Raw genomic sequence first — 71470 nt, forward strand, 5'->3', positions numbered from 1 at the left:
TGCTTGCATTGGCAGAAAAGGGTGGTTGAGGGCGGAGTTGCGCAGTTCGGGTCGTGCACTTTCACGCCGAAGACCGGCAAGACCACGATGCCAGTAGTGGAGTTGGTCCCGTGCGCCCGCAATAAGTGGGGCAGTTGGAATGAGTTTTGGTTTTATGTTGCTGAGGCTACTGTCGAAGGCCATCAAGGGCTCCCCGTGTCCGAAATGTGTTCTCACTATTACTCTGCGTATCCGCCTTTCGAAGTGGCAGAAGAGGATACAGACGAAGGGGCCCTTCGGTACGCCGCCGGTCAGAGCAGCGGGCGTGATTTGGTTGAAGAGTTTGCGGCGTACGGGGTCTGGCCCTTGGCGCACGGCTGGGCGCTGGGCGAAGTATGCCCTCGCCAGATGCCCTTTCACGGAGGAAGGGAGGTGCGAAGTCCTGCCTTCGCACTGAGTTTGCGGAACCGTGACCCGGCCGCCTTCGTGCGTGATGCAGAAGACTTGGCGGTGCGACTCGTGGGGCGCTACGTGCCGAAGACGGAAGGCCAGCGCAGTTTTGATATCCGTGGGTCAAACGATCGCTTGAACAGGGTCTTTGAATTAAATCAACTGCCGTACGACGGCTACCCTGGTCAGGACGAAGCAGACCGCCGCGGGAAGAAACCGGCGGTGGAGGCCGGAGGCGACCCTGCGCCGGCGGCCGCCACCTCTTCGAAAAAGAGAAAATTAGGTACTGCGATGGGAGGGCTTGGGGTGTCTGATAGTTTCGCTAGAGAGTTAATGAGGACGTGTGCGGCCCCGGGGGAGAGGATGTCTTCGCCCGAGCTCCGGGAGTCTTCGGCTCGGATGCTGAGGGTTACCGGGGGTTGCTGGCCTAAAAACATTCCTATCCCCTGGGATGAAGAGGACTGTTTTACATCTCGTATGGCTCGTCGGTGGAAAGTTTTTCCTTATGGGCGAAATATCGGTCATGTTGTGTGGGCAGTGATGGACAAGGATCGCCAAGCGGCGGCGCGGAAACGCCAGGCGACCGTGAGGGTTCATGAAGCCCGGCCGAAAAGGCAGCGGGGAGCATCGAAGGCTGAGGCATCCGGCGGAGGCAAGCCGCCATTGCCGGCGAAGGCGGGTGCCTCCGCGCCTGGCAAGGCGCCGGAGGCCCCAAGCTGCCGAAGGTGGTGCCGTCCGCCAGCGGAGTGGCGGAGGCTGCGAAGGCGGCCCGATCGCTACCGCCGCCCGGCAAACGCGTTGCCGACTTCGGCACTGAGATTGATGTGGAGGATTATCTTGGGGGTGAGTCTATATGTATACGCTTTTTTTTTTTTAATCTGTTGATGCGTTGCAGGGTTGGACGAGGGCCCGCTCGCTCTAGTTGTGCCTGGCGCGGCGGTCGCGACGGCTGCGCCAGCGCCGAAGGCGGGGGTAGAGACCCTTGGCGCTGGAGGCGAGGTGACTGCCCTCGCGTTGGTCAGAGACGAGGCGGACGCGGCGACCCGCCGGCTGAAAGGAGCAATGGAGGCGCTGAGTCAGGTCTGCCGAGCGAGCTTTTTTTTTTTTTTAACACGGGCCTTATGTGTGTTCTGCAGGTGGCTGACTTCACCAGCCGTACTGCGTCGGGGGCCCTTACGGCGACGTTGTCTGCCGAGGTCGAGAGACTTCGGACGCAACACGCGGACGCTGTCCGTGAGAAGTCGGCCTCCGACAGCAAGTGCCGCAAGCTGGCGGAGAAGGTGGCCGCCCTTGAGAAGGAGAAGGCAGACCTCCGGCGCCAGCTGATGGAGGAGAGAAGGGAGGCCAACGAAGCCATTGCCAAGGAGCAGTCTGCGCAGGCGGAGGCCAGGCTGGCGCGGGCGGAGGGCAATATCGCCAAGGAGCTCGCCGGGGAGCTGCAGCGGCGGCTTGCTGCCTTCGAGAGCCGCGCGGAGGGGGCCGAGGCCGCGGCGCGAGCGGAGGCCGAACGGACGCGCACGCAGCTCATGACTTCATATCGCGAGCTGGGTGTGCGGACGAGCGACTTCGAGGTGCCGGAGCGAGAGGCCGGACTTCGCTGTCTGGAGTGGGTGCAGGAGGAACTGCAGGAGCTCCCCACTGTCTTGGCGGGGTTGATGTCGTTCACCTCCCTGGTCACCTGCGAGGCAGCGATGAACGCGCTCTCTCGCGAAGGCTGCCGGCACTTTGAGGCCCTCGACCAGGTGGATGAAGATTTTGGGCGAGATATCTTTGAGGTCGAAGACCCCGTGGTGAAGGAGTCCGCCGGGGCCCTCTATGACCGGATGTGGGGTTCATACGGTCGAGAGGTGGTCCGGGCGCGGGCCGAGGCTGCAAGGGCTCAGGTAACGTTGTCGTTTACTCGGTGCTTGCTGGATGCGGTTTGTGCGTGTGTTTGCTGAATTTTTGTACGTTTTGTCTTAGGCGGAGCGCGGCGAGCGGGTGGACGATTTTGGGGCGCTGAACAGCGCGCCGCCTGAGCCGGAGACCACCCCTGCGGAGGCCGCCACTGGAGTCGCCCCGGTGACCGCGGAAGATGCACCAGGCGCCCTTGTACCTGCTGCGGCCGGCGAAGGCCTACTCCCAAGGGTGGCCGAAGGCGCGTCTGATGCCCCCGCAGCTGCTGTGCCGTGCGCTGAAGATCCAGCGGAGACAACGGCGGAGGCGGCGGCGGAGGCTCCCGCAGCGGCAGGGCCTTCGCAGGTGGCGTAGGTGGTGTTTAGGGTTGAGGGATTTTTGGATGATGTACTGAATTTTGGTTGCTGCGCAGGTTCAAGATTTTGGGCCTGCGCACGCAACCGCTACTACTGGTTTTTTGGCGGCTTCGACCGCGGAAGGTGGAAATGAATGTGGTGGGTCTGTTTCTGAGTTTTTTGATTTTACTGACTCTGGGAGCTCGGCTGAATGGACCGAGGAGTCGTCGGAGGAGGACTTGGACTATTTTGCGGCCCTGGACGTGGCTGCGGCGGAGGCTGCGCTACATGCTGCGGACGCGCCAGGCGTGCCCGGTCCTAGCACCGGGCACCGACGACGAAGGGCGGTTGCGAAGCGTAGGATTAGTGCGGAGGAAGGGGCTCGGCTTCGCGTTAGTAGGGTTGGTCGGCAGGAGCTGCTGTCTTTGCCGGCCGTCTCGGGTGTGGGGGAAGGGGAGCTGCGAAGCCTTTTTGCTGGTGAGGAGCTTAGGATAATGTTATTTAATTATAGAGAGATGGGGATTATTCCTAAGGTTGAGCCGATGTAGGGCGTGGTGCCCTCGCTTGTGTATGTGCAAGGGTTTGTAAAATGGAGTAGTGTGCCCTCGCGTGCTTGTGCCTGCGAGGGCGCTGTGTACTTTGACTGGTGTGATTGATTGTGCTGTGCCAGTGTGATTATAATTGGTCTTGCTGTCGCTTCTGCTTTTGCCATACTGGGTCGGCTGCGCCCTTGGGCGGTTTTTGCGGTAGGCTCCGGCTGCGCCTTTTAGGCGACTTCTGCGCGAAAAGCCTTCGCGATGGACTTTGATTTTTGCGCGCTTGTGGAGCTAAGTCCGGCTGCACCCTTGGGCGACTTCTGCGCGGTTAGTCTTCGCGATAGACTTCGATTCTTGCGCACTTGTTGTGCTAAGTCCGGCTGCACCCTTAGGCGACTTCTGCGCGGATAGTCTTCGCGATAGACTTTGATTTTTGCGCACTTGTTGTGCTAAGTCCGGCTGCACCCTTAGGCGACTTCTGCGCGGATAGTCTTCGCGATAGACTTTGATTTTTGCGCACTTGTTGTGCTAAGTCCGGCTGCACCCTTAGGCGACTTCTGCGCGGATAGTCTTCGCGATAGACTTTGATTTTTGCGCACTTGTTGTGCCAAGTCCGGCTGCACCCTTAGGCGACTTCTGCGCGGATGGTCTTCGCGATAGACTTTGATTTTTGCGCACTTGTTGTGCTAAGTCCGGCTGCACCCTTAGGCGACTTCTGCGCGGATAGTCTTCGCGATAGACTTTGATTTTTGCGCACTTGTTGTGCTAAGTCCGGCTGCACCCTTAGGCGACTTCTGCGCGGATAGTCTTCGCGATAGACTTTGATTTTTGCGCACTTGTTGTGCTAAGTCCGGCTGCACCCTTAGGCGACTTCTGCGCGGATAGTCTTCGCGATAGACTTTGATTTTTGCGCACTTGTTGTGCTAAGTCCGGCTGCACCCTTAGGCGACTTCTGCGCGGATTGGTCGCACGCGAGGGTGGCTAGCGCTTAGCCTCGCGGTGACTTCGAATTGGTCGAATGCCGAAGACCGTTGTCGCGGTCTTTTTTCGACACATGCTTTTGCGGGGGATTTTTCTCACATATGTTACATGGCTCCGCCTCGTTAAAAACCTCACCCCCCGGGAGGAAAAGAGTGCGGGCCGGTACAAGATTGTTTGCGGTGAATTACAAGGGCGAACTCAGCCCTAGGAATTAAACAAAAAATTTACGAAGGTTGTCAATGTTCCAGGAGTGCTCCAGGTCCTCGCCATCTGGCGTTGCGAGCCTGTAAGCGCTGGGGGAAGCTTTTGTCTTGACTATGAAGGGGCCCTCCCACTTGGGCTCCAGCTTGCCCTTGGACTCCGTCCGAGCTGTTCGGATGAGTACGAGGTCCCCCGCGCTGAACTCCTTTGGGATGACTGCGCGGTCGCGCCATGCTTTGGTCTGGGCTTGGTATTTGTTTAAGGCCTGCAGGGCGAAGACCCGGTCTCCGTCAATGAGATCTTTGGAGGTTGGCTCATCCACGTCAGGGGTGGCTGACGGAGCTGTGCGCGGAGACCCATGTTTTATTTCTTGCGGGGTCATTGCCTCTGATCCGTATAGAAGGCGGAAAGGAGTGAACCCGGTCGCCCTGCACTCGGTTGTGTTCAGCGCCCAGACTGCCTCCGGTAGCAAGTCGGTCCATCTGCCCTTTTTCTCGTCGAGGAGCATCTTCTTGATGGCTGTGAAGATTTTCCCATTGGCACGCTCCACGACTCCGTTGGACTGCGGATGATAGACTGAAGCGAAGGCAAGCTTGGTGCCAATGGAAAAACAGAAATCCTTGAAATCTTGATTGTCAAACTGCTTGCCGTTGTCAACTGTTAGCTCGGACGGTACTCCGAAGCGCCGTGAGACAGTGTACATTTCTCTGACCGGGCACGAAGTCCCGCTCTATGTTGCGCGCCGTCTGCTGGTTGCCGTAGATTGTGATGGCGCCCAGCGGGCCTGGTATCTTCATACATAGGTACAACCCGTGGATGGCGGCTTCGAATTTGTTGATAGAGCCTCGGCCCATGATGGCGTTGTATGGATATACCATGTCGACAATGTCGAAGGTTATTTGCTCACTTCGGGCATTGGGTGCTACACCGAAGGAGAGGGGCAACTCTATCTTGCCAACTGGAAAGGTGCCCTTGCCGCCGAAACCATACAACGGGTTGTCCGAAGGCTTCAGCAAGCTGTGGCTTATACCCATGCGGTCGAAGGCGTGGAGGAAGATGATGTCCGCCTGACTGCCGTTGTCGACAAGGACTTTGTGTAAGTCCCAACCTGCCACGCTGCAGTTGATGACCATTGCGTCGATGTGGGGGGCGCTGCGCAGGTCGACGTCTCGCGCGTCGAAGGTTAGCGGTATGTGGGACCACTTCGTCTGCACGACTGGGCCAGTGACGGCGACATGGTTGATGCTGCGGTAGTGGTCCCGCTTCTGCCGCTTGGTGTCGAAGTCGGTGCTTGACCCCCCTGTTATCATGTGAATGACTCCGCGATAAGGTTGATCGGCGAAGTCTTCTTGCTTTGGGGGATGGGGAATGTTTTGGTGTTGCTGGTGTGGTGGTGGGGGTGGAGGAGGTACGATTTGTACTTCCTGATGATGTTGGTAAGCGTGGTGCGGTGGATGCGGAGCGGGGGCGTGGACGTATGGTGGAGGGGGTGGCTGGTAGTTATGCGCGACAATTCTGGGATTGTCGGCCGGCTGCGCCCTCGCCATTCTATCTCTGGTGGCCTTCGTCTCGGGGCAGTCTTTGGTCTGGTGGGCGCAGTCTTCGCCGTGGAAAAGGCAATAGAACCGGCGCGGCGGCTGCTGCGCCCGCCCTCGACCCCTGCCGCGCGTTCCATTTCCGCGGCCTTGGGGGGGATATTCCTGGCGGCGAGGGGGGTCAGCAGCAGGCTGTTGGTTGACGATGTTGTGGACTTGCTGCTGACTGCGGCTGTCTCGACTGGAGTCTGGCTGCGAAGTCCTTGTCCACGTGCGGCTGGACTGCGGAGTCTGACTGTTGGGTTTCCGTTGCGACTCGACCTTGCGCTGGTGGAGCTCTTCGGATTTGGCATATTTTTCGAAGAGCTGATATAGCTCCTGCAAGCTCTTGGGTGGATCCCTGATACAATGGCTGTAGAGGACGCCGGCCCGAAGGCCATTGATGGCGTAGTGGATAGCGATCTGATCGTCGACAGAGGGCAGCTGTGACTTGAGTGTTAAGAACTTGCGGTAATACTCCCGCAGAGTCTCCTTTTCCAGCTGTTTGCAAAGCGAGAGCTCGGCCAAAGCGTCGGTGTCTGGACGGTACCCTTGGAAGTTGAGGAGGAACTTGTCCCTGAGACTTCGCCACGAATCAATGGACAGCGGGGGCAATCTGGTGAACCAGGTGAGTGCTGGGCCCTCTAGGGCGATGATGAAAGACTTTGCCATTGTGGCGTCGTCCCCTCCGGCTGATGCAACGGCGACTTGGTAACTCATGATGTATTGCGCCGGGTCGGTGCTGCCGTTGTACTTGGGGTATGCCCCCGCTCGAAAGTTGGCTGGCCAAGGCGTCACTTGCAGGTGTGGCGCCAGGGGACTTCGCTCGTCGAGGTAGTTGATCCCTTGGAATGGCGTGCCGTGCTGGGGGGCGTAGTCATGCTGGGGGAAACGCGGGTTCTCCGGCTGCGCCCGGTGCTGCAGGGGTTGGCCGTGCTGTCGGCCGAGGTAGCCTTCGCGCATGTCCTCCGGCTGAGCGCGTTGTTGGAGGGGTGGTTCTTGCTGCAAACCGAGGTGGCCTTCGCGCTGCATCAGCGCGATCTCGCGCTCGAGGTCTTGGGCTTTCTGCTCCTCGTCGCGTATCATTTGCCGCACTTTGGCTAATGCGGAAACACGTTGGCGCTTGGCCTCCAGTATCTCTTTCTGCCTCTGGAGATTGCGGTTCCTGAGGCGCAGGGCGCGCAGCTGCAGCTGTTCTTCTGTTGAGACGCCGAGGGCCTCACCATCCTCGGTGAGGTCGGCGCCTTCCAGTGGGGCGAAGCCTGGGGGCGGCTGCGACTGTCCTTCGGTTCCGCAGGTGCGGAAGGTGTCGTCTTCGCCGGTGTGGGGAACATTGTCCTCAATGGGTTCTTGGTGGGTGGATTGGGTGAGGGCGAGGGCCTTGCCCTTTCTTGCGGCCAGCAGTGCTGCCTTCGCAGCCTCGTCAGCCTTGGGGTTAGCTCTCTTGGGTGCCATCGCGGGTGGTTTTGTCGTAGCACGAACGGTGGGCGCCAAATGTTGGAACTTGCTCTCTGCTGCAAGTGGGCCAACGGGGGTGAACAATGGCGACAACAGGGTTACGTGCACGGGGGCAATAGCTCTGTCGATCTAGCCTCTCACGGGCACTGTGCGGGGGTATTTATAGGTGTCTGAGTGCCCAGCGTCTTGTGCTAAGGACGCATGTGCCCTCAGACGCCTAGTTTATCCCCGGAATATTCCCATAAAGCAGGGTTACAAGCTGTAATTACAAGTTTGCCTTTACAAGTCAGGCCCGTAATACAGAGGCGGCCACGCGGGGCCCGTTATAATGGGCCGGATCACACGTGGGCCTTGGGGCTGAACGAGGCCGCGCCGTGTGAGGTCGTCGCCGCAGGCCCTCGTCAAAGCGCCGAGTCCTGCGAAGGGTGTCCCTGCCCGCTTTGCCTCCGGCGGACCAGCGGCTGCAGCGAAGGCCTCGAGCGAAGGGTGGCGTCTTTGCCTTCGCTCCAACACATCTGTTTTACTAATTTCTCACTTTTTATAATGGAAAACAACGTTCCAGCCTTTTCCCTCACTTAGAGGGTATGGCCAATAGTTTGCATCACTTCTTAAGAAAAGAACCACCACATTGCAGATATAGACCAAAACGACTAAAAACAAAACAGGTCCACACAACATCTAAACAGAACCGATCCTGAAAGTCGCCTAGAGAGGGTAAATAGACGAAACCTGAAATTTATAAACTTGAACACAAAACTTCACCCGGGGTTAGCGTTAGAACGAGTATAAATGTAACCAGAGTGCGGAAGAGAAGTTCTTGCTTAGAGTTGCTCAATCAATTGTGGATTACTTTGGAACTAGAGAGAGGGAAGAGGAATAATCAAATCGCAAAGATTGTGATCAACACAAAGACACATGCGATTTATTTCTCGAGGTTCAACTCTGAAGAGTTTACGTCCTCATTTAGGAGTCCACAAAGGATGTGTCTTTTTCAACCCTTACCCTCTCTCACACGGGCACGAAGACCGGATGAGTTTTCTTCATTATCCCAGGGACACCATGTCCCGTAAGGACCTCCACACAAAGAAAAGAGTATCTTGCCTTGCTTTACAATCAAAGAGAATGGAGAGGGAGTGAGAATGAAAGCTCAAATCAAGAACACAAGAACACAACTCTCAAATGTGCAAGCCGCTAAGTCTCTCAAACTCAAATCGATTGAATGCGGCATGGGAATGACTTTGGAAGCTTGAAGATGTTGCACTTAATGTGTAGTAGGTTGGAGTGAGTCTTGTGTCTTCAATGTGTTGGTTGGGGTATATTTATAGCCCCCAACAACTCATAGACACGTTGAAGAAAAGTAGCCGTTGAAATCTGTCAGCGAGTCTGATGCCTGTCAGACCGGTCCGGTGCTCCGCCTCCAAAAATCCAGAAAATACCCTCTATGTGTAACCGGCCCGATGCCCCAGCTGGAAAATTGACTAAGTCTGAGTCCTCTGAACGGACAGTGCGATGCCTCGTTCCAACGGTCTATTTTTATCCTTTTTGTCCAAATCTTCTTCAGATCTTTTTTTACTAGTCTTGAGGATGTTCCTATGATTTAGACAAACATATCTAGAGTCAATCCAACTAGTCTAAGCCATGGATTTTGGACCTTTTGTTTTCTCTAACTTAGAATCCTATTTTTGCTAAAACTAGCTCCAAAAGTGTGTTTCATTAAAACGGAGCTATCCAACCTTCTTAGATGTGTCAATTAGATTCCTAGGGTGTATACAACTTATCCAAAGTGTATAACTAGGTAAGGTTCTTTTATTCCAAGTTTTACCTTTTTTGGTTGGTTTGAGTTGTTTCTGACTTAGAATCTGATTTGTTGCACTTGTGAACCTATGAATCAAATTTATTGCAATCAGTTAAATTTATAAATCAAATTTATTGCAACATCTATATAATCCATTAAATTTTGTAAAATCAATCCAACCAAATCACCTTTCACTCATACAACCCCATTCCCTCCCTTTGTGACTCGACGTTCACCCCCCTCTCACTCGCGGCGGCTTTTCCTCGAACGCCTCGCTCACTCGTCCATGGGCTCCTCCTAGTGCCGATCTCAGCGGATTGCACCCCGCAGGGGCACGCCATGGTGTCGGTGTTGGACCTGACGTCGCTCTTCTCCGCGTAGTGTCGGGACCTGGACCAATTCTTCGATCACCTAGACATGTCATAGGCGACGACGTTCACGTAAGCGTTGTTCAACGTGTCGGGCGTTGTCTTCTTCATCGGTGTCGGCAAGTCGAGCATCGTGGCACGAAAGACTGTGTAGATGTTGACGTCGCTGGGCTTCACACACCGGCTTCCTCACTCCGTCGCTCCACAATGACATTGACACACTCTTCCTCGAGGACGTGCTCCCGCACCTCTCCAAGTCCGGCACCCCTCCCTCCATGATCTCTCCGCTCACTCCCTCTCCCTCCTCCCACTCATGCCGCCGCCAACCCCTTCCTTTCCCTTGCCCTTTCCGAGACCGTATTGTTAGCACCAATAATTAGACTAGAATCATTAGTATAGCTGCTTGAGGCAGAACAAATGCCTAACCAAGGACCAATACGTTGACGGTAGAAATCGATCGATCTCTCGTAGCAAAAAAAAATGCAATTACAGTATGCATGAAAATACACTCTCATTCATCACCTACAGGCTTGTTCGGTTAGCTCTCAATCCATGTGGATTGAGTGGGATTGGATGAGTTTGAATCCTCAACAAGTCAAACTTTTTCCTAATTTTTACAATTCTATCCAATCCATGTGTATTGGGAATAACCGAACAAACCCTATATGAGTGTTTACAAGTGGTTCTTGGCAACTAGTATCAAATGCAGCAACTGTCTTTTGGGCACCAACTACTTGCTAAAAAACTAGTACTAGAACATAACAAACGGCCGGCGAGCTACTTGCCGTGGCGCTTGACGCCGCGCGTCCCCGCGGACTTCTTTATGGACTCGATCCTCTGCCGCCTGATCTGCTCCCTGAACCGGGCGATGAACTCCTCCGCCTTCTTGTCCACCTCGTTCTCGTCCACCTCCGGCGTCGACTCCCTCGTCGAGTACCCGCCACCGCCGACGTCATCCCCGCCGTCGTCGTCGCTGCTCTCGCTCTCATCCGACGAGACTGCCACACCGCCCAGGATAGAGTCGCTCCCTGACCTCTCGTACTGGAACCTGGAAATGGACTGATAAGCTCTGTAGCCGTACGGCTCCTCTGATCCGTGCACGTCCAGCGCGTCACGATCATCACCGGAGTCGTCGGGCAGTTCTTGGCTTTGGTCTTGGAAAACTGCTGGCTCCCTTGTCCTGAACGTTCTCACCGACTTGCCAACCGAAACCGACGAGGACGAGCCACCGTTAGAAGAGAAAGAGCTTCTTGGATTCGCTGGCAAGGAGAAAGAGTTGCTGCTCGTCTTCGGCAAGTAGTGGTCTTCTCCTCGGCCTCTCATGCTGTGGTGCTGCAGCTCCTCCTTAAAGCTTTTCGGCGCTGCCGACCGGCGCTCGGTCGTCGGGTGGTAACCGTGGACGAGGAACGGAGGCGGAGGCGGGGGCGGCGCCGGCGGCGAGGAGGAGATGGAAGAGCACCTGTACGGGCTCCTCCTCTTGGCCTTGGCGTAGTACTCCTCCTCGCTTGCCTTGGCCAGCGTCTCCCTGGACAAGGACGACGCCGGGGACACCCTCTTGGGGGACGGCGAGGGGCTCGGCGACGACGCGGGTCGGCGCGCGTCGAGCCTCCCGGACCGCGACCGCCACGGTATCGGCGAAGGGAGCACGGTCTCGTCGTCGTGGGCGCAGTCGACCGCCGAGCTCTGAGAACTCCGGCGCGGCCGCGCACACTGCGGCTCGAAGTCGACAGCCCCAGCCCCAGCCCCCGCCGCGCTGGCGTCCTGTGCCTGCTGCGGCTTCAGCATCCGGACGGGTAGCGACAGCGGCGCCTGTGCGTCCGGGGCCTGGGCCTGCCCGATCCGGACCCCGCCGCCTCCAGTGGACACGACGACGACGGGCTCCACGGGCCGGTGCAGCGCGCTCCACGAGCGCGCCATGCCGCCTCCGCCGCCACCGGGAGGGCTGTCCGGCACCAGCACGTCGGCGTCGTCGTCATCGAACGGCGCGATCGAGTCCCTGAACATCCGCCACGCGTACCTCGCGTCCGCCTTGGCAGGTTCGGGCCCCGCGGCATCGTCCTTCTCTGCTGCTGCAGCCCCGGCGCGCCCATCGTCGGCGCTGTTCCTGCGGCTGAAGAGGCCGTACGAGACGGCGATGCCAACGAACAGCAGGTGCAGCAGCTCCCACGCCTTGGCGAGGAAAGCCTGGCCGGCTCCCCCGGCCGCGACGTCAGGCGCCTGCGCGGGGAGCAGCAGCGGCAGCAGCGCGACGCAGAGCGCGAGCACGGCCGCCCTGATCGGGAAGCTCTGAAGCACGGAGGCGGCGGCCTGCTGCTGCGCTGCCATCGATGAATCAAGAAGAGAAAAAAAAAAAGGGAATGGAACGAGAGGGAGGCGCCCCACGTGACGCGCCGCCTCTTTTAAGCTGTTCGTTTTGCCGCCGCGATCGCGGCTTTCCGCTCGTCGTCGTGGTTGGGCGGGGTGCGTGCTCCGCTTCCGACCCTCAGCACCGAATCAAACTTGGGCTCTGCCTCGGCTTTATCTCCGGTGTATCAATTTCTCCCGGTCCCGGCCCGCTCGCTTTTGGTTCTCTACCCGCACGCACCAATGCTGTCACCCGTGTGTATGGATCGCAGACTGGGCGGTTTGAGACGGCGAGAGGCGACTGACTAGGGAGAGAGGAGAATTGCTTAGCGGGGAAGGGAGGAATTTGAAGCCGGAGAGAAAGGGAGGTCGTAGATGTAGATATAGACTCCGGTGGAGGTAGGATGGAGCTGCATGCATGCGATGCGATGCGTGGATATCAAGCGTGATGGCGAACTTGTTGTCGCCTCGTGATTCCACGAGAATCTGTCCGCACTTCCATTGAGTCTTGTTTTACGCTATCGAATCTCAGACGGTGAACCGATAGATGGTAATTATAAATGACTCGGTGCTACCCAGGATCAGCTCCATATGCATCAAGATGATGCACGCTTTGCACAACTTAAAAGTACATTTCGACTAGGGACGGCAATGGGTATGGGTATAGGTAAATAACCGCGGATAATTATCCATTGGATACAGGTATGGTGGAATTCAATATCCGCGGGTACGGTTATAGATATAATAAGGTATCCGCGGATATTTTTTCGCGGGTATGGATATCCAGTATCCATACCCGTTACTCAATGGATATCTAACATATGGGCCATCCGGATTTATATATTATCATAAATTCTTATTTTTCAATTTTTATCAATAACATGTTGTTTGGTGCTGAAATTATCATTTAATGCTATTGGAATGATAATTATTTTGAAATGTAATAAAATTGTTGTTTGGTGTTTAATGCTAAAATTGTAGTGGGCGGGCGGGCGGGTAACGGGTATCCACTGGATAGCGGATACCCGGCGGGTACGGGTATGGATACAGATCCATACCCACGAACGTTTATGGGTATGGGTATGGGTTGAGTTTTGTCTCGCGGGTATGGATTCGCGAACTATATATCCGTGTACTACCCGCCCGATTGCCATCCCTAATTTCGACGAGTCATTTCTACTATAGATGGCCAATAGTGCCGGGCTAATCGGGCCGGCCCAGAGCACAGCACGATACGGCATGGCCCGATGGCTAGTGTCGTGCTTGGGCCGAGTGCCGAGCACACTGGGTCGGCACGGGCACAGCCCGATTAGCTCTAAAGCACGATTAGGCACGCTTCCCTGTAAACCTAAAATCTCGTCGCCCCCTCCCCCATTGGGCCCGTCTCGTTAGACACTCGCTCGCCTCGCAGCCTCGCCCGTTGTCCCTCGCTCTCGTTCTCTCCGTCTGCTTCTGGCGATTTAGGGATGATTCGACTCCACCGCCGCCTCACTGTTCGACTCCGCTGCTGGCTCACCTCCGGGCTCCGGCCTCCGGTAGGGTCCTCCACCGCTCCACCTCACGGTCCCCCTGGCTTCCCCTCACCTGTTAGCTGTCGCCTGCCTGGCTTGTGGTTTGGTCACATATTTGGTTACGGTAAGCTTTCAGTGTTCGTTTTCTTTTTCCTCTAGCCGACGTCTCCGACAAGGTTGAGACTTCTTAATCCAGTGCTTGTTCTTGTGATCTGTGCATGTGATCTGTGCTCGAACCCCGAACCCTAATCTACTCTACTGCCTTCTTGCTCTGTGATTGTATCCGTGAGGGACCGATCTGGTGCTCCAGCTTTGGTAAGTGCTTAATCTGGTGTTTGTTCTTGTGATCTATGTTTGTGATCTGTGTTCGAACCCTAAACCCTAATCTACTCTACTACCTTCTTGTTCTCTGATTATAGCCACCCGTGATGGATCGATCTGGTGCTCCGACTTTGGTAAGTTCTTAATCCGGTGCTTGTTCTTGTGATCTATGCTTGTGATCTGTGTACCAACCCTAAACCCTAATCTACTCTAATACCTACTAGTTCTCAGGTAAGAAATAGAGCTTCCACATCTGATGTTTCGAATGACTTTGACAAAATATATAAGGTTGTTGATGGTGTGAGGGTCAGGTGTCAGGCTAAGTGCAAAGTTTGCAAGTGTGTTTTGTCTGCTAAATCTTCTAGTGGCACTAGTCATCTTAATCGGCATAGAAATGCATGCAAACTGAAGCATGACAGAAATTCAGACTACTAAACATCTAAACTCATATGAACATGATAGATTGCTTGGAACTGTTGTTTTTCCTATGAAAACTAAGTTCCTTAAGTACTGGAGGGATATTCCACTTCTCTATTCATTTGCATTCATTCTTGATCCTAGAGCTAAATTGAGGGGCTTCAATAGAGTTCTATCTATTTTAACTGGTGTCACACACTATGATTACTCTGGTTATTTAAATTGTGTAAGAGCATAATTAACTGAGGTGTTTAACAAGTATGAAGCTAAGTTTGGTGCAGTGACCTTAATTAGACCCTCACAAACAACAAGGACTGTAAGAAAAGGACTAACTGGGGTATAATATATGGTGATGATGATGATGATTTGTTTTCAACCCCAGTTAGTGGAACAGGTTCTTCTTCCAACCCCACTCCATCTGCTTCTCTATCTAGACACACTTCAGCTAGTGCGTTGCTACAAGCAGCAAGCAATTATGCATCTCTTGGGGTTGGTTCTGAGTTATCAGCATATTTGGATAGTGATACTGTCCAGAAGTATGATGATGACTTTAATTTGTTGTCGTGGTGGCATGATCACAAGCTGACCTACCCATCTCTTTCTATGTTGGCTAAGGATGTACTAACTATGCCTGTCTCTACAATTTCATCAGAGGTGCTTTCAGTCTCACTGGCAGGATTATCGAGGAGCGTCGACTGGCCTCAGAGATGGTCGAGATGCTGACCTGCATCAAGGAATGGGAGGAAGGGAACGCAAGCACCCAACACACTGTTGAGAACAAAGAACTTGAAGACTCATTCTCTGATCTATATCTTGGTGATGAACAAGTTTCAGTTGACACTCCAGGGTCCTCTCATGCATCTCAATCTCAGACACCTACTGATCCACAACCACATGTCGATGACTGATCTTATTTAGCTAGTTTGATCTTATTTCAGTTGATGTGCCTGTAACTAAACTATACAACTCTAAACAATGTATGTGATATGTAAGAACACTAAATGAGTTGTGGGTTGCACTCTTTTTTCCTATATAGGGTTTTCTCACAAGGGTGAGTTTTTACCTAGATAGTTTTTTAATGAGACAGCCATTGCACTAAACAGCTCAATATTAGCTATTTTAGTATGTTTTAACTGTGTTTGTGAGTGTCTGAGATTCTGCGGTGTAGTGCTTGGGCCGGCTCTGGCACTATGGGCTGCCGGGCCTACCGTGCCGGCACGGCACAACTAAGAAAGCTTAGTGCCGTGCTTGGGGGCTGGGCTTAGGCACTAGTGCCGTGTCGGCATGTCACGACTATTAAATGGGCCAAACGGGTCGTGCCCTAACCGTGCCGTGCCTGACCGTGCCAGGGTCGTGTCGGGCCGGGCGGCCCATTTGGCCATCTATAATTTCTGCCATTGCAGCCGCAATTTCGCAAATATATGTAACTATTCCAACTCTTTAAGGGTGGGTTCGTGTGTAAACGGCCTTGATCGAAAACCATTTTTAGTCATTAGTCAATACTGGCCCATACCATATAAATACACATAAAAGGTCATATCAACTAAACATTAATATACACATATCTTGATTCTTTTGCCACACCAAATCTGTCGAACTCGAGTCAGCATTTGTGCCACCCTTATAATAATAATAGCTCAATATTTCACTTGATCTTGTAGTGGATTAGAACTTGTGACTAACTCTTTAGTCACATCGTTATTAACTCTTTATTACATTAGTATGACCATTCACTTTTTTAATCCGACCATATCAAGAGGCCCAGAGATATCTCTCCTATTACAAGGAGGGATAAATTCTATCTTGATCTACTCACATCTCATCCTATGTTTCATGGTATATCCAAAAAGCGATTTTATAACTACCTAGTTACAGTAGTATTTGACAACCCCAAAATGCATCAATACATATAGCGAGAATATTAGGTCTAAGGATTCAGCAGGTCTGCCACTCAAGCATGCTTGATGACATATTTTGACAACCCCAACAATGTCTTGGAGTGGATCGATCCAACACTATGAACTTTATCGTATGTTTATATTATTGATTTGATATCTCTATATCAATGATCTATGAAACATGATCATCAATCAATACATGTGCTACTCTATAAAATCATTATTGTCCCACACAATGACATAAGACTAATGATATTTTGAATAACATTATAAAACACAGAGTTTCACGAACAGGTCACGTACTCATCAATCAATGTGGTAATGACAATTTAATCAACTGAATAACATTTTATCCAACCCTCATAAACATAAGGTGATTATACAATTATCTTCCACTTATACTAAAGTCAATCATGCATGTATTTAATACTGATTGCACTCATGTGTGCCTCATGATTTGGTCGTGGAAGAGGCTTCATCAACGGATCAACAACATTCATGTACGCGTGCACTTTGCAAATATTCACATCACCTTTATTAGTGATCTCGCGAATAAGGTGGTAACGTCGAAGTATGTGTTTGTATTTTTGGTGCAATCTAGGTCCCTTGGCTGGTGCAATGACACCATTGCGCCAAAGTACCACCAAGCATTATAAAATACAAACTTCTACACATGTTACTAACTATGTTGTACACAACGATGTGGACTTCGATACTTATTGCAATAGGTCATACATGCCTCTCTATGACATGACATATCTGAAACTAAAGTAAAAAACATATTCAACACCGTGGCATGATCAATATATGCCACTGATCTTGAGACTAGTAGTCTAAAACTCTAACAAGAACCAATCGAAAGAGGAGAGCTAGGAATTCAGGGGTGCTGAGTTGATATCCAAGTATGTGATCTCCTTCATATTTATGTTCATCGATGCATCATACACAAGATCGTCAAGGACGTAGGGTATTACACGTCTTGTGGCTCGAACGTCTATAAAGTGCCTATGTGCTGCTAACGAGGCTACATCTAGAATTAGCGTCAATTTAACCTACATCTCTAGTTGTATCCATAAACTTTCTAAACCTCTTTTAGATCCCGACAGTACTGTGATGTTGATGATGATAGAATTGTGCCATAAGGTTGTTGGCGCGCACTACCGATCAGAACACTGACAGAGGCGCGCGCGAGGTCAAACTAAAAAAACTGGTACATGCAATCGTTTGTCGATAAGTGGTTATGTGTTTGGTTGAACGTAAAAGGAGGGATGGAAGGAGACAGTCATATTTTCTATACTGATAGGATGAGACTGAGAGTGTGGGCAGGGTGAACACCGAAATAATTTTTGGCGGTGATGTGTTTCCAAAAAATCGAGAGGACGGTGTTGCCTCCGTTTCATTCTACCTTAACCTCAAACTAAACACAACCTGACAACGTAATCACGCACGAGAGATGATACACGCATGGATAGACGATGATATAGTCTTTAATCTTTTCTTGCAGATGTACCTGTACCCTAACTTTCTCGCGTTGTGCGTGTCCTGTCCTGAGGCTGTCCCTGCTAGATATGAACAGGACACAGGAGGAGAGGATGACGGGGCTCCAGATCAGAATTCAGATTTCGGAATGTTGGCACGCGATTCGTCGTGATGCTGCGGTTAACAGAAAAGATTCCCCTCTTTTGGGTCGCGTACGCTAAGCTAGAGCGCTTTTGCTCGTACGCATGTTGCACCATCATGTGGTGTCGGACCGGACGATGGCGAGGTGGGCTGGACGCATGCATGCACGCATGGTTGGATGAATGGGTGGTGGGTGTGGATGGTGGTGGATGCATGGCGCCGCCGAGACAACATCGCTGCTCACCCGCGCCCACGCTTTCCTCCAGGTGAGAGCAGGGAAGGGAATATAATGGGAGCTGCGATATGCTCCCTCTCCTTTTGCCGGCCGGGCTCCTCATCACTCGCCAGCCGCGTTGGATCGAGCATTGGTGTCTGTCTCCTCTCCTCGTTTCCCGCCGTGGTTTGAATCGAGATAAATGAAGAAGAAGAAGAAGAAACTACGCTCGTTTGCCCAGGTCCACGCACGCCAACACTGATCGCTAGTTTAGTGGGGTCGTCGACGTCGTACGTGCAAGAGAACCGATCGAAATTCCAACGTGCGTGGTGTCTGAACTGAACATGCGCCGGCCGGGCATGGTGTCTGAACTGAACAAGCGCGACTCCTTTTGGCCATCGTCTTATTAACTGGATCTCCACCGCCTGCAGACCGGGTTTACCTTCTGAACCTCTGTAAACGCACTCAGCTAGTTAAACTAAACAGAGCCTTTGCTGCATGCTTAAAGTTTGTAGCTAGCGCGCGCGCGGTACGGTGTACTTTTTTTGTGCCGCAAACTTTTGAGCAGTCCCCCTTATCGCATCGGAATCGGATGTGCCACGTACGTCCTACGTTCGTCGGCGAATCCTGGCCCCCTAAAGCGCGTAAGCGTGCGGCCAACTAGACAAACTAGCAAAAGCTAGTACAGAGCAGAGCAGAGCAAAGCAAAGGAGGCGGGCACGATCATTAGAGCCGCGCGCGCGCGCGACAGGAGCTTATCCCAATGGATTAAACAAAGAACAGGGCGATTATTTATTAGCCACTTAAAGCATGGCCATGCCCATGCATAAGCAGAGAATCAGTCCGTGTCGCTGCCGCACGTTAGAGCAGCTATCTTCTTGTCTAAAGAAGTGGTAGACACAAAATCGATATTTCTTAATGCCAGCACTTCTTCTTTTTCTTAAAAAAAACAACCGGCGTAAGGAGCAGCGGTAGTCACTTAAGCATGGCCACACGGCACTAGTTTAAAATATGTAGGTTCTGGCTAAGAACCGTCCCGTTTACACTCTATTTACACTAACAGCTGTCTTAAGTGAATCGTCAGTGCCTTGAACTTATCTCGGTATAGTTCACTTAAAAAAATACTCTTTCTATTCAAAGCTTGTTTGATGACCAGGGATCACGAGAGATTCATGGGTGAGTCACCAAGAGAACTCCTCCATAGATCCCTCGTGATCCCTGGTCATCAAACCAGCCCTCAATAATAGTCCTTACGCCGGAATAACTTATGATACTCCATCCATTTACACTCTATTTATGGAGGGAGTAGCTTCAAAAAACCCCGCTATAAATATTGCTTCTTTCTCTGTGATCAAAATTGTTTTTTTTTCAAGCCACCTTTCATTGGTGAAAACTTCGAGGTCTAACAACTGGAAAAATAACGTAATTTAAGGGAGGAGATATTGGTCTTCGTTTCTTTGAAGGAGGATGCTCAGGAAGGTTAATTAATGCCTCTCATATCCTTTTTGCATGATTCCTTCTTAATTTAACCAAGTTGACCTAATCTCTTAGGAGGCTACTGTTGGGACAAAGGCTGGACTAGACCTCGATCTGAATAGCGCGGGAGCGACAACCTCAAGCTAACATTAACCATGTCTAAGTGCAGTATTCAGCGCGGCGATGGTCTTCGCCCCCCCCCCCCCCACCCACACACACACACCTAAGGTGTCCTCGTTGGGCACGCCCCAATGAAGACCATGCAAGGGCAGTGCACGCCTAGACTAAGGCAAAGACACCCACCGCAGCCATCGATCGAAGGCCATAACTAGTGCGGACGAAGAGGGGCTGGAGCCTTCATCATCAGTGGATCGACTGCTCTGTCCAAGACGTCGAAGAGCACAGGGACTTCGCGAGGACTAGACCGTCGACCCCACTGAAGGTTTACAACTGTCTGACTGGACCCACTAGTCAGCCTGTTGGATAGGCGGGCGCTCTGGTGTATTTGGCCCTAAACCGCTATTGTACTGTGATTACTTCGTTGTACAATATATGCTAGGGATGTGACATGTAAGTGGGGGCAAAATGGTACTTGGGCTCACCTAGCCAGGTAGCCCTATAATAGATTGTAACTGATGGGACACGAAACGAGACGTTATAGTTCCTTGCTTACCGTTTTGTCGGGCATCGTGTTTGTCTGTTGCTTCTGAGTGTTGGAGTCCACATGTGAGACCCAACAACCATAAAATACTTGCACATTAGCATTGTACAATTGAATCCACAAGGTATCATGATTGTAGGCACAATTTAGAGATGTTCAATTTGGAAGAAGTTTCATCAACAAAGCGAGCACAAAAGCACGGAAGGGTGGGAGGCAGCAAGGGTTGTTTTCAGTGGATCGTGTAAAATAGGGATGCAGAATTTTATATAACATTATTTGCAGAGTGAAATTTTAAATAAGAGATAAATTAGAGGATAAGATGAAAGCTCTGTTGGAGATGGCCTAAGCATTTTGTAATCCGAAATCACAGGCCAGGCCACTCGGCCGTGCAGCTGAGGCCTTCCGCTTGGGGTTCCCCGGGTCAACAACGACCTTTTCCGCCATTAGATTAGCGATGAGTTGCCAAATGATTAGAATAGGGCACGGTAGCAGGACATGGTGGGGGCGGGTGACCGGATACGCGTGTGCAGGGGAGTTTAGATTTGTGTGCCCCCGCAGCACATGCGGGTGTTGAGGGGGGGGGGGGGGGGGATGGTAGTTAGCGACTAGATTAGTGTCGGATTAGGCCACCAGGGGGCTAGGCTGCTGGAGAGTCTAATTGTGAGAAGAAGTCACGCACGCGCACGCATGCCCAGATCTGACCAAGATTGCGCTGCGCCGGCCTCTCAGACAGTCAGACGACCTCAGTCACGAGCGCCGAACCGAACCATGCAAGCAGCAAGCACGCACGCCTGCACCTACTGCTGCTAACTGCTAAGCTATACTTCAATGGCAGTGCAGTGCTTGTGCAGTTGCGCTAATGCTGGTACTCGTGGTGGTTTACGTACTAATTAATGAAATCTTTGTTTGCTGCATAGGTACATCATCGTGGAGCCATGACTTGTTTGGCGCGTACGTACGTAGGGATTCCACGTGAATCCTATAGTTTTCGGCTTGTTCTCGCTCCCCATTCCTCCGAAACCATGCAAAGTTTGCCGGCGGAGCTCATGAGTTGTTCCTAGTTCCTACGAACACGTTTTGTCAGGACTCGGGAGGCAGTACTAGCTAGCAGACGGTTCAGGTTGACTTGAGGTAAGCAGCGAGATCCATGGATCCTTTTCCCCCCTCTTGAGATTAAAAATTCAACTCGGTGACCTCACCGCCTTGCGTCATTTCAGTCAGATATTCAGCAGGATATTTCGCCGTAACTGTAACGTAGTACACTCGGCTCGCTGGAACTTGACCAGAAGTTGCGGAAAACTCTTGGCCTGTGCCCGCCCATTTCCAGACGCCGCGACTCCCTTGCCTGCCGCTGCCGGTCTACTCAGCGGCACATGTGATGTTAACCCTGCCGTGCCTGCGTGCGTGTGACCGGAGACAGACAGGCAAGGAAGTTGCTGGCCAGTTATTCCTCTATTTGTTTTTTCCCGACTCCAAATTTTTACTACTTATTAAGACAGTAAGAGGTAAGCTGTCATTCCATGTTCTGTCATTCTCATTCCCACCTCCCCGCACTGTCTTTCTCATTCCCCTCTCCCCACGTTGTCTTTCTCATTCCCTCTCCCCACAAAGCTCATTCTCATTCCCACGTGCATCCAGTGTCGGTCCTGACATTTTAGAGGCTCGGGACAAGACTTATAATGGAGACCCTTTGATAATATTAATTATTACACATAATTATAGTGCATATATATATTATTAATAAATATTTATGTATATTTGAAAACATTGTTTATATTAAATACAAAGTAACTAAAATATAACATGGGGTATATATGTGTCCAGATGACTCAAAAGAAGGTTACCTCGAACAATGATCAAATAGATGTAATACGTTGTGAGATCAATCGATTATGCCATGTTGGTTTCGTGTTCGCTATGTAGGGAAAGACAAAAGCGCTGTCGTATCCAATGTCGTGTGTTGGCTACCGAGAGGAGAGGGCACGACCGCCTGTCTGTTTGCGACTGAGAGCCTAGACAGATAGGCCTGAGACTAAGAAGTACTACTACTAGAATATAGAAATCAAGATTAATGTGTTACGTCTAATTTTTCTTGCTTGTTGTTACCGTGTTGTTGACTTATAATTAGATCTTTAAAAGTTTTGTAAAGCTAACAGACATATATATATACAATATACGATATATGGTTGTATATATATACTGTTATTTAGTAATTAAAGTGAGGCCCCATTAATTTGGGGGCCCTGGTCGGGGGCACTGCTCGACCCCCGCCAGGGCCGGCACTGCGTGCATCCCACGTCTAGCTAAAATTAAATTAAAAAAACACAAATGTAACCTCAATGAGATTCAAACCCGCAACCCCTCAAGCAAATGTGTTTATGTCAATATCTGTTACAGTAAAAATTTCTATTACATCTCTCCCAAAGCTCATCTGCTACCCTTGCACAATGTGTAGTAGTAGATAATTATCAACGAGATTCCTGAATTATATTTTTGTATGGAGGAAGTAATATTTAAAGAAGAGCCTTGCATGCAATTTTTTTGTTTGAATAATGTTTTAAACTTAAATTCCTTTTTTATATGTGTGACATTTATTCTCCGTAATATTTTTTCATGGATCTGACTTGTGTGTCATTTTTATAAACCAACGCCAAAGATGAATCCATGTTTCTTACTTGGAAACACCGAACAAACACCACTGGCAGGAGGCGCTCGCATTGGCGTCGCTCATTGACGACGAGAAGAAGCTTGACGACTGCCAGTTCGACCTCTGAAAGCAGTCCTATGTGGCCGCATGCGCCACTATGTTCGGCAAGCTCTGGCGCAGCCGCCGCTTGAACACGATCTAGAGCGGCCGCATCGCGCTGTCCATCTTTAAACAAGGGGACCTTATGGTCGTTGCCAACGCCGGCGACTCTCGGGTTGTTCTGGGCACCGCATCCGACGACGGCGCCCTCTTGTCGTCCAGCTCATCATCCACCTGAAGCTCAACCTACCACGTAAGTTGCTACTGATCGGCCATGAATTCTTGTGCGTTGGGACAACGACCGTTGCTGACGTTGTGTGGGTGTCCTCAAACAAGATGTATGTAGAGGAGTAGCACATCCGATGGTGCAAAGGCTAGGTGTACTACCTCGCTGATGAGCCCAGGGTGTACTTTGTTTGGCAGCCCAGCCAAAAGTCATCAGTACTCGCCATGTCGCGCGCATTCAACGACTACTATATCAAGGACTGTGGCATCATGTTGGCGCCAGAGGTGGCACAGAGGAGGACCGACATCAATGACCACTCGCCATCATCGGGGTAGCTTTTGTGTCGGCCTGCCTTTAATTCTCTTCGTAAACACATACACTTACCTTTTTGTTTAAGCAAGCATGTATGGTGGTATGTACCTGATGACTGACAATGAACGAGGGAACTTCTACAAGCAGGTGTGACACGTGCTCTTCAATGATGAGACCATACAAATCGTGACATGTATCGAAGTTTGTATGATACTGATGATTGCAATGTAGTAGTAAAACAACTAAATTAAAATAACAAAATTTATGTATGGCTAGGATTACAAATGGATTATGAAACATTTTCTTATAACAATATAAGACACATTTTATATATAAGTTATCATGTTATTGTATGTTCATGTTGTAACGCACGGGCACTCACTTAGTAACAATATAAGACATATTTTATATATAAGTTATCATGTTATTATATGTTTTTGTTGCAACGCATAGGTACTCACCTAGTACTTGGTGAAGAATGCTTCAACGTAAGAAAGAACACGTACGGGGAGGAAAAAAAACAGTAGCGATTAGCAAACAGTAGCGAAAACAACAGACTAATAAGCTGCAGATATATCTATTTACTACTATTAAGGTTGTAAGGGGTAGGCTGCCTCCCCTGGTTCTGCCTTCGACGAATCTGCACCGTCGACTCGCTTCCGTAAATCTACACCGTCCGCCCGCCCACGCCCACGTTCGTCCCCCCGCCTCCTTCCCCACCCCGCGTGAGCCGCCGCCTCCCCGCCTCCCCCTTCAGTCCGCCGCTCTCCCGCGGATCGTTCACCTTCACTCCATTCTGAGGATCTCATCAGCACGCTCTCCGGCGCGGCGGCGGCCCTTCCTTCGAGACTAGGAGCTCGCCGTCGGAGTCATCCCCTTCCCCAATCCCTGCGACGCGTTCGGCCGGTCCGTGCGGGAGGAGGACGACGATGAGGCGCTGCGCTGGGCGGCCATCGAGCAGCTGCCCATCTACGACCGCATGCGCAAGGGCATCCTCACGGGGGCCGCGGCCGGCGTCGAGGAGGTGGACATCCAGGGGCTCGGCATGCAGGAGCGCAAGAACCTCATCGAGCGCCTCGTGCGCACCGCCGAGGAGGACAACGAGCGCTTCCTGCTCAAGCTCCGCGACCGCATGGAGCGGTGAGTAAAAGAAAGAAAAAAAAGTTCAGCTCTTATTTGAATCCTTGGTCACCGGTGAAGTGAAGAGAAATTCAGAAAGCGATTGTAAATTGACCTGCAGGGTTGGGATCGATAATCCGACGATAGAGGTGCGTTTTGAGAACCTGAACATCGACGCCGAGGCCTACGTCGGCAACCGAGGTGTCCCCACGATGACCAACTTCTTCTCCAACAAAGTCATGGTATGCATCTCATCTGCAGCAGCGGGCACCCCTCCATGCTTCCTAGGCAGCCACGGAGAAGGAATTCCTTAGGCTACTAACTCTCGTGAGCTGCTCCCATCATAGGATGTACTAAGTGCTATGCACATCGTCTCTAGCGGGAAGAGGCCTGTCTCCATCGTTCACGATATCAGTGGGGTCATAAGACCCGGCAGGTAAGAAGCCAAAGAATTTTAAAGTGCAAGGTTTTCAGTTTTTCTGTAGTTGTACTTACTAACTGGCACTTCGTTCAGAATGTGAACGTCCTTGCTGCTTGGACCTCCTGGATCTGGGAAAACAAGTCTACTTCTGGCTTTGGCAGGGAAACTTGACTCCAATCTGAAGGTATCACATCTTGCGATAATTTCTTGATTGTGAACTTCTGAATTCTAGGCAAAAAGGGTATATATTGGGAGAGAGAGATAGCTGTAAACTGTACTGAATAGGTGAACTTGCAATGGTAATTTTCAGGTGTCAGGAAGAGTGACTTACAATGGTCATGACATGGATGAATTTGTCCCTCAGAGGACATCGGCATACATCAGGCGGCACGATGTTCACGTCGGCGAAATGACGGTCCGGGAAACACTTGCCTTTTCTGCAAGATGTCAAGGAGTCGGAACGCGTTATGGTATGTAAACACAGACATTGGAAAGGAACACAGATAATTATTCACCTTCGGGGTGAACCTAGGCCTGGGAATGGGCCATACAAACTCGTGGACACAAAGGGCCTTCAAACCCATGGGCTAAATAATTTGGATTATTTTTGGGTTTTCCACTAATTAGGGCAGAGTTGGATTGGGCTATTCTAATAAAGAGATGAACATGTATCTGTGACCAAACATGGCCCAAACATACGTTTGGATCGAACAAAAGGGTGTAGCCCATGGAGCAGGGAGGTGGATCCTCTGCAACCCGTGCTTCTTCGTCTACTGCAGCTTCTCACCTGTAGCGGCGCCGCAGCAACTCGCATTCTTCAGCGGCGTAGTAAGCAGACGGCGACCCAGATCTACCACGGAGGAGCTCGACGGTAATCTTTTTCTTTATTCTCGTCTACCGTAGCGCTAAGTTAGGCCATGCCCCGGTACTGTCTCCTCTCCTGCCGCATCGAAGCCTCGGTACTCTGAATCCTCCGTACGGTCCGGAGCTTGGTCCAGCAGCAGGGTTCACTTGAGAATGAACCGGCGGCAGGGTTCGCTTGAGAATGAACCGGCGGCAGATCTGCTCACGAACGGGGCTCTTGGCCTCTTGCTGGGCGGTGAAGAAGGAGCCTGAGAGCCTGAGAATGAACCGACGACAGGGAGCCTGAGAGGCAGATGGCGGCAGGGGCTCTTGCTGGGCGGTGGCAACTGCTAGTTGTTCTTCGATGCCAGATGGAGAGGGTTTTTAATTGTGTAATGATTTTTAATTGATTTAATTGCTGGGCGGTGGCAACTGCTAGTCTATTTATTACTTGTGTAATGATTTTTAATTGATGATCTTGCATCCTAGGCGATGGAGAGGGTTTCATCAGCTCCAGAAATGGATGAGGCTGCCTCAACTGATCAATCAAGCAGATTAACAAAAAGAAGGGCTAAAGTTTGGGATTACGTTGATACAGAGGTAGTAGATGGGAAAGAGAAGGCAGTCTGCAAATATTGTAAGGTCCACTTATCTTCTGCTGCGGGTAAAGGTACAACTCATCTGAATAGGCATATTTCTGTGTATTGCCATGCAATTCCACAAGAAGAGAGACAAAGGTTTTTAGCGACCCAAAAAACAAAGCCTGGCGATGATCATGTTTTTGACCAGTAGTCTTTCGTAGTATAATAGCCAAGTACTTCCTTAGCGCAGAGATTTCATTTCAAAAGTGTGAAGATCCATCCTGGAAAGAAATGATAAATTACTGTCAACCATCTTTTCGATTAGTCGGTCGACAGACTGTCCGTTCAGATTGTATGTTGTTGTATGAAGAGGAGAAGTTGCAGTTAATTGAGCAGTTTACAAAGTTGAAATCTCATGTTAGTTTGACTGCTGATCTTTGGTCCTCTAACCAAAATCTTGGATATCTTGGTGTAACAGCACATTTCATTAGTGAAGATTTTGAGTTGCATAAAAAGATTATTGCATTCAAGAAGATTTCCTTCCCACATACATCTTATGCTGTGCAAGATGGTATTACCTCTTGTTTGCTAGAGTGGGGATTGGTTGGTGATTTGTTTACCCTTACTTTGGATAATGCTAGTGTAAACAATAGAGCAATGAAAGATATGCGAGATGCTTTGGGCAGCCAGATGTTTTTCAGTGGTGAACACCTCCATGTGAGGTGTTCTTCTCATGTGCTCAACATCATGGTTCAAGCTGGACTAAAGGTCATTCCAAATGCAGTCGGGAAGGTGAGGGACATTATCAAGGTCGTGATATCTACACCATCTCGTTTACAGATCTTCAATTCTATTGTTCAAATATTGGGTCTTAAAAGTAAATCGGGGCTGATTCTTGATGTTCCACATCGTTGGAATGCAACCTATGATATGCTAAATGAAGCCCTAAAATATAAGGCTGCTCTGAACAGATATGCAGTAGAGCAACACCATGAATGTCCCACTGAAGAAGATTGGTCGAAGGCAGAAGCTCTTCATGGTTTTCTACAAGAGTTCAGTGATGCAACCAAAGCATTCTCAGCGGATAGGCATCCCATAGCTCATCTTTTTCTCAAGATGTTGCTCGTTATCCGAGGTGTGCTGCTTGATGAGAATTATAACTCAAATGAACTCCTTAATGAGATGGCAAATGTTATGTATACCAAGTTCCAAAAATATTGGATAAATCCTAATATTGTGTTGCTCATAGCTCCTGTTCTAGATCCATCAATGAAAACTGAATTTGTCAAGTTCTATTTCTACACAGTTGGTGACAATGTTGATATGAAGATGAGGGAGCTCAAAAGGTACTTGAAGAAATATTACCTAGAGTACGAGAAAATCATGAGGAGTCATAGTTTGCATGTCTTTATTACTCCCGATGATCAGATGAGAAGTGATCCTTCTACCTCTTCACCTCTTTGTGGTAAAAGAAGGGTGGAACATGCATTTGCTCAATTTGCATCTCAAAATGCGAATGCCCGTCCAGAGCGAACAGAAATGGATACATACTTGGAGGACCCTAGGATCCTTATCAAGCCAGATGAATGCTTCAATGTTTTAGGATGGTGGAAGAAAAATTCAGATGCTTATCCAATATTGTCTTTAATGGCTAGGGATTTCTTGGCTATTCCTGTGAGTACGGTGTCCTCAGAATCTGCCTTTAGTGCAGCTGGTAGAGTCCTTGGAAAAAATAGGACATCACTATCTCCTGAAACACTTGAAGCTTTAGTCTGTGCTAAAGACTGGTTGATTGGATTCAATGACGAAAAAGAAGGTAAATTATCATATAAAAGTAGACTATTATATGATAATGAGTTAAATTGTCTACGTCATTTCACTAGGTGAACCAATGACTGGAAAGCGAATGTTTGATTCAGATGATGAGGAATATGATTGGGAAATTTGAAGCAGGTAAAACAAAAAAAACATTTTCTTAATCACCAAAGTTTTATCTTTTGTAAAGTTTTATCTTTTATTCAGATTAGGCTAAAACATAAGAGTGCACAATACTGCATTTGTGAATTCAGGCAAAACACTAACTCTGAATCAATTAACTCTGTATTTGTCCAGGCTAAGGAGTTCCTTGGTGCTTCCGGTGACAAGCGAAAGGAAGTCAATTAACTCTGAATCAGTGGTATAATCCCTATGTCTGATCTTCTCTAATATAAATCTAACAAATTATAAATTAAGGGAGTATTTTGTAAGAGCTTGTTCGGATGCATGTGTATAATCCCTATGTCTGATCTTCTCTAATATCCATGCATCTAAATAAGCCCTAATAGTATCTCTCATTCTCTTGTCATACTAAAGAGGAATAAGCGTGAATAATTATCATTAGCATTTAAGTTACATTTTATAAACCAAACGACACCTAAAGTGCTCAGTCATAGTTGGCTACTTGCCAGCCGATTATTTAGCACGCAAGCCATGCTCGATGGATACAGCAGTATATGACCAATATAGATGACCTACGTACATGTGTTCTATGCTTCAGCAAGCATAATATGTTTCTTGCCTTCGCATCAACTCAAGTGTGTGATGATATGTTGTTGTCTAGTACTAGAGACCTACATTGGTGGGACTGAGGATCCAGGCCCTCACTCATTTCTCCAACTTTATCTAAGTTCAAGTTTTTACTGTAAAGTCTTATGTTCAGTCCAACTTAGGGGTCTCTAGTTTCTAGGGATTAATTTTTAGTCTCCCAATTTTATGCCCCAGTTATATTTTATCCTAGTGAAGTTTTACTGCTCTCATATACTTAGATGAACTAAAGTTGATCATTTTGTGCTCGGAACAACTCTGTATAACAGTCTATATAGTTTAACAGTCTATATAGTTTGCATGCAGGTTACACACAACAGTTTATTGAATAGAAAGAGGACACTCGATGACCACAAGATCATCAGATGATCATTTGTTGAGCTCTGGAACTGAATCCTCTCCGCATGTGGTAACTAGGCGGGTTCCCATCCGAGTTCCGAGGTCACTGCAATGCTAAATTGTCAAGTTCAGTTATCTGAATTCAGTTTGAGTTATAATTCTCATCAAGCATCAATGTCACCAACTGTGTAGAAATACTGAATTTTAGCATGGAGCGTCTTTGTAAACATTTTAGCATGGAGCAGTTTCTCATCGATCATGGCTGTCAAGTTCTATTTCTCTACACAGTTACAAGTTGTTTTCTATCATTTGTTTGTGAGCCCATGGATTATAATAATTTATTAACTTGTGGTGGTGCTTGCTTGTATATGAAGGCCCTTGGATTGGCCCGTGGATTTTTAAAAGGATCGAGACGGATTAGGATGTCGGGGTATTGAAAAACGGATTGAATTGAGTTGTATCAAATCAATTTGGATTTAAGTAGGGCTGGGTTCACTTTTAAAACTTATAGGATTGGAGTGGGGTTGAGGCCGGATTGTGACCCATTACCAGGCTTAGGTGAACCTGATGGTGTTTTCAAATTACGCAGACATGCTTACTGAGCTTTCAAGAAGGGAGAAAGAAGCCAACATTAAAACCAGATCCTGATGTCGATGTTTACATGAAGGTAAAAATCCATTTAATTCTAACCAAATCCTGTGTTTACATTGGAAGTAACAAAGGTTACTCAAAGTTATTTGTGCTTCTGTGCAAATAGGCTATCTCCGTGGAAGGTCAGGAGAGCGTGGTTACAGATTACAATCTCAAGGTAAGTAAAAATATACTGCAGAAAAAGAAAATATGAGAAATGGATATATATGCCCCCTAACAGTAATTGTATTTCTTTTGCAGATTGCAGATTCTGGGTCTGGAGATCTGTGCGGATACAATGGTTGGAGACTCTATGATCAGAGGTATCTCAGGAGGACAAAAGAAGCGTGTCACAACCGGTATATGCAATCTGCAGTTAAATTAAGAATTGTGCATCATACCCTTTGGCCCTGCTCGAAAAAAAAATCTGATTTCTTCAAATCAGAGTTGCAAAAAAAAAAAAAATCTGATTTCATGTCTGATTTCTATGAGTAGAGAATAGAATAGCGCCTTAGTAGAGAATAGACCCGTATAAAGTTATTGGTATCAACAGTAATCAGGTACCATCCTATCATTATGACCAATTCTAGCTTCTATAATTGACGCTAGCTAGGATAATCATTTGACGCTAGCTTGCTTCTTGCAGAACGATGGCACAGCAACAGCTTCTTTCTTGCTAACCATTGCTAGACATAACTTGACGAAAAGAATAGAGCACATAGAAAACGTTCTCAATGATTTGAAGAAATCACATCTGTTGAACCAGCAAAGCAGCAGCAGCAGCAGTAAGAAAGAAAGGAGTAGCAGGCATGAGGATATTGAGTACCTGTACAGAAGCATTGAGCGGAAGGTAATTGGTCGAGATAAGGAGCGTGAGAAGCTTATCAGTATGCTTCGTAGGGGACCTGGTCCGGAGACACCAAGCTCCAGTAGCAGTAAACATTATTCTGTGATTGGTATATATGGCATTGCAGGGTCTGGGAAGAGTACCCTGGCACAATATGTCTGTGATTATGAGAAGGCCGAAGGCCAACATTTTGACCCTGTCATGTTCATTCATGTGTCTCAGACATTTAGGGTGGATAAGATATTTCGTGACATGCTGAGGGAGATCAGGAAGGACAGGCAATCTGACAGCAACAGTGTTAAATGCCTACACGATGAGCTGAAGGAAAATGCTTCTTGTTGGTACTGGATGATCTCTGGGTCACTCGTGAGAATCAGGAGGAGCGCGCTATTCTACTTAATGTGCTCGATGCTGGGCAGAGTGGAAGTCGGGTTCTGGTGACAGCTCAGAAGAAAGATGTAGCTGCAGCGATAGGCGCTGAGGAGCAGATCCCGATTCCGGATATGGAAGAGAAGCAGTACTTTTCGATGTTCATGCACTACGCCCTAGAAGGCAAGCGTGTTGGTGACGGAAGGTTTATAGCAATAGGGAGAAAAATCGCGAAAAAGCTCGGCAGATCACCCATTGCAGCAGTCACAGTGGCAGCACGGCTTCGGAGCAACAGCAGCATCGATTTCTGGGAGACAACAGCGAACCTTGACATGTTGGACGAAACAATGGGAGCTCTGTGGTGGAGCTATCAGCAGATAGGTGTAGACGTCCGGCGATGCTTTGCATACTGCAGCACTTTTCCCAGAGGATACAGGTTAGTACGAGGCGAGTTGGTTCACATCTGGATAGTGCAAGGGTTCATAAACACCAGGGTTAATGCAACTGAGCAACCAGAAGATATAGGCCTGCACTACATTAACGAACTGCGGACCTTCTCATTTCTGCAGATAGAAAGAACAGTTTTTGGCACTGAAACGGAGGCGTTCACGATTCATGACCTGCTACACGAGTTGGCAGAGAGGGTCAGCGGAAGCGAATGCTTCAGAGTTGTTTCAAATAGCTCACCAAAACATATTCCGCAGGAGGTTCGCCATCTCTTTGTTGGCACTGGGACTGACAGTAGAGCAGCTATCGCAAAGAAAATTCTAGGTCTGGTAAATCTACGCACTCTCATCATCGTCGAAGAGTACAGCGAAAACAAGAGGAAAACATTTGCAGCTGAAGATGATGAGGAACGGTCAGGCCGCACCTTAGTTAACGAGGAAGTCTTGGGCAGAATGTTCAGGAGCCTGAGGAAACTGCGGGCGCTGGTCGTTACAACGAAACAGTACCATGAACCAGCGTTGTTAGTCCCAGCATCTATCGATTAGATGAAGCATCTGCGTTATCTAAGCTTTAATCTGGACTGTTCTCATCGCAGTGTGGAGCTTATTTTCCCAAGCACATTTAGCAAACTTTACCATATGCAGAGCATATATAGTGAGAAAATTTCCTGCGCCAAAGACGTGACACAAAATCTCACTTCCTTGCGGCACAGCTCTTCGTCGTGGATGGGATTTGCAAACGTTGGCAGGCTGACGTCGCTCCAATCGCTACGGTACTTCCAAGTGAAGAGAGAACAGGGGCACGAACTGAAGCAGCTGAAGCACCTGAACAACCTTCGAGGCACTCTGGCGATTGACGGTCTGGGGGTCGTCAGAAGCAAAGAGGAAGCTCTTGAAGCACACCTAGCCAGCAAGGAACAACTAAGGAAACTGGAGCTGACATTCTCTGTCCGTTAGGCGGGGGATCCGAACGCCGTGGCAGAGATACTTAACCGCCTTTTACCGCCGGAGGATCCAACCAACCATAGGTACCATGGCTGGATGATGGGAGGCCAGGCTCCAGACGTTGCTGCAGAGGTCCTTGAGGGCCTTTGCCCCCCGAAGGATCTTGCAACACTCACAATCAACCGCTACAAGGGTTCGAGGTACCCTAGCTGGATGCTGAGTAGCCAGAGTCCAGGAGCGCTGAAGTACCTGCAAGAGCTTGAGCTCCATAACTGCAACCGATTGGCATCTTTTCCTGAAGAAGAGACCGAGCTGTTCAGTTGTCTGCGTGAGCTACTGAGCTTCGAGTTAGCTTGTGCGACTGGGACAGCATGCCAGAAAATATGGAGCCCCTTGTTTCGCTCCAGAGTGTATTGATTATGAGGTGCGATAGGATGGAGCGCCTTCCAACCCTGCCCCGGTCGCTTGCGAAGGTTGAAATCCATGGGTGCCGCGTCCTCAGTAGAACCTGCCAATCAGAGGGACACGAGAACTGGCAGAAGATCCTGCACATTCCAGAGAAAAATATATCCCCAAGAAGGAGCATGGCGCAGTGAGGGAGGGAGGACGATGAGACCACTGTTTCCATGTTTACCAGCGACAACTGACCTGGGATTGTAATATGCATCCATTAACTGAGGATTGTTCTTATACGTTTGTGATGAATCCACCTGACAATCTTTTTTTTTTTGAAAATAGGTACACTAGCTATTATTATCAGTATTATTGGAAGTGTACTTAATGGATGATCAGATCTTTTTTATTCTCTCTATTTGGGGAACTTTCTTGTAAGACTTTTTCGTCTCTCTAAATATATAAAGATGTGCAGCTTTCCTGCTCGTTCGATATCTTTTGTTACGAAAAGGGATGGATGACCAAATTTGTTCTAAGGACGGTATCAGTCATTGTCCAGAAAGCATGCTAGACTTCTTGCAAACACTTGGAGAAATAATTTTAAATATCTTTCAATAATTGCTCTTGAAAGACTCACTTTGCAACATCTTTAGCACATATGAATTTCCAAATATAATTTTGATATCTTTAGAATGGTCTTTTTAATATGACTTTGATCAATGTTTTTCCCAACTTGGTGACTACTTGTCAAACTTGTTGCTCTTTGATCCAATTGATAGTATGGTTTTCCATAATAGATCTCTAAATTGAAACGACTTGTTTTTAACTTTTTTGGTTTATGCTATGGCAAAATGAGCCTTGTCCTTCTCAATATCCTTGAGTGTCTTTAATGTCTTTTCTACTATCTTATCAATATTGTCCATCATTATATCATGATACATAAGAACAGATTACTCTCGTTGCTTAGCAACTCTATATGCATTCAAATTTACCTCAAGTCCTCAACGTGTGCTACAACCTCTTGCCCATATACTAAGGAGTTACTTTAGTATCACCATGACTAGACACAAGATTGGAGCCAATTGCTATTACTTCCGAAGATTAGAGTCTAGAGAGAATATATATATATATATATATATATATATATATATATATATATATATATATATATATATATATATATATATATATATATATATATATATATATATATATATATATATATATATATATATAGTATATGTATTTAGAGCCCTAGGCTCTATTTAACTATAGGAAGCCCCGACCACGTACCGACCAGGTGCGCGACCGCACCGGACCCTTTTTGGCTTATTGTACCTAACTGCTTACGCCAAAATATAATACGAGTTATGCTGATGTGTGTATCAGTTTATGCAAATATAGTCTGCGCATATTACGTGCATCGGGCCCACGATCCGGCCCACGCCACCACTATAAAAACACCCCCACGCCGCCAGGAATTAGGTTTTAGCGGCGGCGGCGGTTCTCTAGGGCGTGCGAGCGGCGATGATCCTGGGGCCAGCAGCGGTGTCACCTCGAGGCAGGCGACCGACGGCGGCGCTCCACCAGAAACGAGCGACAACGACGCTCTGAGGCAGGCGAGCAAGCGGTGACGACGCTCTTGAAGCGGACGGACGACGGCAGCGCACCCTAGGCCCGGTGACAACGGCGGTTGTCCCGTCCGTCTCTGCGATGGCCACCGCCACCGCCGCTCCAGCATCTGTGGCGCGACGACGGATCTGGGGACACGCTCGCGACGGCGGATCCCTGAGGCGCGACGGCGGATCTGGGGACACGCTCGCGATGGCGGATTCCTGTGGCGCGACGGCGAATCTAGGGACACGCTGCGGCATCGGATCCCGAGGGCACGCACGCGGCGGCGGCCCCATGAGGTGCGCACGACGGCGATGTGCCAGCGGTCGCGACGGCGGATTTCCCTAGGCGCTAGCGACGACGGCATCCTCCCCTAGGCACGAAGTGGTGGCGCATCCCAGATGCGAGGCGCTGGTTCCGCAGGACGGCGATCCTATTTTTATGCTATTTTGTATACATATTTATGCCAATGTCAATAGGATTTTATGACCTATATTTCAGTTCATGGATCCGCTTCCATCTATTTGTCTGTTTCTGATATTTCTATTCATTTACGCTAAAATTTATACTCATTTACGCTATTTTGGTTCACGATTTACACTTAAATCCGCTCGAGCCAGAACCCGTCATTTACGCTGTTTTGGTTCACGATTTACACTTAAATCCGCTCGAGCCAGAACCCGCGCACGATTTTTACGCCGTAATTTGTCCCCATTTGCCGTTACGAAATCAATCGATGATTTACGCTAAAATTCATACTCATTTACGCTGTTTTGGTTCACGTTTTATGCCGAAATCCGCCCGAGACAGCGCCTGTGGCGATTTTCATGCCGTAATTCGAGACCCATTTGTCGTTACGGAACAGATCGATGATTTACGATAAAATTTGTACTCATTTACGCTGTTTTGGTTCACGTTTTACGCTAGAATCCACCCGATCCAGAACCCGCGCACGATCGGGTGCACACGATTTTTACGCCGTAATTTTAGGCTCCGTTTGCTGTTACAAAACAGATTTTGGAATTACGCTAAATTTCGTACTCATTTACGCTGTTTTAGATCACATTTTACGCTGGAATCCGCCCGAGCCAGAACCCGCGCACGATCGGCTGCATGCGATTTTTACGCCGTAATTTTAGGCCTCGTTTGCTGTTACAAAACAGATATAAGATTTACGCTAAATTTCGTACTCATTTACGCTGTTTTAGGTCACGTTTTACGCTGCAATCCGCTCGAGCCAGAACCAGAACCAGAACCAGCTCGAGCGCGCGTAGATATACCTGACTGGGGCTTCCCATACTAATGGAAGCCCAGGGCTCCAATTACCATCCCTATATATATATATATATATATATATATATATATATATATATATATATATATATTACTTATTAAGGCTGTAATAGTAGTCGGCCATTTCGCGTTCTGCCATTCCCTGTTTTACCCATTCTGTGTTCTGTCTTTCCGATTCTCATTCCCCTTCCCCGCAAAGCCCATTCCCATTCCCCCGTACAGCCGACACCTAGCTAAAATTAACAAAATACACATGGCTCCAAAGGGACTCGAACCCACAACCTCTCAAGCAAATGCTAGCGGTAGCTAGCACTACACCACATGTGTGTTTATGTCTACATTTATAACAGAAAACACATCTACTATATCTCTTCTCAAGCCCACCTGCTACCCTTGCACAATGCGTAGTAGTAGATAAGTATCACCGAGATTCTTAATTATATTTTTGGATGAAGGGAGTAATATTTAAAGAAGAGCCTTGCATGCAATTTCTTTTGTTTGAATAATGTTTTTAACTTAAATTCTTTTTTTTGCATGCGTGACATTTATTCTTCGTAATATTTTTTTCCATGGATCTGACTTGTGAGTCATTTTTATAAACCAACACCAAACATGAATTCATGTTTCTTACTTGAAAACCCCGAACAAACACCATCAGCAAGAGTCACTCGCGTTAGGGTCGCTCATCGACGACAAGAAGAAACTTGACGACTGCCAGTTCGACCTCTAGAAACAGTCCGACGTGGTCGCATGTGCCGCTATGTACGACAAGCTCCGGCGCAGCTGCCGCTTGGACGCGGTGCAGAGCGGCTGCTCCGCGTTATCCATCGTCAAGCAGGGGGACCTCATGGTCGTCGCCAACGTCGGCGACTTTCGGGTTGTTCTGGGCACTGCATTCGACGACGACGCCATCACGTTGTCCAGCTCATCGTTCACCTGAAGCCCAACCAGCCACGTAAGTCGCTACTGACTAGGCATGAATTCTTGTGCACTGAGACGATAGCCGTTGCTGACGTTGTATGAGTATCCTCGAACACGATGCATGTAGAGTAGTAGCGCATTCGGTAGTGCAACGACCAGGGGTACTACCTTGCTGATGAGCCCGGGGTGCACTTCGTTTTACAGCCCAGCCAAGAGTCATCAGTACTCGGTATGTCGCGCGCGTTCGACGATTACTATATCGAGGACTATGGCGTCATCTTGGCGCCAGAGGTGACGCAGGGGAGGACCGACAAAAATGACCAGTTCGTCATCCTCGCCACCGTTGGGGTAGCTTTTGTGTCGACTTGCCTTTAATTCTCTTCGCAAACACACACTTGCATTTTTGTTTAAGCAAAAGTGTATGGTGGTACGTGTCTGATGACTAACGATGTACGAGAAAATTTCTTCCGGTATGTGTGGAACGTGCTCTCCAATAATGAGACCATACAAATCGTAACATATATCGAAGTCTGCATGATACTGATGGTTGCAATGTAGTGGTGAAACAGATAGACTATAAATAACAAAATTTATGTATGACCAGAATCATAAATTGGTTATGAAACATTTTCTCATAACGATATAACATACATTTTGTATATAAGTTATCGTAGTATACTGGTATTATATATTCCCGTTGCAACGCACGGGCATTCAGCTAGTATTTCAAATAAGACGAGTGATCAAAGTTTTTTTAAAAAAAGTCAACATCGTCGTATATTTGAAAACGGAGGGAGTGGTAGTTAATGGTAAAACAAATAATTAGCTTGTCAAGAGACCACTCATTGAACAAATGTTTTCACAATGATTTCTTACATCTACAATATGTATAAGTGACAATTTGTATTAATAACAAACGATGTATCTTTTAATCTCTACTACTCTATATGTGTGGAGTGTAGGCGTCCACACATCGCGTTCTGCCATCGCTCCCCGCCCCGCAATCCCCGCCCGCAATCCGCTGGAAGGTGCTCGCCGATGGAAGGTCCCGCCCCGCAGCGGAGAATGGAAGGTCCTCACGCCCGCACGCCCGCTGGAAGGTCCGGGAAGAAGCCCAAACCGACACCCAAGCAGGCCAAACCGGCCAGGTGGGGATGAAGAAGAAGGGGGAGACCGAGAGGGTGGAGCTCGTTGTGGACGACGTGTGCACCGAGGAGCCCAACGAGGAGGAGCGCGTCTCCGACCGGAAGCAGATCAACAGATGGCCACGGCGACCTACCTCTCCTCCTCCTTCTCCTCCCCGCTGCCGCCGTCATCACGCGCCCGCCTGTGGCGGCAGACGACCAGGGCGGCCGCGTCGGCCGCGACGGACCGCCCGCGCGAGGTGTTGTCCCCGAAGCGCCGGCTCCCGCTGCGGAAGGTGTCGGGTGACTACGGCCCACCGGTGCTGGGCGCGGTCCGCGACCGGTTCGAGTACTTCTACGGGCCGGGTGGCTGCGACGGCTTCTTCGCCTCCCGCGTGCGCGCGCACGGCTCCACCGTTGTGCGGCTCAACATGCCGCCGGGCCCCTTCGTGGCGCGCGACCCGCGCATGGTGGCGCTCCTGGACGCCGCCTCCTTCCCGGTGCTCTTCGACACCTCGTTCGTCAAGGAGGAGCGCGTCTCCGACCGGAAGCGCTCCGCCATGGCTGAGGAGATCCACCAGAACCAGGATGAGGAGGAGGAGGTTGTGGCGGTGTCTTCCGGGAAGAAGACCAAACTGGTAATTTGATTTATTGCATGGAAATACCATACAACCTTCCATCTTCAATAAGTCATCCATACCAAAAAATATCTTTCGTACATAATAGAGACATGAGTGAAGGTTAGAAATATATAAGCATATTTACACAATCATGAATTTCTGTTCCCACTAACCTGTTGATGAAATACCCTTTGCAGGAAAGAAGCAAAAGGGTGGCTCTTCAGGAGCTGGATCTGGTTTTCTTGTGCCCCTTCAACTTTCGGATGATTTAGTGAAATTTATCGGCACTGGTGAGAGCATGTTATCATGATCTGATGTCGTGAAGAAAATGTGGTGCTTAATATATAAGCATATTTTCTTTCCCTGTATACCCGCTTTGCTGTTTTTTTTACTATCAATGTGAAATGCTTAGCATATGTTATCACGATCTGAGTCGTTCAAGCTGGAGACTCTTTGTGAACCTTAAGTCTTGTTTTTATGATTGAATATGCATACCATATGATATGCCGTTTTTTATTGTACTTGCATTATGTAATTATTATATGTGGGGTTGTATTTGGAATTTAAGCAATATGAGAACATATAGTAGAACTTTTGGATCCATTGTTATCATGAAATAGTATGAAGAAATTGTTACACAGTGAATGTACTACTATCGTTTGATTAGTGTAAATAATTGCTTAATATGAAGGATGCACATGTGCAAATGATTTAGCTCGCTTTTGGTCCTATTCTGATGGCACTACTGTTTTGGTCCTATTCTGATGGCACTACTGTTTTGCTCCTATTCTCTGGAATATTTCCTCTCTATTTCTTGGACTTTGTTTATTTGAGTTTCTCACTTTGAACACAGGGTGACATTGTTTGTCCATGTTTTTCAGGATACGTGGATTTGATCCACCACCAGCTCGAGTTTTTGTTTGGCATGCCCTAGAGTTGGATGCATTCAAGTATTGTAATATCCTTCTTTTTTTGGTTATTTCCTTGCATAAATATCATTTTGCGATGATGTTTTGTTAAAATACTACTGATTGCCATTACACCGATAAGCCTAACTAGGGGATGACTTGATAACCTTGCTTACCAATATTGTTATTGTTTGATTAGTGCAAATAGTTGCTTCATATGGAGGATGCACAGGTGCAAACAATCTTGATAAGAATGGTAAACTAGACTGGTATGCCAGACATGTCTACTATTTTTCCCATGCTGTTAGTCACCTGTTTGAGTGATGGTGAACCTTACAATGACACCTGACAGAACTATCTCAATCAGTGTGCCCCTATGATATAGATAGAGGCTTCAACTTACTCTCTGGAGTAGTCTAAAAACAAATTTGGACTTCTGCGACACTTAGCGCAAAAATCAGTTTCAAATTGCAACTAGCTTGCTATTTGTTTTGCTCTGTTAGTTATATACCTTATTGACTTTGAGTCGATGTTGACTTGTGAATTTATTATACTATATGTTCTTTGGATTTAGGAATTGCTTAGGGCTCTATGGAATGCCTCCTTTCGTGATACATAGCTCACTAGCTTAGTTTCAGAACAGTGGAAAGACATAGGGTGGCATGGCGTCAACCCAACGGGTGATTTTAGGTTAATTCGAGTTATTTGCCTCCCTTTGCTCTATTTTAGGTCTTTGTTATTTACCCGAAGGGTGCTAGAATATATACCTGCAATAAACCGCAGGTTGTTTCAGCACATAGACTAAAGCAATGCATCCATCATTTCTTTCTCCCCGCCCATTCTTCTGGTGATTAATGCTTATTAGTTAATCCTGATTTAAATTATTCTGCACTATTACAGTGGCTTGAAGAATACTATCATGGTGCTATCTTTATCATTCCAAGCTGGATTAGATGGTGAGCAAAACTTTACAGTGGTCTGAAGATAACTATTAAGGTACTATCTTTGTCATTCCAAATTATATTAGTTGGTAAGCAAAATTAGAATATTTCGGAATTGCTTCTTAACTTCTTTACTATTATTTATCTCATTTATACTTAACATCACAAACTTAACTTTCTGTTTTCACTATATATAATTTACACTATATATTAGATCTAACAGATAATACCTAAAAGCATCCACTATTGAGTGTCCACTATGTAATTTACACTATATAATTTGCAACAGGAGAATTGATCTAACAGATAATACCAAAGATAGACTCGTTGTAAGGAACTTCAAAGTCTGGGACCTCAGTAAATGTACATTAATTCTCCAGGTCTGTTTGTTGCACTATGTGTTTCAGGCACTTGTTATATTCTATTAGCCTTCATATAACACATAATAAATTGATCAACATTCAACAGGCATCACTGGTTAAGGATCCAGCTGTGTCAGTTAATCGCATAATATGGAGTCCTGATGGAACCTTGTTTGGTAAGATGAGATGATTTAATCAGTGTTTTTGGTGTCCTTTTGATGGCTTCAATTCTGATGTATTTATTATTTTAATAGGTGTTGCTTATTCAAGGCATATTGTATAAATTTATTCCTATAATGGTGGCGACGATATTAGACAACACTTGGAGGTTTGACTGCATGTTTATTAATTCTTTCAGTATGTTCACTCCATGACCCTCCTCACTTTACATGTATTGCTGAGCATCACGGCCGGGAAAGTATTGCATGCTTCTATGTTTGACTAAATCTGATTGTTTTGTTCCAGTGTCAATTTTCTACAATGCAAATGTGGGATTTGCTCTAGCAAGCTTGAAAGGGGTTAACATCCCAATGTATATTGCAATCAAAAGGATCACTCCCCTTGCTGTGTTGGTGGCTGGGTGCATGCGGGGAAAGGGGAAGCCACCGACACAGGTCTTTACTCTATTTTGCACTTCCTTTAACATACAATGCATTTATTACTTAAACTATACAACCCTCACTGTCTCTAATTGATGCTTGCAAAATCTGTCAAGCTTCTCCCAGTTCAACTATTCAGTCATGAAATCAGATAAGTGTGGATATAGCTTATCAAGGTTTATGAGAATTCTAGCCTTACTGGGTAGTGTAAATCCTACTTCTCAACATTCATGTCAATAGATCTTAATATTCTAGGTCAATATCAGTGCTTGTCTTCTGGTGGCCATGTTTTCCAGTAAAAATTATGCAAGCGCTTTAGGTATTGCAAAAGGCATTGACAATGTAACTGACGCTCATGATATGCTCTACATTCTTGTTTTGAAATTTCCTCATTTGCAACTTAAAAATCAAACTTTAGGGAAATGCATTGTTTCTTCCTAGGAACTAACATATATTTATTACTATTGTTGTTTACCACATCCTGATCAATTCAAAATTGTTTTAGGTCATTCTTTCAGTTATCTGCACCGCCAATGGTGTCCTCGTTGCAGCACTTGGAGATTTTTCCTTTGACCTATATGGATACTACATGGCTCTAACATCAGTCTTCTTCCAGGTTGTGTTATCTCCTTGTGCTTTGTTCTTACAAATTTATTCTATAACTTTTGAGAGATTTTTTAGGCAAGGTTCTTTATCTTTGTAATTGACAGCTGAATGTGTATGCACTATGCAGACTATGTATTTGATTCTGGTGGAGAAATCAGGTGCCGAGGATGGTCTTTCCTCGGTGGACTTGATGTTTTACAACAGCATATTGTCACTTCCATTTCTGTTTTTCCTCATTATAGCAACAGGAGAATTCCCCCATTCTCTTACAGTATTATCTGCAAAGGTCAGTGATACAAATGCAGTATAATCAAAATTTTACCAGCACATTTAAGCTAGCAATCTCTGTGTGTTCCCTTGTCTCAAAGATAGTTCTCTAGAGTTTCTGAAGCAAATGGTTTAACACTTCGCTGCTATTCATTAACACAATAGTACTCTTAAAGTTTCTGTGTCATTATCTGTTGTATGTCTCTATCCTAACTTGCATTGTCTGGTGACACTTGAACTACAGGCAGCCTCTCTGATGTTCGGTGTCGTTCTCGTTATCTCGCTGATGATGGGAATCGTTCTCAATTTCACTATGTTTTGGTGCACAATTGTGAACTCTGCTCTGACTACAACAATAGTAGGAGTTCTCAAGGGTGTCGGATCAACGGTAAGTTTGCCGACTTATGAAAGATCAGTTTGTCCTTTAATCAGAACCCTTTGATACAATTGAGCTCTAAACTAATAAGTAAATCATGTATCATGTTTTTCATCATCAGACCCTCGGTTTCGATCTGTTGGGAGGTGTCGAAGTACATGCTCTGAATGTTACTGGACTGGTGATCAACACATTTGGTGGCCTATGGTACTCTTATGCGAAGTATAAGCAGAAAAGGAAAACACCACGGAAGATCCAACATGATGTAGAGTCGCATGCCCACAAGTAGCGTCAGATTAACTATAGTTCTACTTCGTTCTTTGATCAGATAATAACTGAGTGTATGTTTAAATCCATTTTTTCTGAACTCTATTCCATCACCGATGAAATGATTATCCCATTCAAATAAGGTACAACTATGTAATACATGGAAACCGTAGCAACGCACGGGCATTCAACTAGTAAGGACAAAAAGACAGATATCTCCAACGCTATTTAGCACTATCTACTTAGCAAGCAGTAGCGGTTAGCAAGCGCATCTCATGCCATGTCGTCAATCGTCATAACCTCCGGGCCGTCGAAGGGAAGGACACGGGGAAAGCGCACCTCCCGCAGGAGGGGTGCGTGGTGAGCGCGGTGGGCGGCGGAATGCGCGCGTGCATGGTGCGGCGCGACGAGCTTGAGCGCGCGCAGCTCCACCACCTCCCGCTGCAGCCGCCGGTTCTCCTCCGCCAGCGTCACGCAGCAGCGCTTCAGCACCTCGCAGTCCACCTCCGATCCGTCTGCTTCAGCTTCGTCCTGAACGATAACGTGATCAGTGTCATGCTACTAACCATGGACGAGTGGGATGGTTTTATATAAAGGGATGGAGTTGCATTGCCAGGTTAATTAATTACCAAATTATCAAGGCGTTATCTCTCGTTTTATTACCTGGCTCTGCGGCTCTGGAACCAGACCTCGACCTGTCGTGTCCTCAGGTTTTCAGCTGCTTCGCCAGCGCCGCCTTCTGCTTCTGATCAAGCAGGGCATGAATGATGAAAAGAGAAACGAGTATTAGATTTCCTTGGGTTGGAGGTCGTTGATCGATATTTTCCGGGATGTGCTTGTGAATCTGAAACTGATTATGAGCGCATCGGTCGGTCGACGACGTACGGGGTTGAGGGTGCTGTGCTCGCTCTCTTCGAGGACGGCGGCCTGTGGTCCTTGGACAGGCGGAGCTTCTTGCGCGACCTGGCGCCGGCGACACAGTCCTCATCGTCGCTGCCGCTGCCGCTGCCTCCGGCCCTACGGGTGTGGTCGGCCTCTGGGCCCACTTCCTCGCCGCTCCTCGCCGGCGCTGCGCGCTTCTCGCTGAGGCTGGAGATGAGCGTGCTGTTTGGCGACGACGCGCCGGGTTCCTCGTCCTCGCTGCAGCTGCCACCCGGCGCCTTCCCGGCAGGGGCGCGGTTCATCACGTCGGTCCCTGGTCCCCCGCGGGAACGGCGTCTCGTGGCTGTGGCACGTTGCCGGCCGCCGCTGCTGCTTCTTCCTCTCCAGAGATGGATCCATCGTCCACTGCCGGAATCGCCGGTTTTGCGCCGAGTGCAGAATGGTCTCTGCATGCATCACTACCGGAATCCAAGGCTTTGCCGAGTGTTGCAATCTTTGCCGAGTGCTTTTTGTCGGGCACTCGACAAAGAAGGCTTTGCCGAGTGCCGCACTCGGCAAAGCTAGCCTCTCGGCAAAGAGGTTCTTTCCCGAGTGCTGGACACTCGGCACAGGACGACACTCGGCAAAGACTAGTTTGCCGAGTGTCAAACACTCGGCAAAAGGGGCTCTCAGCAAAGGGCCGTCAACGGCCGTCCTAAAGTTGACGGCCGTCAGTCTTTGCCGAGAGCCAGCGGCTGGCACTCGGCAAAGAGGATTCTTTGCCGAGTGTCACAAATCTAGCACTCGGCAAAGAGCCCTTTGCCGAGAGTCTTATCCAGACACTCGGCAAAGTATATTTTTATTTTTTTGATTTTGTCTCCCAAACTTTTTGTGGTATGTTCCTACACTATGTAGACCTACATGTATCATTTATGGACAATTATAACATAGTTTTCAATCCTTAGTAGGTTTAGTTTGTTTTTTTGAAATTCTTCGGAAAATTCAAATTTGAACTGCAGGTCACTCGAAACTTGGAAAACCGTGCATGAAAAAATGATATTCATGTTACTTAGCATAAGTTACGACCGATTTCAGATGCGTACCGGAAACTTCGAGCAACATGCTCACTAAACATGGCCGTGAACTTGGCATCCACGTGTTTAAAAATTGTATAAAACACAAACAAAGTCAGAAAATCATGAAACTTGTCCCCGTGTCATGATATCATATGTATAGGCTGTGATAAAATTTTTAGAATGTTTGGAGAAAGTTGTGAGACACTATGTGTAGAAACCTAAGAGATCCACATTGAAACTCTATGATTTCATGTGTAGTCCTCTTAGGTTTCTACACATAGTGTCTCACAACGTTCTTCAAATACTCTAAAATTTAGAAATAAATGCAAAATCGAGGCTTCCATTGCAGAGGCTTCCATTCTAGAGGAGGTCTCAAACTTCACAACAACTTATTATGGTGACAAACTGCCGAGCGTGCATAATCCACCCCCTCGTTACAATGATGGCGACAATGAATCGAACCTTAGCATATTTCGAGGCCAACTCGGAAGCGCAAGTGGCTCGACCACGAAGACCCTGGCACATGAAGAGTGGCGACATATCATGCTATACGTATTGACCAACCTTGAAGAGGTGACGCCATACATGGAACAATTTCTTCATGAATTCTGGCGTCGATCAAGGGACCCCACTCCACTGGAATATGACGCTCTTCTTAGAAAGGGTGCGAGAAATGTGTTGCCCGATTTCATTTCCTGGTTCAAACGTAAGGTACATGCTTAGTTTGTAAAAGAGATACGCCTTTGAACTCAATTTAGCGTCTTTTAACTTGCGAATACTTGCAGGGCCAAAGAGATCCGTCTATGAGTGCCGAGTTGAGACAAGTAGCCAACGGCTTTGCTTATAGGGTCAAGAAATATTCTGGGTATGACGTCAATGGATACCGTTTTCGCACAACACACTACGACCAAAGTCGGCCCAATCGGAAAACAACGTGTTCTGGAGTCTTTACGCCGGGGCTTGACAATGTCGATTATTTTGGACGAATTGAAGAATTATATGAGCTCAATTTTTATGGTTCCAAACCTCTTACTCCAGTGATATTCAAATGTCATTGGTTTGACCCTCAAGTGACGAGACGGACACATTCTAATCTTGGGATAGTCGAAATTCGACAAGATTCCACCTTAGCAGGAGACGATGTCTATATCGTGGCCCAACAGGCCACACAAGTGTATTATCTCCCATATGCGTGTCAAACGAAAGAACATCTTAAGGGTTGGGATGTTGTGTATAAGGTATCGCCGCATGGGAGGTTACCTGTTCCTAACGATGAAGATTACAACTTAGACCCGGACACATATGATGGAGAGTTCTTCCAAGAAGATGGGCTAGAAGGGCGATTTGAGATAGACTTAACAGAAGCTATCGGAATGGACGTAGATATTGAAATGGTTGTTGATGAGGAGGATGATGAGGTGCAAAATGATAATGACTTAGTAATCCTTGAAGGCAATGATGAGGTTGCGTCTTCCGATGGTGTTGAGATTGAAATGCTTGATAGTGATGATGAGAGTTTTGATCCGGCTAACCCCGACACATATGAAGATTATTTTTAATCGATGTAATGCTATATGACTTTTTATTTCGCACCTGTTTTTAAATACATCTTTTTATATGTGCTTATTTGTTTACTCTTAATTGCAGGTTGTTGGACAAATATGGTGGGCGGTTTCCTGAGGAGGAGGAGGGGGAGGAGGAGTAGGACGGCGGACGATGCAGAGCAGGCAGCGCAGCAGCACGAGGCAGAGCAGGCAGCGCAGCAGCAGGCGGCGCCTCAGGACGACGACGACCAGCAGCAGGACGACGACGACCAGCAGCAGGACGCCTCAGGTTCAGGCGGCTCTAGTTCGAGGAGCATCTACCTGCGAGGCCCCGCGAGTCTCCCGCCGCGTCCCATACTTCGGGACAGACGACCGTTGATTCGGCCGGAAGGGGAGAGGTATGTAACTTTATGTTCTTCATTCTTGTTCATATTATGTGTTCAAAATCATAATATAAACTAATACTTTTTATTTATCACTTGGACAGGTCTTGGACGGTTTTGGATTATGCTGGGGGTCATCGTCGCCCCCCTAACAACATCCTCGGCCTGCTGTGCAGGGAACACTTCCCTGGACTTGTGGAGTACGCCGGAGTGACGGGCCCAGCCTTCACCTTCGACCACTACGCCGTCGCCCCCGATGCAGTAGACCGGGACGACAGGGAATTCAATAACAAGGCGGAGCGGGTGAAGCAAGAGCTGTGGGTAAGTCTTAGTATAATATAAAATATGTCGCATTCGTTGCAAATTCTTGAAATAATGTATGGATACATCGTTTTTGTATGCAGGATTTCTTCAGATGCGATGCTGGATACGAGGCTAGGGCGGATGTGGTGGCCACCACGTGCTGTAAGAAGCTCGTCGTGGACATGCACTATGAGGCCCGCATCCAGGCCATCATCACCTACCACGGCTCCGTCCTTGGGGAGAAGGTGACCAAACCTCAAGCCCGAACCATGTCGTTGACCAGGGAGCAGTACCTGCAGGTAAAGTCATGCATGTTTGGTACCAGTACTCCATGCATGAATTTTATTTTATCTTCTGATATGCACTTTATGTGTTTACTTTGCAGGTGATTCCACATTGGTGCGCCGCACATCCTCTCTGCTGGGAGCAGATGGTGGATAGGTGGTGTTCGGCTGAGTGGGACGAGGTGCACACAGCTAGCCGGGAACGGCGTTTGCAGATGCAAGGGCCCTCGCACCACCAAGGCAGCCGGAGCCTGGGCCAATATGCCGAAGCATGGGTACGCCACCTTTTTATTTCGATATATAGCACTAAGTTAAATATTATTTCTAACTATCTCGTTGGTTTTCGTTGCAGTCAGCGTCACATGGTGGCAGGCCTTGTTCCACCTTCTCGGCCTATGCTATGGCCCATAAGGGTAAGGCGACGTCCGACGTCACCTACAACCCGGATGACGGGCCCGAGGCCTACACCAACCCCGCCGTCTACAGCCGCCTCCATGACTACACCGCCATGGCGCAGGAGGTCCATGGCCCAGACTATGATCCGAGCACCGAGCCTATCGACCCCGATGTGCTCATGAGGGTCGGAGGAGGCAAGAGACATGGGCGGTACTGGATTGCCGACGGGGCAATCGACTCGTCCTCCACTCCCACTCTGTCTCAGGTGAGAGCAAGGAGCACTGGCTCGAGCCCAGCCATTCGACCTCGGCACGACAGCTCACAGCATCGCATTTCACAACTCGAGGTTAGTGCTTCTGTAACTCGTCCTTCCTTTAGTTATATACCTAGTCTTTGAGTTACTATAACGTTGGCTTGTAATATTACAGACCCAACTAGAAGAGATGGAGGCGAGGATAATGGCGGAGCGGGCGGCGGCTGATCAGAGGATGGCGGAGATGTTCCAGTACATGCAGAGCCTTGGCGCCGCACAGGGCATCGCTCCGCCACCTCCATTGTTCCCCCCAGTTGACCCTACTCTCTTCCACACTCCTGTGAGTACCAAAATTGTAGTTAGATGTTTGTAATGCATCTGGTATAACACATGCTATCTCTTCTTTGTGCAGGGCCAATCTGGGGCGGCATCCAACAACCCTCCGGAAGGGTTCAGCCCAACGCAACCCCGGCCAAACCGCCCACCTCCATGAGTCGTTGTTTTAGACTTCAGAACTTATGTATAATACTTATGTTTCTGTTTGATACTTATGTGAGAGCTTGCGACGTTTGAGACTTATGTTTGTGTTTAATACTTGTGTTGAACACTTATGTTTGTGATGGATATTTATGTTTGTGGTCACGGTTTTATGTTTGTGTTGGCTATTTATGTCTGTGATGATATCTGTGATGTATATATGTGATATATATGTGATATCTTCTGTTTGTGTGGATGGAAAACAAAAATCAAATAAAAAAGGTACATACTGGTCACTTTGCCGAGTGTTACACTCGGCAAAGAGGCTCTTTGCCGAGTGTCTGGGTCAAAACACTCGGCAAAGAGCACAGACCTGGGCACCGGCTTAGGTTCTTTGCCGAGTGTTATGTCGCTGACACTCGGCAAAGAGCCTGACACGGGGACCCTCCCTGGCGGGCTCTTTGCCTAGTGTCCCAAACGGCACTCGGCAAAGAAGGCGGCTTTGCCGAGTGCGACCAGGAGGACACTCGGCAAAGATATCTTCGTTGCCGAGTGTCAACGGTGACACTCGGCAAAGCCGCCGTCTCCGTCAACCGGCGCCGTAACGGTCGCTTTTCTTTGCCGAGTGCTCCCTGACACTCGGCAAAGATCTTCGCCGAGTGCCCGAGAAAAAGTACTCGGCAAAGAAGTCTTTGCCGATGCACTGTTTGCCGAGCCTTCTTTGCCGAGTGTTACACTCGGCGAAGCCTTTGCCGAGTGTTTTTAAGGCTTCGCCGAGTGCTTCCGGCACTCGGCGAAGCTATTGATTCCGGTAGTGCATGCGACGTGAGCAGTGTCTAACTCAGGACTCAGGACAACATCACTCGAGGAATGGCGGTGATGTACATGTACGTACGTCCCTAGAAAACACGCATCCGATCCTGACGCGACATGCATGCAGCATGCGATGGGATTGTCTGCGGCTTAGCCCAAGCCCGAGATGGTGGTTCCCGGACTGCTCCTCGTCTCTCGCACGCATTAACCGCCATCACTTTGAACTCGGTTTATCCTTCTCAACGAAACCGTCTTCTGGTCTCAACTCTCGATCAGTGTGGTCTGGTAGAGAGGAGGAAGGGGAGGGTCTTCCTTCCTTTTAGACAGGACGCACACCGGGGATTGTCTGCGGGGTGGAAGGAGGAAAAGGTCAAGGTATCAGAATATCGGTCTAGTGATGATGAGGTGCTAGCTGGCAGGTGCGTCACCCTCGCCGGCGCAGCCCAATCATCAGCCGGAACTGGCCGTGTCCGTGGGGGTCACGGTGGCGCTGGCGCTTCTTTTGATCCTCGGCCACGGCTCCCGGGATATATGGATCACCGATGCCTCCACCTCCACGATGGCGAGGCCGGACATCGTAGCCGGGTCATCGGTTTCGCTTGGATCCGGGAATCCGGGATCCCGGCACTGCTGCGCGATGCTGTGGCTACTGTTGCTCCATGTCCTTCCTCCACATCTAGACATGGATCGAGAGAGAACACAGAAACTCGGTCTTTGCTCCTGCTGCCCGGCATGCTGCCAAAAGTTCTATATTAGAGACAACCCTATTTTTCCAAAAAAAATTCTATTTCCCAAAAAATAGTTCATTTTTCCTTAAAAATAAAATCTCTTGGGATAACAATAAGCTCGTTGTTGAGCACCAAATTGAGCGCGCGGCGGTCCGCGGTCCGGACAGTCCGCGCCTGTGGGCCGGACGGTCCGCACGTGCGCAGAACAGATTAGGGTTCCGAGTTTTGTGCTACGGTTGTTAGCTAAAATCAGGGGATAAGCTCGGAAATTAGTTTGTAAAGGGTCCAGCCCCCCTCCTCTATAAATAGAGAAGTATACGGCCGATTTGTAATCATCAATCGAATCAATACAACTTCTATTTCGTATTTTATCATAGGAGTAGTTCTAGTCTAGTTTAGGTTTAGCTATCCAATCCCCAAATTCTTCGTCTCTCTTCGGCTCTACGTCGATTAGAGGAGTCTAGGTCGGCCAGCCCGAGCCTAGACACAACCTAGGATCTCTACTCCTCGACGGGGTCCCTCCCGGGAGCGAGATCCAGGCGCCGTCGGCGATCTTCCGCCGTCCCTGCGTACGCGCGGACCGTCTGGCCCCAGGGCGCGGACCGTCCGGCCGTCAGGCAGGAGCCCTAGCCGCGCACCAGGCCGCGGACCGTCCGGCCCAAGGCCGCGGACAGTCCGCCCCTGCGCAGAGAGTACCACCGCGCCTCGCACCAGGCCGCGGACCGTCCGCCCCTGTACAGAGGGCACTGCCACGGTTCTTGTTGAGTGTTTGACGCTCCGAAAGGGCGTCAACACTCGTCAAAGATATTGTCTACCGTACATCCCGGGTTTCTTTCTGAAAGTCAAACAATCAAATTTGGCCTTAATTCGTTCTAGTTTTAGTGATTCGAGTTTAGTGACTGGTTCTTAGTAGAAACTACAAGAAGGAATAGTTCCAGGCAGCAACCAAGGGACGATGTTCCCTTGACTGAAGAACTATCCCTTTCATTAACTGAATGTTAGCACTAGTAGCGGTAGGGTGGGGTGGGCGGCGAGAGCCCCCTACCACCACTCCTGAGTTTATAGAGCTTCGTTGAAGTCTCTACTAAAATTTAAAATGTATATTCAAACAAAAAAACAATGTCTCATGTCCACTAACCAGCGGGGCTCTTGTTAAGTTGTGTCATAAAAATAATAAATATTGTTAATATATATACACACTAATAATTTGAGAATTTGTAAAATAAATTGTACGGGCTAGGATGGACTAGACCAATACATGCCCATTTTAAATCGTGTAGGACCGAATCGCGACACAATTAAATGGATCGTGGTTAGACCCGCCAGACACATCTTATTTGATCATCTATAGTCTAGCACATGTTCACTTATCGTCCCTAATTTCACGAGTGTGGGAAAAAGCGAGAGAAAAATTTCATCTCATCTACCCCACACCAAATACCTCATCGCATGTTGTCTCCGTCTCTCTCCTCACCACATTGTTGTCTCGCATCTCTAGGGTAAAATCCTAGGTGTACCGAGAGGAGCAGACAGATTCGAGCGATCTGTAGAAGCGTGTCATTGCGCGTTCATATCTGCGTCTGCTGGATCCATCGCACCGACAGGGATGACATCACCGCACGCCCAGCTCGCCATTGGTTTAGCTCGATTCAGAGGTGCGCCGACTGCCGGTGTGTGTTGACCGCCTGATCATGTACTAGTTCTCGGTTGTCTTTCTTGGGCACGGTCTGAAAATTTATAGATTTGATTGGTCTTTGAATAAATATCTTATTTAAATAAGATCAATTTATATGATATATATAGAAACGTACTAACGTAGGAACAACTAAATAGTAATGGTATACGTATGTGTAGGAGTCATGGTCACCCGACTTTAGCTGAAAGCCCCAAGAACAGAAGGACAAAATAAGGTCGTGACGTCATCTCGTATAATATTGCCTCTGTCCCAGAAAAGTACAATTAAGTTTTGTTCTTAGTTAAAGTATCTTAGGTTTAATCAGATTTATAAAAATATAATGTTTATCATATCAATAAGTATCCATATATTTGCCGTGAAATCTATTTTTAGAATAGCTTATTTCGAGCCATGTTGTTTTTTATTTTTAAATTGTGTAAATATTGAGATAGTTTCAACTTAGATCAAACGTGAAATTAAGTTAGAAATGCAACAAGATTTGATGATGACTGCAATCTGCCTACTGTTTATTTATGAATAGATCACGACCGAAAAACAACCGACTTGCGATGGCCCAGGTACCATTGGGCTGTAACAAATGGAACGAACATGCCCAACGGGATAGCTCTTTTGTGGACCACCTCTTTTTCTGCTGAATGCCCTTTTGTGGATCACTACTTCTAGGTCAAAATCAAATGGAGCCACGATTGTGCTGTGGCAGAGTTCATCAAAGATGCCCATACTTGGAATTTGGTACCACAAGACTTTGTTGTATGCAATTATTCCGGAAGTAGCACAAGGTAAAGGCCAGTCACCACAAGCTTACACCATTTCTTTTTCATCCTAATTATTAGTAGGACTGAGTCCAAAATCTGACGCGCTTATGCATTGTTTCTTGTATCACGACTACGTCAAAAGAAACTCAGCAGCCATGAAAGCAAGCAGAACTTACGTAAAAGGAAACTGAACATCCAGGTGAACAACAGAACAAGCAGGGAAACTGGGAAAGTGTGACCGATATAACTGCAATTACGTACTCATTTCCTAATATATACGTAGAGGGTAATGAGCTCTAAATTTTGCATTATAAAATTTAAGAATCGATTAGAATTAGGATCAATCTCTATTCCTATTCATATTTTGAAACTAAAACTTATTAAGAACCTTAATTTATTATTATGGATTGTAATGTTGTAAATTTAGAGAAATAAGTGACATGCTCCCTTCATATTTAAATAAATTAAATATTCTAATTCCGAATAAAATAATCATATAGCTCAGATAAATGCCATAGGTAATTATAGCAGTAATAAACAGTAGCAATTCTAAGACATGTAAACATATAAAATAGCTACACAGGTCCATTTCAAAATTAAACATGGCTTGCAGATGAAGAAGGCAGATTAAACAAATAAACATAATTGTTTATCTGAAACTATTGCTCTCAAAATAGCGGGTTGCTGTAATAAACAACCCTCCAACGCTAAAAGGTGATCAGAGATCCTCGACTAACGTGACAGTCCTATCTTACCAAATAAGGGTTTTAGATCAGATGTAATAAGCCTAATAATCAAATATAAATACTGATAGAAAGGAGCTGTGTACTAAATAAATTAACAGAATTTAACACAGGTAAACAGCCTCAACAAAAAGCGATTTAATTAGGCACAAATAATATCAATCCTGAAAATGATAATACACTAAAAACCCAGACTGTCACGTTGTCTCACTACACCGCTATCATCATCGAGCAATCAAATCCGCCCACAAAAGTGCAATCACACCTAAGTATTTAATACTAGCAGATTGCACAAAATTAAACAATAAATAAAGTGAGACAACGAATAACTCACGGCACGTAGATTGTCTACGTGGGAAGACCAGCTCAGCGAACATAAGGTTCTGTCCCAGAAAACCAATTCCGCCGCCCACGTCCGGGCCTGCACGACGGAAGGTTGACGGAGATACTAGAGCCGCTATCGGAGCCGAGGGGGACGTCCACGACACCAGCCCGAGAAGACGAACACCGCGCAGCAGGGAGCCCAGACACCAGGCCACAGTGGACAATAATCAGAACAGACAGAGTACCACACAGGTGCACTGGTGAGACAATGGAGCGCAGGAGAACCTCGCTGCGCACAAGCAGTACCACCTCCACTTTCTTCCACTAGCAAGATGAGCACCAGAACACCAAGAATCGACTGAATCGATTCAAACCGTGACTGGAACTGAGAGGGGAAGAAGAACAGAGAGTTGGCTATTTTCTGCGAGATGCTGAGCAATGAGCCAAACTCTATAGTTATGGAGCCGATCTAGAAGAGGTTGTGCAGGGACGACGTGATCTGCGGGCGAGCCTAAACAACCCGCCGCACAGCAGTGCGCCGCCGCCGCCCTTTCATCTGGCTGCTTACTCGCTCATCCTTTGCACGCGCGGCAGTGGCTGCCCTAATCACCAGCTGGCCGGTGGGCTGGTCGGTCATGGGCTGACCCACCCAGCTGGCATCTCTCTCTTTTTTTTAAATAAAGTGAAAACACAAAACCGGACAGCAATCCCCACCATTTTCACTCTTATTTTTCTGATCAATGTCATTGAGCTCTCGTACTGTTTATATACTACTTTTTGGCAGAGGTACTTGTTAGGTTTGAACCAAAGCCTATCCCAGTGTACTCCAACCCTGCACGAGTAAGTGGAGGACTACGCCTTGATCCACAAACCCTAGTGTGAGAATGAGAGCACCTAGAGGGGGGGTGAATAGGTGATCCTGTAACACTTTAAAACTTAAGCCACAAAACTTGGTTAAACGTTAGCACAGTTAATGCCAAGTGGCTAGAGAGAAGATCTTGCACAATACGATAACCACAAAGAGTTCAACACAGAGAGGACACAGTGGTTTATCCCGTGGTTCGGCCAAGTACAAAACTTGCCTACTCCACGTTGTGGCGTCCCAACGGACGAGAGTTGCACTCAACTCCTCTCAAGTGATCCAATGATCAACTTGAATACCACAGTGTTATGCTTTTCTTTTCTTATCCCGTTCGCGAGGAATTTCCACAACTTGGAGCCTCTCGCCCTTACACTTTTGATGTTCACAAAGAATCACGGAGTAAGGAAGGGAAGCAACACACACAAATCCACAGCAAAATGCGCACACACACGGCCAAGAATCGAGCTCAAAAGACTATCTCAAAGTTCTCACTAGAACGGAGCTCGAATCACTGAGAATGACAAACGAATGCGCAAAGACTGAGTGTGGATGATCAAGAATGCTCTAAGGTTACTTGGTGTACTCCTCCATGCGCCTAGGGGTCCCTTTTATAGCCCCAAGGCAGCTAGGAGCCGTTGAGAGCAATTCTGGAAGGCTGATCTTGCCTTCTGTCATCGGGCGCACCGGACAGTCCGGTGCACACCGGACACTGTCCGGTGCCCGATCTCCTTCCTAAAATGGCACAGCTGACCGTTGCAGATCTGGGAGCCGTTGGCGCACCGCACATGTCCGGTGCACACCGGACAGTCCGGTGCCCCCTTCCGACCGTTGGCCCGGCCACGTGTCGCGCGCAGATTCCGCGACCGACCGTTGGCCCGGCCGACCGTTGGCTCACCGGACAGTCCGGTGCACACCGGACATTCCGGTGAATTTTAGCCGTACGTCGTCGGCGAATTCCCGAGAGCGGCCACTTCACTCGAGCCAGCCTGGCGCACCGGACACTGTCCGGTGCACCACCGGACAGTCCGGTGCCCCAGACCGAAACAGCCTCTTGGCTGTACACAGCCAACTCTTCTCTTTTCTTCTTCTTTCTGTTTCTGATACTTAGACAAGTATATTAGTACACAAAACCAATGTACTAAGACTTAGAAACATACCTTTGCTCTTGATTTGCACTTTGTTCATCTATGGGCATAGATTCACATTTAAGCACTTGTGTTGGCACTCAATCACCAAAATACTTAGAAATGGCCCAAGGGCACATTTCCCTTTCAATCTCCCCCTTTTTGGTGATTTATGCCAACACAACATAAAGCAACTAGAACAAGTGCAATATCACTTCAAATAAAAACTCAAATTTATTTTGATTCAATTTGGCATATATGGATCATCCTTTGCCACCACTTGGTTTGTTTTTGCAAATCAAACACAAAATCCTATCTCTAAGTCAAATCCACTTGTAGAGACATAAAGAGAGGTTTTCCAAAAAAAATTGATTCAAGATTCCAAAAACTCCCCCTTTTTCCCATAATCAACACTTCTCCCCACAAGAGGCCAACTTTTGACAAAAGAGACAATGCAAGAGTTTTGTCAAAACAAAAAGCTCTATTCTACTATTTTCAAAATCTCTCAAATGGTAGCTGATCCATTTATCGCTTTGGCCTTTATTTTCTCCCCCTTTGGCATCAAGCACCAAAACGGGATCAATCTTGGCCCTTTAACCCCATTGCCTCACCAAAATCTTCAATTAAGAGCAAATAGGCAATAAGAGTTAAAAGATGAACTTGGAAAAGTTACTCTTTTCATCGGAGTGCAGTGGAAGTCTTTCATGGTCCAAGTCCACCTTTTCCCTTTCAATCCTCCTTCGAGACTAAATTATCAAACTCGAACACATGGTTAGTCTCAAAGGGTCAAGTTGTAACACATCTCCCCCTAAACATGTGCATCACTTTGCAACGGACTTGTGAGGTCCAGGGAGTGTTTGTACAACTTGAGCACCACAATTAGCAACAAAATGCAGAAAGGAACATGATCATAAGGCATAAACACATGTATGCTAAAATTCAATCCAAGTTCCGCGAATCTAAGACATTCAGCTCACTACGCAACCTGCAAAAGGTCTTCTCATCTAGAGGCTTGGTAAAGATATCGGCTAGCTGGTTCTCGGTGCTAACATGAAACACTTCGATACCTCCCTTTTGCTGGTGGTCTCTCAAAAAGTGATGCCGGATGTCAATGTGCTTTGTGCGGCTGTGCTCAACAGGATTTTCCGCCATGCGGATAGCACTCTCATTATCACATAGGAGTGGGACTTTGCTCAGATTGTAGCCAAAGTCCCTGAGGGTTTGCCTCATCCAAAGTAGTTGCGCGCAACACTGTCCTACGGCAACGTACTCGGCCTCAGCGGTGGATAGGGCAACGGAGGTTTGTTTCTTAGAGTTCCATGACACCAGGGACCTGCCTAAGAATTGGCACGTCCCCGATGTACTTTTCCTATCGACCTTACATCCAGCATAGTCGGAATCTGAGTATCCAACCAAGTCAAAGGTAGACCCCTTTGGATACTAGAGCCCGAAGCAAGGCGTAGCAACCAAATATCTAAGAATTCGCTTCACTGCCACTAAGAGACACTCCTTAGGATCGGATTGAAATCTAGCACACATGCATACGCTAAGCATAATGTCCGGTCTACTAGCACATAAATAAAGTAAAGACCCTATCATTGACCGGTATGCTTTTTGATCAACGGACTTACCTCCTTTGTTGAGGTCGGTGTGTCCGTCGGTCCCCATCAGAGTCTTTGCGGGCTTGGCGTCCTTCATCCCAAACCGCTTTAGCAGATCTTGCGTGTACTTCGTTTGGGAGATGAAGGTGCCATCTTTGAGTTGCTTCACTTGGAACCCAAGGAAGTAGTTCAACTCGCCCATCATTGACATCTCGAATTTATGCGTCATCACCCTGCTAAACTCTTCACAAGACTTTTGGTTAGTAGAACCAAATATTATGTCATCGACATAAATTTGGCACACAAACAAATCACCATCACATGTCTTAGTAAACAGAGTTGGATCGGCTTTCCCAACCTTGAAAGCATTAATAATTAGAAACTCTCTAAGGCATTCATACCATGCTCTTGGGGCTTGCTTAAGTCCATAGAGCGCCTTAGAGAGCTTACACATGTGGTCGGGGTACCGTTCATCCACGAAGCCAGGGGGTTGCTCCACGTACACCTCCTCCTTGATTGGCCCTTGAGGAAAGCGCTCTTCACATCCATTTGGTACAACCTGAAAGAATGGTGAGCGGCATATGCTAGCAAGATACGAATTGATTCTAGCCTAGCCACAGGAGCAAACGTCTCCTCAAAGTCCAAACCTGCGACTTGGGCATAACCTTTTGCCACAAGTCGAGCCTTGTTCCTCGTCACCACCCCGTGCTCGTCCTGTTTGTTGCGGAACACCCACTTGGTTCCCACAACACTTTGCTTGGGACGAGGCACCAGTGTCCAAACTTCATTGCGCTTGAAGTTGTTGAGTTCCTCCTGCATGGCCAATACCCAATCCGGATCTAGCAAGGCCTCCTCTACCCTGAAAGGCTCAATAGAAGAGACAAAGGAGTAATGCTCACAAAAATTAACTAATCGAGATCGAGTAGTTACTCCCTTGCTAATGTCACCCAGAATTTGGTCGACGGGATGATCCCTTTGAATCATCGCTCGAACTTGGGTTGGAGGTGCCGGTTGCGCTTCTTCCTCCATCACGTGAACATCTTGTGCTCCCCCTTGATCACACGCCTCCTTTTGATGAACCTGTTCATCATCTTGAGGTGGGGGATGCACCGTTGTTGAGGAAGAAGGTTGATCTCGTTCATCTTGTTCCTGTGGTCGCACTTCTCCAGTCGCCATGGTTCGTATAGCGGCCGTCGGAACATCTTCTTCATCTACATCATCACAATCAACAACTTGCTCTCTTGGAGAGCCATTAGTCTCATCAAATACAACGTCGCTAGAGACTTCAACCAAACCCGATGATTTGTTGAAGACTCTATACGCCTTTGTATTTGAGTCATAACCTAACAAAAACCCTTCTACAGCTTTGGGAGCAAATTTAGAATTTCTACCCTTCTTCACTAGAATGTAGCACTTGCTCCCAAATACACGAAAATAAGATACATTGGGTTTGTTACCGGTTAGTAGCTCATACGAAGTTTTCCTGAGGAGGCGATGAAGGTAGACCCTGTTGATGGCGTGGCAAGCCGTGTTCACGGCTTCCGACCAGAAACACTCGGGGGTCTTGAATTCTCCAAGCATCGTCCTTGCCATATCGATTAGCGTCCTGTTCTTCCTCTCTACCACACCATTTTGCTGTGGTGTGTAGGGAGCGAAGAACTCGTGCTTGATCCCTTCCTTCTCAAGGAACTCCTCCACTTGAAGGTTCTTGAACTCGGACCCATTGTCGCTCCTTATCTTCTTCACCTTGAGCTCAAACTCATTTTAAGCTCTCCTGAGGAAGCGCTTGAGGGTTCCTTGGGTTTCAGACTTATCCTACAAAAAGAACACCCAAGTGAAGCGGGAAAAGTCATCAACAATAACTAAACCATACTTACTTCCTCCTATGCTTAGATAGGCGACGGGTCCGAAGAGGTCCATATGCAGCAGCTCCAGAGGTCTCGAAGTGGTCATCACATTCTTGCTGTGATGCGCTCCTCCCACTTGTTTACCTGTTTGACAAGCTGCACAAGGTCTATCTTTTTCGAATTGCACGTTAGACAAACCTACCACATGTTCTCCCTTTAGAAGCTTGTGAAGGTTCTTTATCCCTACATGTGCTAAGCGGCAATGCCACAGCCAGCCCATGCTAGTCTTAGCTATCAAGCATGCATCCAGACCGGCCTCCTCTTTTGCAAAATCAACTAAATAAAGTTTGCCGTCTAATACACCCTTAAAAGCTAGTGAACCATCACTTCTTCTAAAGACAGACACATCTACATTTGTAAAAAGACAATTATATCCCATATTGCATAGTTGACTAACGGATAGCAAATTGTAACCAAGAGACTCAACTAAAAACACATTAGAGATGGAGTGCTCATTAGAAATTGCAATTTTACCTAACCCTTTTACCTTGCCTTGATTCCCATCACCGAATATAATTGAATCTTGGGAATCCTTATTCTTGACGTAGGAGGTGAACATCTTCTTCTCCCCCGTCATATGGTTTGTGCATCCGCTGTCAATAATCCAGCTTGAACCCCCGGATGCATAAACCTGCAAGGCAAATTTAGGCTTGGGACTTAGGTACCCAACTCTTGTTGGGTCCTACAAGGTTAGTCACAATTGTCTTAGGGACCCAAATGCAAGTTTTATCACCCTTGCATTTTGCCCCTAATTTCCTAGCAATCACCTTTCTATCCTTTCTACAAATTGCAAAGGAAGCATTCAAAGCATGATATATTGTAGAAGGTTCATTCATTACTTTCCTAGGAGCATGAATAATATTCTTTCTAGGCACATGATGAATAGCACTTCTCATATTTCTACCATGTGTATAGGAAGAACTAGAAGCAAACATGGCATGAGAATCAAAATCATCATAAGCATTATAACTCCTATAAGCATTTCTAGTTTGTCTCCTATCATGGTACATAAAAGCTTGGTTCTTTTTAGCACTACTAGCCATAGGAGCCTTCCCTTTCTCCTTGGCGGAGATAGGAGCCTTATGGCTTGTCAAGTCCTTGGCTTCCCTCTTGTAGCCAAGTCCATCCTTAATTGAGGGGTGTCTACCAATTGTGTAGGCATCCCTTGCAAATTTTAGCTTATCAAAATTACTCTTGCTAGTCTTAAGTTGAGCATTAAGACTAGCCAATTCATCATTAAGTTTGGAAATTGAAACTAGGTGTTCACTACAAGCATCAATGTCAAAATCTTTACACCTATTACAAGTTTCAACAATTTCTTCACAAGAATTAGATTTACTAGCTACTTCTAGTCTAGCATTTAAATCATCATTAAAACTTTTTAACTTAGCAATAGTTTCATGACAAGAAGATAGTTCACTAGAGAGCATTTCATTTCTCTTAACTTCTAGAGCAAGAGATTTCTGAGCTTCTACAAATTTATCATGTTCTTCATACAACAAATCCTCTTGCTTTTCTAAAAGTATATTCCTATCATTCAAGGCATCAATCAATTCATTAATTTTGTCTACCTTGGTTCTATCTAATCCCTTGAATAAGCATGAGTAATCTATCTCATCATCATCACTAGACTCATCCTCACTTGAAGAAGCATAAGTACTAGTATTATGAGTGCTTACTTTCTTTTCCCTTGCCATGAGGCAAGTGTGTCGCTCGTTGGGGAAGAGGGATGACTTGTTGAAGGCAGTGGCGGCGAGTCCTTCATTGTCGGAGTCGGACGAAGAGCAGTCCGAATCCCACTCCTTGCCAAGATGAGCCTCGCCCTTTGCCTTCTTATAGTTCTTCTTTCTCTCCCTCTTGTTCCCTTGATCCTGATCACTATCATTTTCGGGACAGTTAGCAATAAAATGACCAAGCTTACCGCATTTGAAGCATGAGCGCTTCCCCATGGCTTTGGTCTTGCTTGGCTGTCCCTTGCGACCTTTAAGCACCGTCTTGAATCTTTTGATGATGAGAGCCATCTCTTCATCATTAAGTCTGGCCGCCTCAATTTGTGCCACCTTGCTAGGTAGCGCCTCCTTGCTTCGTGTTGCCTTGAGAGCAAGGGGTTGCGGCTCGTTGATTGGACCATTCAAGGCGTCGTCCACGTACCTCGCCTCCTTGATCATCATTCGCCCGCTAACGAATTTCCCAAGAACTTCTTCGGGCGACATCTTGGTGTACCTGGGATTTTCACGTATATTGTTTACCAAATGAGGATCAAGAATGGTAAATGACCTTAGCATTAGGCGGACGACGTCGTGGTCCGTCCATCGCGTGCTCCCGTAGCTCCTTATTTTGTTGATAAGGGTCTTGAGCCTGTTGTATGTTTGTGTTGGCTCCTCGCCCCTTATCATTGCGAACCGTCCAAGCTCACCCTCCACCAACTCCATTTTGGTGAGCAAGGTGACGTCGTTTCCCTCATGAGAGATCTTGAGGGTGTCCCAGATCTGCTTGGCATTGTCCAAGCCGCTCACCTTGTGATACTCGTCCCTGCACAAAGAGGCTAGCAACACAGTAGTAGCTTGTGCATTTTTATGAATCTGTTCATTAATAAACACAGGGCTATCCGAGCTATCAAATTTCATTCCACTTTCCACAATCTCCCAAATGCTTGGATGGAGATAAAACAGGTGAGTACGCATTTTATGGCTCCAAAATCCGTAGTCCTCTCCATCGAAGTGAGGGGGCTTGCCAAGTGGAATGGGGAGCAATTGAGCATTTGAGCTATGCAGGATGCGCGAATAATCGAAAGAAAAGTTTGAGTGAACCATCTTTCGTCTATCGTAGTCGTCGTCGTCCTTTTGGGAGGAGGAAGATTCGTCGCTGTCGTAGTAGACAATTTCCTTGATGCGCCTTGTCTTCTTCTTCCTCCCATCTTTTCTTTTGTGGCCCGAGCCCGAGTCGTTGGACTTGTCATCCCTTGGCTCGTTGACGAAGGACTCCTTTTCCTTGTCGTTGATCACCATCCCCTTGCCTTTAGGATCCATCTCTTCGGGCGGTTAGTCCCTTTCTTGAAGAGAACGGCTCTGATACCAATTGAGAGCACCTAGAGGGGGGGTGAATAGGTGACCTGTAACACTTTAAAACTTAAGCCACAAAACTTGGTTAAACGTTAGCACAGTTAATGCCAAGTGGCTAGAGAGAAGATCTTGCACAATACGATAACCATAAAGAGTTCAACACAGAGAGGACACAGTGGTTTATCCCGTGGTTCGGCCAAGTACAAAACTTGCCTACTCCACGTTGTGGCGTCCCAACGGATGAGAGTTGCACTCAACTCCTCTCAAGTGATCCAATGATCAACTTGAATACCACAGTGTTATGCTTTTCTTTTCTTATCCCGTTCGCGAGGAATCTCCACAACTTGGAGCCTCTCGCCCTTACACTTTTGATGTTCACAAAGAATCACGGAGTAAGGAAGGGAAGCAACACACACAAATCCATAGCAAAATGCGCACACACACGGCCAAGAATCGAGCTCAAAAGACTATCTCAAAGTTCTCACTAGAACGGAGCTCGAATCACTGAGAATGACAAACGAATGCGCAAAGACTGAGTGTGGATGATCAAGAATGCTCTAAGGTTGCTTGGTGTACTCCTCCATGCGCCTAGGGGTCCCTTTTATAGCCCCAAGGCAGCTAGGAGCCGTTGAGAGCAATTCTGGAAGGCTGATCTTGCCTTCTGTCATCGGGCGCACCGGACAGTCCGGTGCCCGATCTCCTTCCTAAAATGGCACAGCTGACCGTTGCAGATCTGGGAGCCGTTGGCGCACCGGACAGTCTGGTGCCCCCTTCCGACCGTTGGCCCGGCCACGTGTCGCGCGCAGATTCTGCGGCCGACCGTTGGCCCGGCCGACCGTTGGCTCACCGGACAGTCCGGTGCACACCGGACAGTCCGGTGAATTTTAGCCGTACGTCGTCGGCGAATTCCCGAGAGCGGCCACTTCACTCGAGCCAGCCTGGCGCACCGGACACTGTCCGGTGCACCACCGGACAGTCCGGTGCCCCAGACCGAAACAGCCTCTTGGCTGTACACAGCCAACTCTTCTCTTTTCTTCTTCTTTCTGTTTCTGATACTTAGACAAGTATATTAGTACACAAAACCAATGTACTAAGACTTAGAAACATACCTTTGCTCTTGATTTGCACTTTGTTCATCCATGGGCATAGATTCACATTTAAGCACTTGTGTTGGCACTCAATCACCAAAATACTTAGAAATGGCCCAAGGGCACATTTCCCTTTCAGAGAATCTTCGCACAAAAGGCACATAGTAATAGGCAGATTATCTGCTTCTCTTACGGGGCAGGGCATTACGGTCATGTCCTTTAATACCTATTCATGAGCTCACTAGAGAGAAAAACCCCATTCTCTCCCGGACTACGACCCCACACTCAGCTCATATAGGTGAAATCATTAAGGAAATTCTGTAGGACAATTTCCCTGCTTATAGCATTGACTTCATTAAGAGCATATCGCTCAACCTGCCATATAGACAGAGCACAGCAGCTCATGAGACTCTTTATCTTTTGTGCTCTTGGTTTCACAGTGCTTCGTTTCCTAGAGCCTGGATCTCGGGATCTCCGGTCACACAGGACAGTTATCCGCAGTTGAAACCGCTAATAGGGTATGAGTCCCATTCCCATGCACGCTGCTTGGATTGGCTTTTGAGCCAGCCCTTTGGTGAAAGGATCAGCAAGGTTCCTTTCAGACTTGATGTAATCTACGGTTATTACACCCGTCTCTCTAGCATGCCGACATGAATCAAGTCGTCTTCTGATATGCCTCGAGGATTTTTTGTTGTCCTTTCTACTGTTCACTTTTAGCAACACAGAAGTGTTGCCACATTATACTAGGACAGCCGGTATCGGCTTTGCTAGCATTGGAAGGTCTGACAGCAGGTCTCTCAACCATTCAGCCTCCAATGTTGCTGAATCAAGTGCAACTAATTTAGCCTCCTTGGTGGAACGTGTCGACACTGATTGTTTAGACGATCTCCATGACACGGCCCCACCAGCTAAAGTGAACACATAGCCACTTGTAGACTTCATTTGATCCGAGTCAGAGATCCAGTTTGCATCACTGAATCCTTCAAGTACTGACAGAAATCCGGTATATTTAATACCAAGGTTCATCGCTCCCTTCAAATACCGAAGCACTCTGTACAAGGCTACCCAGTGTCTATCTCCTGGACTGGCCGAATAACGAGCCAGTCTGCATATTGCATATGAGATATCTGGTCTAGTTGCACTGCTCAGGTACATGAGAGATCCGATGATCTGCGAATATAGTAGCTGGTTCACAGGCTCGCCTTCATGTTTACTGAGCGTGTAGGATGGATCATAGGGCGTGGTGACTGGTTTACAGTCCATATGTCCAAAGCGAGTCAGGACCTTTTCCACATAATGGGATTGTGACAAAGTAATCCCATCCTCACCCTTTATCAGCTTGATGTTCAATATTACATCAGCTTCACCCAAGTCCTTCATATCAAAGTTCTTGGAGAGGAATATTTTTGTCTCCATGATAGCCTCCAAATCGGTCCCAAATATCAATATGTCATCAACATATAAACACATGATGACACCTTTGCCCCCAGAGAAGCGATAATACACACACTTGTCGGCTTCGTTTACACAAAACCCGACAGTGGTTAGAGTATTATTAAACTTCTCATGCCATTGTCTGGGAGCTTGCTTAAGACTGTATAAGGATTTAATCAAGCGACACACTTTGCTCTCTTGTCCTTTAACCACAAATCCTTCTGGTTGCTGCATATAAATTTCCTCTTCCAGCTCTCCATTTAGGAATGTTGTCTTTACGTCCATTTGATGAACAAGAAGTTTATAAGCAGCTGTCAACGCTAAAATCACACGGATTGTGGGCAATCGAGCCACCGGAGAATATGTATCAAAATAATCCTCCTCTTTCTTTTGAGTGAAACCCTTAGCCACAAGACGGGCCTTGTACTTTTCAATAGTACCATCTGGTCTCATCTTCCTCCTAAAGATCCATTTGCAGCCCACAGGCTTGCAACCAGCTGGGAGATCAGTTATCTCCCAAGTTTCGTTCGAGATGATTGAATCCATCTCGCTACGGACAGCCTCCCTCCAGTACTCTGCATCCGGAGATGTATATGCCTCTGTGAGGCAGCGTGGTTCTTCATCCACTAGATAAATAATATAATCATCACCTAGAGACTTTTCAGTCCTTTGTCTCTTACTCCTCCTTAACTCCAAATCTGGAGTCTGGTCATGGACACTCGAGGGCAGAGAATATGTCCGAGATGGACCATCTGGGGCTACTACTTCCTTATCCCGCATAGGGAAGATGCTCTCGAAGAATGTCACATCCCGAGACTCCATTATTACATTTACAACGATTTCGCTTGTCTCGGAATGGACCACTAGAAATCTATAAGCTGCACTGTTATGTGCATAACCAAGGAAGACACAATCTACGGTCTTAGGGCCTAGCTTTCTCTTCTTCGGCAACGGGACATTCACCTTTGCAAGGCAACCCCAAGTCCGAAGATGCGAAAGATCTGGCTTCCTTCCTTTAAATCCTTCATAGGGTGTGGCCTCACGGTTGCGAGGCGGCACCCTATTCAGGACATAGTGAAAGGGAATTAGGCTTACACCTAGTTCCTATATAATTTTGGTGGTTGAATTGCCCAACACAAATCTTTGGACTAACTAGTTTGCTCTAGTTAATAAGTTATACAGGTGTCAAAGGTTCACATCAAGCCAATTAAAAGGACCAAAGTTGGGTTCAAATAGAGAGCTAAAGGCAACCGAAGGCATCTCTGGTCTGGGGGCACCGGACTGTCCGGTGTACACCGGACAGTGTCCGGTGCACCACCGGACATGTCCGGTGCACCAGAGGACTTCAACACAAACTCGCCACCTTCGGGAATTTCCAGAGGCAACTCCGCTATAATTCACCGGACTGTCCGGTGTACACCGGACATGTCCGGTGCTCCAAGGAAGGGCGGCCTCCGGAACTCGCCAGCCTCGGGTTTTCACTTCAGCTGCTCCGCTAAAATTCACCGGACTGTCCGGTGCATCCTCGGAGCAACGGCTACTTCGCACCAACGGCTACCTGCGACGACATTTAATGCGCGCGCAGCGCGCGCAGAAGTCAGAGTCGCCCATGCCGGCGCACCGGACAGTGAACAGTGCATGTCCGGTGCGCCACCGGACATCAAGGCGGGCCCAGAAGTCAGAACTCCAACGGTCAATTTCCAACGGCACTGATGATGTGGCGGGGGCACCGGACTGTCCGGTGCGCCATCGAACGGACAGCCTTCCAACGGCCACTTTTGGTGGTTGGGGCTATAAATACCCCAACCACCCCACCATTCATTGCATCCAAGTTTCCCAGCTTCCAACCACTATACAAGAGCTAGCATTCATTGCAAAGCACACCAAAAAGAGATCAAATCCTCTCCCAACTCCACACAAAGCCCTAGTGACTAGAGAGAGTGATTTGTAGTGTTCATTTGAGCTCTTGCGCTTGGATCGCTTCTTTTCTTTCGCATTCTTTCTTGTGATCAAACACTCACTTGTAATTGAGGCAAGAGGCACCAATCGTGTGGTGGCCCTTGCGGGAAGTTTGATTCCCAAGTGATTTGAGAAGAGAAGCTCACTCGGTCCAAGGGACCGTTTGAGAGAGGGAAGGGTTGAAAGAGACCCGGCCTTTGTGGCCTCCTCAACGGGGAGTAGGTTTGAGAGAACCGAACCTCGGTAAAACAAATCCGCGTGTCTCACTTCATTATTCGCTTGCAATTTGTTTTTCCGCCCTCTCTCGTGGACTCGATTATATTTCTAACGCTAACCCGGCTTGTAGTTGTGATTATTTTTGTGAATTTCAGTTTCGCCCTATTCACCCCCCCTCTAGGCGACTATCAATTGGTATCAGAGCCCGGTGCTTCATTAGAGCCTAACCGCTCGAAGTGATGTCGGGAGATCACGCCAAGAAGGAGATGGAGACCGGTGAAAAGCCCACTACAAGCCACGGGAGCACTTCATCGGAAGAGTCCCGCACAAAGAGGAAGGAGAAGAAGAAGGACTCCTCCAAACGGAAGGAGAAAAGATCTTCCTCTTCTCACCACAAAGAGAAGAAGGAAAAATCTTCTTCTCACAAGTCGCATCGGAAAGGCGACAAGCACAAGAGGATGAGGAAAGTGGTCTACTACGAGACCGACACTTCATCTACATCGACCTCCGACTCCGATGCGCCCTCCGTAACTTCTAAACGCCAAGAGCGTAAGAAGTTTAGTAAGATCCCCTTACACTATCCTCGTACATCTAGACATACTCCATTACTTTCCGTTCCATTAGGCAAACCGCCAACCTTTGACGGTGAAGATTATGCTAGGTGGAGTGATTTAATGAAATTTCATCTAACCTCACTCCACAAAAGTATATGGAATGTTGTTGAGTTTGGAGCACAAGTACCATCAATAGGGGATGAGGATTATGATGAGGACGAGGTGGCCCAAATCGAGCACTTCAACTCCCAAGCCACAACCATACTCTTGGCCTCTCTAAATAGAGAGGAGTACAACAAGGTGCAAGGGTTGAAGAATGCAAAAGAAATTTGGGACCTCCTCAAGACCGCGCACGAGGGTGATGAACTAACAAAGATCACCAAGCGGGAAACGATCGAGGGGGAGCTCGGTCGTTTTCGACTTCGCCAAGGGGAAGAGCCACAAGACATGTACAACCGGCTCAAAACTTTGGTGAACCAAGTGCGCAACCTCGGGAGCAAAAAGTGGGACGATCACGAGGTGGTTAAGGTTATTCTAAGAGCTCTCATCTTCCTTAACCCCACTCAAGTTCAATTAATTCGTGGTAATCCGAGATACCCACTAATGACACCCGAGGAAGTTATCGGGAATTTTGTGAGCTTTGAATGTATGATCAAAGGATCAAAGAAGATCAACGAGCTTGACGAACCCTCCACATCCGAGGCGCAACCGGTGGCCTTCAAAGCGACGGAGGAGAAGAAGGAGGAGTCTACACCAAGTAGACAACCAATTGACGCCTCCAAGCTCGACAATGAGGAGATGGCTTTAATCATCAAAAGCTTTCACCAAATCCTCAAGCAACGGAAGGGGAAGGATTACAAAACCCGTTCCAAGAAGGTTTGCTACAAGTGTGGTAAGCCCGGTCACTTTATCGCTAAATGTCCATTATCAAGTGACAGTGACAGGGACAACGACAAGAAGGGCAAGAGAAGAGAAAAGAAGAGGTACCACAAGAAGAGGGGAGGCGATGCCCACGTGTGCCGCGAGTGGGACTCCGACGAGAGCTCCACCGAGTCCTCCTCCGACGAGGACGCCGCCAACATCGCCGTCACCAAGGGGCTTCTCTTCCCCAACGTCGGCCACAAGTGCCTCATGGCAAAGGACGGCAAAAGGAAAAAGGTTAAATCTAAATCCTCCACAAAATATGAGTCCTCTAGTGATGATAATGCTAGTGATGAGGAGGATAACTTGTTTACCCTTTTTGCCAATCTTAACATGGAACAAAAGGAAAAATTAAATGAATTAATTAGTGCTATTCATGAAAAAGATGACCTTTTGGATTCCCAAGAGGATTTTCTAATTAAAGAAAACAAGAAACATGTTCAGATTAAAAATGCTTATGCTCTAGAAGTAGAAAAATGTCAAAAACTATCTAGTGAGCTAAGCACTTGCCATGACACTATTGCCAACCTTAGAAATGAAAATGCTAGTTTAATTGCTAAGGTTGAGTCTCATGTTTGTGATGCTTCAATTCCCAATCTTAGAAATGATAATAATGACTTGCTTGCTAAGATTAAGGAATTGAATGATTCTCTTGCTAGCCTTAGAGTAGAAAATGAAAATTTGATTGCTAAGGCTAAAGATTTTGATGTTTGCAATTCTATTATTTCCGACCTTAGAACTAAGAATGATATGTTACATGCTAAGGTTGTTGAATTAAAATCTTGCAAACCCTCTACATCTAATGTTGAGCATGTTTCTATTTGTACTAGATGTAGAGATATTGATATTGATGCTATTCATGATCACATGGTCTTAATTAAACAACAAAATGATCATATAGCAAAATTAGATGCAAAAATTGCCGAGCATAACTTGGAAAATGAAAAGTTTAAATTTGCTAGAAGTATGCTCTATAATGGGAGACGCCCGGGCATCAAGGATGGCATTGGCTTCCAAAGGGGAGACAATGTCAAACTTAATGCCCCTCCTAAGAACTTGTCCAACTTTGTGAAGGGCAAGGCTCCCATGCCTCAGGATAACGAGGGTTACATTTTGTACCCTGCCGGTTATCCCGAGAGCAAAATTAGGAGAATTCACTCTAGGAAGTCTCACTCTGGCCCTAATCATGCTTTTATGTATAAGGGTGAGACATCTAGTTCTAGGCAACCAACCCGTGCCAAGTTGCCTAGAAAGAAAACTCCTATTGCATCAAATGATCATGCTATTTCATTCAAAACTTTTGATGCATCATATGTGCTTACTAACAAATCCGGCAAGGTAGTTGCCAAGTTTGTTGGGGGCAAACACAAGAGCACCAAGACTTGTGTTTGGGTACCCAAAGTTCTTGTTTCTAATGCCAAAGGACCCAAAACCGTTTGGGTACCTAAAGTCAAGAACTAAAATTATATTGTAGGTTTATGCATCCGGGGGCTCAAGTTGGATACTCGACAGCGGGTGCACAAACCACATGACAGGGGAGAAAAAGATGTTCTCCTCATATGAGAAAAACCAAGATCCCCAACGAGCTATCACATTCGGGGATGGAAATCAAGGTTTGGTCAAAGGACTGGGTAAAATTGCTATATCACCTGACCATACTATTTCCAATGTTTTTCTTGTAGATTCTTTAGATTACAATTTGCTTTCCGTATCACAATTATGTCAAATGGGCTACAACTGTCTATTCACTGATGTAGGTGTCACTGTCTTTAGAAGAAGTGATGATTCAATAGCATTTAAGGGAGTGTTAGAGGGTCAGCTATACTTGGTAGATTTTGATAGAGCTGAACTCGACACTTGCTTAATTGCTAAGACGAACATGGGTTGGCTCTGGCACCGCCGACTAGCCCATGTTGGAATGAAGAATCTTCATAAGCTTCTAAAGGGAGAACACATTTTAGGATTAACAAATGTTCACTTTGAGAAAGACAGGATTTGTAGTGCATGTCAAGCCGGGAAGCAAGTTGGAACCCAACATCCACACAAGAACATCATGACGACCGACAGGCCGCTTGAGCTACTCCACATGGATCTTTTCGGCCCGATTGCTTACATAAGCATCGGCGGGAGTAAGTATTGTCTTGTAATAGTGGATGATTATTCTCGCTTCACTTGGGTGTTCTTTTTGCAGGAAAAATCTCAAACCCAAGAGACCTTAAAGGGATTCTTGAGACGGGCTCAAAATGAGTTCGGCTTAAGGATCAAGAAAATTAGAAGCGACAACGGGACGGAGTTCAAGAACTCTCAAATTGAAGGCTTCCTTGAGGAGGAGGGCATCAAGCATGAGTTCTCTTCTCCCTACACTCCACAACAAAATGGTGTAGTGGAGAGGAAGAATCGAACTCTATTGGACATGGCAAGAACCATGCTTGATGAGTACAAGACTTCGGATCAGTTTTGGGCCGAGGCGGTCAACACCGCTTGCTACGCCATCAACCGGTTGTATCTACACCGAATCCTCAAGAAGACATCCTATGAACTCCTAACCGGTAAAAAGCCAAATATTTCATATTTTAGAGTTTTTGGTAGCAAATGCTTTATTCTTGTTAAGAGAGGTAGAAAATCTAAATTTGCTCCTAAAACTGTAGAAGGCTTTTTATTAGGATATGACTCAAACACAAGGGCATATAGAGTCTTTAACAAGTCCTCAGGACTTGTTGAAGTTTCTTGTGACGTTGTGTTTGACGAGACTAACCGCTCTCAAGTAGAGCAAGTTGATCTTGATGAGATAGGTGAAGAACAGGCTCCATGCATAGCGCTAAGGAACATGTCCATTGGGGATGTGTGTCCTAAGGAATCCGAAGAGCCTCCACATGCACAAGATCAACCATCCTCCTCCACGCTAGCATCTCCACCGACTCAAAATGAGGATGAAGCTCAAGTTGATGAAGTAGAAGATCAAGCAAATGAGCCACCTCAAGATGACGGCAATGATCAAGGGGGAGATGTAAATGATCAAGACAAGGAGGATGAAGAGCAAAGGCCGCCACACCCAAGAGTCCACCAAGCAATCCAACGAGATCACCCCGTCGACACCATCCTCGGCGACATTCATAAGGGGGTAACCACTAGATCTCGTGTTGCACATTTTTGTGAACATTACTCTTTTGTTTCCTCTATTGAGCCACACAGGGTAGAGGAAGCACTTCAAGATTCGGATTGGGTGGTGGCGATGCAAGAGGAGCTCAACAACTTCACTAGAAATGAGGTATGGCATTTAGTTCCACGTCCTAACCAAAATGTTGTAGGAACCAAATGGGTCTTCCGCAACAAGCAAGATGAGCATGGTGTGGTGACAAGGAACAAAGCTCGAC

At 47.4% G+C, this 71470-nt stretch overlaps 4 protein-coding genes and 1 pseudogene across 4 annotated transcripts; 3 read left to right on the forward strand and 2 right to left on the reverse strand.

The window, feature by feature from the left end:
* Nucleotides 1-10041: 10041 nt before the first annotated feature.
* Nucleotides 10042-12440, reverse strand: LOC103638926 (serine/arginine repetitive matrix protein 1). The gene has a single exon (XM_008661718.4). The coding sequence runs from the start codon at nt 11896-11898 to the stop codon at nt 10351-10353; it is 1548 nt and encodes a 515-aa protein (XP_008659940.1). The 5' UTR covers nt 11899-12440; the 3' UTR covers nt 10042-10350.
* Nucleotides 12441-17865: 5425 nt separating this feature from the next.
* Nucleotides 17866-33328, forward strand: LOC109943388 (pleiotropic drug resistance protein TUR2). Its single transcript, XM_023301278.2, is given in 8 exon segments — nt 17866-17949; nt 24172-24458; nt 24559-24679; nt 25169-25328; nt 29794-29837; nt 29839-29871; nt 29962-30012; nt 30096-33328. Coding segments are annotated over 8 exon segments (1014 nt in total). The 3' UTR covers nt 30330-33328.
* Nucleotides 33329-37923: 4595 nt separating this feature from the next.
* LOC111590517 (allene oxide synthase 1, chloroplastic-like) lies at nt 37924-39248 on the forward strand. The gene is made up of 2 exons (XM_023301277.2): nt 37924-38424; nt 38604-39248. Exons 1-2 carry the CDS (start codon nt 37924-37926, stop codon nt 38676-38678), a joined length of 576 nt encoding a protein of 191 aa, XP_023157045.1. The 3' UTR covers nt 38679-39248.
* A 68-nt stretch (nt 39249-39316) lies between these two features.
* LOC103638927 (UDP-galactose/UDP-glucose transporter 7) lies at nt 39317-42887 on the forward strand. The gene is made up of 10 exons (XM_023301279.2): nt 39317-39356; nt 40215-40310; nt 40545-40635; nt 40724-40793; nt 40872-40974; nt 41083-41231; nt 41722-41832; nt 41950-42108; nt 42334-42477; nt 42587-42887. The coding sequence occupies exons 4-10, from the start codon at nt 40779-40781 to the stop codon at nt 42752-42754; spliced, it is 849 nt and encodes a 282-aa protein (XP_023157047.1). The 5' UTR covers nt 39317-39356; nt 40215-40310; nt 40545-40635; nt 40724-40778; the 3' UTR covers nt 42755-42887.
* Nucleotides 42888-43025: 138 nt separating this feature from the next.
* On the reverse strand, nt 43026-43916 carry LOC103640232 (homeobox-leucine zipper protein HOX1-like; annotated as a pseudogene).
* Between the last annotated feature and the right edge of the window lie 27554 nt (nt 43917-71470).

Source organism: Zea mays, chromosome 9 (genome assembly GCF_902167145.1).
Source record: "Zea mays cultivar B73 chromosome 9, Zm-B73-REFERENCE-NAM-5.0, whole genome shotgun sequence".
In the NCBI taxonomy this organism is placed as follows: Eukaryota; Viridiplantae; Streptophyta; class Magnoliopsida; order Poales; family Poaceae; genus Zea; species Zea mays.

Bases quoted from the DNA above. Each gene is read 5' to 3' on its own strand.
- LOC103638926 (XM_008661718.4), bottom strand. From the start codon at position 11,898: ATGGCAGCGCAGCAGCAGGCCGCCGCCTCCGTGCTTCAGAGCTTCCCG.
- LOC111590517 (XM_023301277.2), top strand. From the start codon at position 37,924: ATGGCCACGGCGACCTACCTCTCCTCCTCCTTCTCCTCCCCGCTGCCG. The intron at 38,425-38,603 runs GTAATTTGATTT...TACCCTTTGCAG, and splicing joins CCGGGAAGAAGACCAAACTG to GAAAGAAGCAAAAGGGTGGC.
- LOC103638927 (XM_023301279.2), top strand. The intron at 41,833-41,949 runs GTTGTGTTATCT...TGCACTATGCAG, and splicing joins TAACATCAGTCTTCTTCCAG to ACTATGTATTTGATTCTGGT. The intron at 42,109-42,333 runs GTCAGTGATACA...CTTGAACTACAG, and splicing joins TTACAGTATTATCTGCAAAG to GCAGCCTCTCTGATGTTCGG.